We start from the raw sequence: 72,089 nt of genomic DNA, 5'->3' as shown, positions 1-72,089 counted from the left end.
CCCAGGCGCCCCCATGTAATTTATTTTATATCCTATTTTAATGTTTTTCATATTTTTAGAGGCAATCAATGTGCCTCTTGGAGTCTCTTGTTTTTCATAATAATTATAACCAGATACAGATTCATTATACTGGCTGAGAATTCTTCAGAGATGAACACATAAGGTCCTTGGGTTTTTATATACTGGTAAATTTAATTTTGACTATGATAAAATGCAATGAACATTTATTTAAGTGAACAAAAAGATTGACTGTTAACTTTGTGCAAATACTACCTTAAACATTAAAATCAAAGGAACAAATTAACGAGCAAACTTCTTTTAGTTTAAAATATGAGAAAGTTGGGGCACCTGGGTGGCTCAGTGGGTTAAAGCCTCTGCTTTCGGCTCAGGTCATGATCTCAGGGTCCTGGAATCGAGCCTCTCATCGGGCTCTCTGCTCAGCGGGCAGCCTGCTTCCCCCCTCTCTCTCTGCCTACCTCTGCCTCCTTGTGATCTCTGTCTGTCAAATAAATAAATAAATAATCTTTAAAAAAAATATGAGAAAGTTGATAGATGAAGGTACAATTTTATGTCCCTTTTACCAATTTTAGTTTGAATTGGCTAAAAACTAGTGATACGTAGTTTACTTCACAAAATCTTTCCTTTGAAGTGTTCATGAAAACAATATTAAAGATGCGAAAGTAATAAATTTTGTCCATCTGCCTGTCAATATGAGGAATTTTTAGAAGTAACCACAGAAATATTTGTAGGGTCATTGGAAAAAATCCATATCTACTATCTGTGCACTCATATACGTCTTCTTGTGATGACTACTTTATTTTTTTTTTAAGATTTTATTTATTTATTTGACAGACAGAGATCGCAAGTAGGTGGAGAGAGAGAGGAGGAAGCAGGCTCCCTGCTGAGCAGAGAGCCCGACGCAGGGCTCAATCCCAGGACCTGGGATCATGACCCGAGCCGAAGGCAGAGGATTTAACCCACTGAGCCACCCAGGCGCCCCGTGATGACTACTTTAGAAAAGGATAAAGCTCAAGAAAGAAAAACACTTCTGCCTTCCAAGTCACTTAGGACAATTTCATTCTCAAAATTGGACTATTAATATCTTTTTACTTAAACCAGTTCTTAAATCTATATTTTGGCCTACCCAATGAATATTATGGTAAAAAATGATTTAAGGAAAATATTTCATTTCTGAAGAAATAAAATCCTGGGAAGAAAATGTTGGACTTAAAAGAATTATGGTTAGGACTTGTTGGTTAAATATTTTTACTCAGAGTTCCTTGCAAAGTATTGCTTTACATGTTCTCAGAGTATCTTTATTTAAACTCTTACCCTCAAAAGTATGTTAATGGATAAAGTTAATATATTAAAGGGAGGGACAAGAATATTTCCTTTTTTGTTAATAAAGCACTTAAAACTTAGGACAATATAATAATATCATATAGATATAAGTGATAAATAGCAATGAGACTTCTGACTTAAATGAAAATCCCAACAGCAAAAAGGGCCTAGTTTAAAAAAAAAAGAAAAAAGAAAAAAAGAATAATTTAAATTACATGTGTTTCTCATTTCCATGGAATATGGATTATTTAATCATCTTAAAAATGAATAAGCAGGAGAAAAATTCCATCAAAGCACTGCAAAAAATTTCATAACACAAAAAATAATATAATACTTAAAAATGCAAAGAAAAGCTATATTCTAAACAGAAAATCTATAAGATACAGAATTAAGTTTTACTTTATGATCAGTAATATTTCAGAGTAACAAGGGTTGTTTTTAAAGATTTATTTATTTATTGACATAATCTCTATGCCCATTGTGGAGCTCAAACTCATGACTCTGAGACCAAGAGTTGCATGCTCTGCATACTGAGCCAACCAGATGTTCCAACAAGAATTTTTTTTTAAGACAAAAGGGTTTTTTTTTTTTAAAGAAATAAGAAGAGGAAAAAAGTCAACATATAAAAAGGACCCCACTATTATCAGGTAAAACACTGAGATATGTACCTCCATGTATATCAAGATGAAATTTTTGAATTTTAAATTTAAAGAATAAATTTTGTATTTCTTAGGGCAATATAAATGGTGTCAATCTATTTACAAAACAGAGACAGTTTTGATTACCACAGCTCTGTAATAAAAACTTGAAGTCTGGAGTTGTGGTACCCTCAGCTTTGTTTTTCTTTTTCAAGGTTGCTTCGGCTATTTGCAGACAATTGCTGTTCCATAAAGATTTTAGGATTGTTTTTTCCATTTCTGTGCAAAATGCTGTTGATATTTTGATAGTCATTGCTCTAAATGTGTAGATTGCTTTGGGTAATATAGACAGTTTAAAAACATTTATTTTTCTAATCCATGAGCATAGAATGTCTTTACATTTCTTTGTGTCATCATCAGTTTCTTCCATCAGTGTTATATACTTTTCAGAGTACAGATCTTTTGCTTCTTTGGATAGATTTATTCCTAGATACTTTATTACTTTGGGTGCAGTTGTAATTGGTATTGTTTTCTTAATTTCTCTTTCTGATGCTTCATTATTATTGTATAGAACAATTTATTTTGTATACTGTAACTTTACTGAATTAATCAGTTCTAATAGATTTTTGGTGGAATCTCTGGACACACAAATCAGTGGAATAGAATAGAAAGCCCAGAAATAAACCAACAATTATATGGTCAATTAATCTCTGAAAAAACAGGAAGAATATCCAATGGAAAAAAGACCGTGTCTTCAACAAATGTTGTTAGGAAAACTGGACAGTGACATGTAAAAGAATTTCTTTCACCATACATAGAAATAAATTCAAAATGGATTAAAGACCTAAATATGAGACCTGAAACTAAAAACATCCTAGAAGAGAACACAGGCTCTAATTTCTCTGGTATCAGCTATACCAACATTTTTTCCTAGATATGTCTCCTAAGGCAAGGGAAACAGAGCAAAAATAAACTATTGGGACTTCATCAAGATAAAAAGCTTCTGCATAGTAAAGGAAACAGTTGACAAAACTAAAAGGCAAGCTACTGAATGGGAGAAGATATTTGCAAGTGACCTATCTGATATAGGGTTAGTGTTCAAAATATATTAAGAACTTAAAAACTAAACACCCAAAAAACCCAATTAAAAAAATAGGCATAAAACATGAATGACATTTCTCCAAAGAAAACATTCAAATGGCCGACACATGAAAAGATGCTCAACATCACTGATCATCAGGGAAATGGAAATCAACACCAACTGAGCTATCACCTCACATCTGTCAGAATGGCAAAAATCAAAAACACAAGAAACAACAAGAGTTGGCAAGGATGTGGAGAAAAGGAACCCTCTTGCACTTTTGGTGGATTGGGAATTGGTGCAGACTCTGTGGAAAACAGTATGGAGGTTCCTCAAAAAGTTAAAAATATAACTACCTTATCATCCAGAGCTCACACTAGCTGGATATTTACACCCAAAATACAAATACCCAAAATACAAAAACACTAATTCAAAGGGATACATGTACCTCTATGTTTATTGCAGCATTACTTACAATAGGCCAATTATGGGTGCTACCCAAGTGTCCACCAATAGCTGAATGGATAAAGATATGTGATTTCATATAGATAGATATAGATATAAGTATATCTATATCTATCTATATCTATATCTATCTATCTATCTATCTATCTATATATCATAATGGAATATTATTCAGCCATAAAAAAGACTGAAATCTTGGCATTTGCAATGACATGGACAGGTCTGGAGGGTATAATGGTAATTGAAATAAATCAAAGAGAAATACATGTGGTTTCACTCATATGTGGAATTTAAGAAACAACAAAACAAAGGAGAAAAAGAGAGAAAGAGACAAACTAAGAAACAGACTCTTAGTTATACAGAGCAAACAGATGGTTACCAGAGGGAAGATGGATGGAGAGATGGATGAAATAGATGATGGGGATTAATAAGGGCACTTGCTATGGTGAGTACAGTGTGATGTATGAAATTGTTGCATCAGTATATGGTATTCCTGAAACTAGTATAGCACTGTATGTTAACTATACTGGAATTTAACATAAAACAAAACAAAGTGAAAAAACAGCCCATATTTCTCTATAATGGTGACTAATATAATTGAGAAGTATATAGTTTTGAGAAAAGATATTGTGACATTTATTCTATATTAAGCCAAGTTGTCAGTGTTTATTAGTGAAAGAAAGGTATTTTCAAAAATTCAAAGACTCAGGACATATACATCATAAAAAACCTATTCTTGTATTTTTTTTTCATTTTAAATTAGTAAACAAATATTTAACATACAAGTTTTTAAAAGGCCTCCACATAAACACTGTTTATTTAAAACAAATATTATACATTTGCCACGTATTTAAGCAAAAACTATAAAATCAAAGATCTGTTATCAACCCTACCTTTTCTAGCTCACCTCATAGACCAGAAATAGATGCCTTTCTATTTTGAGCTGTGTTATTCCTATGAACTTATTGGTAATAGATAAGATTGTTTTGTATCCTTTTAAATAATATGTAACTATTATCAACTTACATATCTTTTGCAATTTTTTCCCAATCGGTTTTATCAAGTATTTATGGGAAATTATGTCATTAATTTTAGTTCTGTATTGTATAAAGTTTATTAATTTTCCTATGAATGAAACATTAGGTTTTCAAATTTTTTTTCAAAATGCGGATAGTTGCTACAATTAGCAACCTTTTATATAAATTTTCTAATGGTCATATGCAAGAAGGTATCTCAGATACAAAGAGAGAAATTGGAGTGATACAGTATTAGCTTTCACCACACAATACGACTCATCGCTGCAAATTAGCTCTAGTTGTTCATATATAGCATATCATAATTTATTTTAAAAATACTCTTTAGTATTTTAAAATTTCTAAAAAATGTATATTAAATTAGTTCTTACTATTGATTTTAGTATAATTGCATGGCATCAGATAATGTAAATCCTATTTTATTTTACTTTCTTTTTTAAATATTTATTTATTTATGAGAGAGAGAAAGAAAAAGAGAGACCGTGGGGCAGACAGAATCCCAAGCAGACTCCACACTGAACATGTAGCCTGACTTGGGACTCAATCTCGTGACCTAAGTAGGACCTAAGCTGAAACTAAGATTCAGATGCTCAGCCAACTGAACCACCCAGGCACTCCTAAATCCTCTTTTAGATTACTATTGCACAGGGCACCTGGGTGGCTCAGTGGGTTAAAGCTCTGCCTTCAGCTCAGGTCCTGATCCCAGGGTCCTGGGATCAAGCCCCACGTTGGGCTTTCTGCTCAGCAGGGTGCCTGCTTCCCTTCCTCTCTGTCTGCTTGTGATCTCTGTCTGTCAAATAAATAAATAAAATCTTTAAAAAAAAATTACTAATGCACAGACATTGTGTCCAGCTTCCTAATGATAGCTCTATATTTGTATCTATTTTTCTATACCTATATTAATCTTTTATCTATATTATTTTTATTGCTTGATAGTGACTTACCACATCAATTTTTTTTAAATGAAAAGTCCTAAAATCTATCAGTATAATTGCCAGTTATTCTTGTAATATTGACAACTGTTATTCCATGTACTTTGGTCTATTTTGCTAAATGCATCCAGGTTCACAATTCTTTTTGTTTTTATAATGTTGTCTTTACCCTGATTAATGCCTTTTGGCCTTACAACCTTTTTAATGTTTACATAGCTATGTAATTTTATCTTCATTATTAATTTCCTGAAATTTATTTCCATCATTTTACATTCAAGTAGTCTCTTTCATATTTTACTATGAAAAGGTGTTTTCAAATAACTATTAAGCACTATTTAATTTCATTACAATGTTCTAATAAGCACTGGGAATAAGAATGGATGATGGGATTACACAGGAATGGAATTAAATCTATTAAAATATTTTAGTATTCCACTGATTCGGAAATGCAGTCAAGAATAAATTGGAACTTTTCCAAATTCCATTGTCATGGAGAACTTAACAAAAAGAGTTGAAGGCTGCTATAAAACAAAAAATTCACACCTTCAATTTTTATAACAATATATGTATTCTTTCACAGTTCTGGAGCTAAGAAGTTCAAAATCATTTTGTTTTTGATTGGTGAGAGAGGACCACTCTCTCACCAGAGACTTTGGAGGAGAGTCTATTTCATGTTTTTTCCTTGGCTTCTGGTAGCTGCTGACAATCATCCTTGGTGTTTGTTAGCTGGTAGTTGTCTGACTCCAAAACCACGTGCTTCAGATCACCTTCTTCTGGATGGATGCAACTTGTCCAATTGTCTAATTTCCTTCTGTTTCCATCTTATGGAAACACATATCATTGGACTCAGAGTCAACCCACACAGATAAATTGAGAGTAGCTCATGATCTCCAAAGGCTTAATTAATTATATGTATGGGCACTATTTTTTTCATTTAACATTCAGAGGCCACAGGTATTAGGATGTAAACATATTCTGGGGGATCACCATTCACATGAATCCATGGAAAACCCATGAAAACGTTAGTGGTTTGGTTTTTATTAAGGAATTTTATTTTGTCATTTTTTTATAGGAAATTTTAAAGTAATCTTTCAATACACAGAAATTTAAATATAATAAATCCTACTAGAAAATACTATGCAAAGATTTCATGGCAAAAATTAGCTAACAATTTCCCTATGGCATTCCCTTTCTAAAAATAGCCAATTTGTATTGGGATTGTTTATTTAAGTATTTTTTAAAATTATATTTTATCTCTTCATATTCCAAATATACATGAGAATTATTACTTTTAATTAACATATAATTTTATGGTATTTTGTATTTCACTATACTTCCCAACATAAATGTTAAGATTAACTGCATTTCCTTTGCTAAAAATCCAGGTCTATATCCTTTTATTAAACTTCTACAGATAAACTATCTCTGGAATTTAACTGATTTCCAGATGAAGTGAGCTCTACATCAGAATGGCCTTTTACTTTTATTTTTTTATTTATTTATTTTTAGTCTGCTGTTTCTATATATGGGGATATATATATATTTCTATATATAGAGATATAAATATAGATATAATTTCTATATATAGAATATATATATTCTATATAACATATATATATATGTTTCTATTTATGGGGATATATATATATATATCCCCATTAGTATTTATTTCTTCCACTCAGGTGTTACATTTGGTTTAAGTGTTGTAATTTATGTTCTGTACATTGTGGTACTGGCTTTGGGCAATGTGTGTACATTTTAAATAAACTAAATGAATAAATTAGTTTTGCTGTTCTAACTGCCTCTTACCTCCAGTATTTCTCTGGAAACACATTGATTGCCTAAAGTAATATCTGAAACACTATTTAGTTAGCAATTTTTAGTAAACAATGGGAGGCAATTGTAAAATATTTATGAAATATAAATATTTAGATTGAAAATATTTGTCATAATTTGTTTTACATTTACTGACATTTCAAATATATAAAGTTAAGGGACTATTTAAGGAGAAAACAAACAAACAAACAAAAGCCCACAACTCTGAAAGCCATTATACTTGGGGCACAAGTTAAGACAAAATGGAGTAATATTTGGATAAAAATGGATAAAAATCTCTTTTTACATTTCATGTCACTATAACTATTTGAAGTACAACTATGGAAAGACAAACAGTATGTTGAAATATTTGTCATGATTTCAACTAAATGTAATGATTGGAGCTAAACATCTTAGTGCATGATACTTTACTTGTTTTCAATTATAATGAAAAACTAATTATTTTTATAAAGGTTAATTAAGACATTAATACCATTTCAATAATATATCAGTCCCAAAACATTTTCTGATGTCATAGAGTTATTTTCCTTATCATTTGATTTTAGTTAAGAGCTTTTAAGATGTTTATCAATTGAACCAAATGTTTATTGAAGACCTCTAAAATGAAAGACACTGGATGCAAAGTTGGAAAAAATAGAGAGCTTGCTTTCTTTTTCAGTTTCATACTTTATATAAAAGGATACAGAAAAGTCTATAAAGCATTTTTCTGGGTGGTTGGGTATACTTTTTTTTTAAACACAGAGCTAAAATTAATTCTGAATTGAATATTATAGGAGTTTTCAAAGGGAAAGTATCCTCTGACCTGTGTCATTGAGAATTTGCTTTCCACGTCTGTTAGCAAAAACACTGTTCTTTGCAGTCATAATATAGCAAATGGACACAAATACAAAGGTAGTGGAGACAAACATTATCTTTACTTTAGCAGATATTATCCATTATCTATCAAATCATGCAAAGCAGTTAAAATGGATTTGACATTTAGATTCATCATAATTATGAAAAGTAGAAGATTGAATAAAATCAAGTGTTGCAGAAACATGAGAAACAAACTTTCATGAGATGCTGGTGGTGAAGGTACACACAGACACACATGTAGATTTTGAAACAATTTAAAAATGAACATTTTTAAAAAATTGAACATATTTAAATAAAAATATATTTTAGGAAATATTTCAAGATGTTCAGGATGTGACCACATAGCTGAATGATTTGAGAATGAGTGACTCCCCCTTGCCATATGTTATAAACTTCTGCAATGACAGTATTATATTGAAAACTTTCTTACAAAGTTGGTTATCAACGTAAAATGCTATTTTAAAGGCCCAGGTTGAAGATGTTAGGAATATATTAATTACAATAACAATATGCAAGAGAACATTTCCAGTAAAGGGCTGCGAGAATAGAGCCAACTTATTAATAAGAATGAGAGTCTTGCAGGGCACCTGGGTGTCTCAGTCAGTTAAGTGTCTGTCTTTGGCTCAGGTCATGATCTCTGGGTCCTGGGAGTAAGCCCCACATCTGGCTCCCTGTGAGCAGGGAGTCTGCTTCTCCCTATGCCTCTTCCCCTGACATTGCTCCTGCTCTCTCTCTCTCTCATGTAAGTAAATATTTTTTTTTTAAATAAGAGCTTTGTAAAGGTATACTGGATTATGCTGCTGTAACCCACAGCCTCAAATTATAAGTGGCTTTACAAAATATAAATTTATTTCATACAATGTTTGCTCTATTCTGTCTTCAAATTTTTCTCTGGAGCATCAGTGAACAATGCATTGCCACATTTCAGGCTAGTTTGATTTTATGACATTCCTATTAGCCTTCAGTTCCAATATTATAACAACAGGAACAGATAAGGAAAATCATAAAATAACACTTAAATGCTTCCACCCAGAAGTGACACCCTCCTCTTCATTTCACATTTTACTGACCTAAGTTTGTCACATATTCATATCTATTTTCAAAGGAGTAGGAAAGTGTAATCTTCCTATTTGCCTGAAAATTAGCACCCAATTTCAAATACCAGTTGGAAGCTTTACAGTCTACATCAAATTCCTTGTAAAGATCTTGAGATGTAGGGGAAAAAAAAAAAAGAAAGAAAGAATGAAACCTATAACAAATTATGACATAATATGCACCTTTAGGATTATTCAATATCTTGGATATTTTGTTTAGAAGGTATTTCAAAGATTAAAGTTCACTTGTAATGTTCATTTATCTGGATTTTGATAAATGCATACAACAATGTTTCCATCTGCACAACACTAGCCAGAATAGTTCCCTCACCCGAAAATATCCCCTGTGTATGCCCTTTATGGGATCTACTCTCGGTCCTCCAATCTTTGGAAACCACAGATATCTTTGTCTCTTTTGTTTTGTCTTTTCCAGATGGTCAAATATATGGAATCCTACAATATTCAGCCTTTGGGGATCTAGCTTCTTTCATTTAGCAAAATGCATTTACTTTCATCCATGTTGTTGCATGAATCATGAGCATGTTCCTTTTTTATAACAATAGCTTTCCATTTTATAGATATGCCATGGTTTTATGTGTCTATTCCCTTGTTGAAGTTTTTAATAGTTATGAATCAAGTTTCTATAATCATTCACCTATGGATTTTAGTGTGAACATTCAGTTTAAATTCTGAGGCATATATTCAGTCTTCCAAAGTGTTAGTACCATTTAGCAATCCCACCAGTAATAAATGAGAATTCTTGTGGCTTTCCATGCTCATTAACATTTGATGTTGTCAAGCTTTGCATTTTAGGCAGTCTAAAGAGTGTGTAGTGGTAGTATCTCACTGGGGGGAGGGGGTTAAATTACAATTCCTTAATGAGAAATGATGTTGTGCACATTTTCAAATGTTTATTTGCCATTTTTATGTCTTTTGTCTGTCCAGTTCTTTTGCCTTTTTTTTTTTTTACTGTTTTTTAAAAATACTATTGTTAAGAACTAAGTGTTCTCTCTTTATTCTGGATGTAATTTATTTGTTAGATACACGATTTTAAAATACTTTCTCCTAGTTCTTGATTTGTCTTTTCATTCTCTTAACAGTGCATTTTGCAAAGCACAAATGTTTGGTTTTGACAAAGTCTAACTTTTTTTTCTTATGGATAGTATTTTTGATATTGTATCTAAACCTCGTGGTCAAACTGCAGTCCTATACATATTTTCTCCAATCAATTTTATAGTTTACAGTTCACATTTAAATATACGGCACATTTTTAATTAGTTATAGCCTATTGCATAAGATATTATCTTTTATGTTGTTTTTGTATATGAACATTCAATTTTTCAGTATCATCTGTTGACAATAGAAATGACAAGATAAATTGCCTTTATTCTTTTGTTAAAAACCCAATGATTAAGTGAATCTATTTCTGATGTCACTATTCTTCTCTGTGGACTTCCCATCTAAACTTTATAATCAGCTTATCAATATTTATAAGAAAAGTTACCAATATGTTGATTAGAATTGCATTTACTGTGTAGATCATATATTTTTTAAAGATTTTATTTATTTATTTGACGTAGAGAGAGAGATAGATCACAAGTAGGCAGAGAGAGAGGGCGGGAATTAGTCTCCCCACTGAGCAGAGAGCCCGATGCAGGGCTCGATACCAGGACTGCAGGATCATGACCTGAGCTGAAGGCAGAGGCTTTAACCTGGTGCCCCTACTGTGTAGATCATATTGAATAGAGTTTAATCTATGTCTTCTTTGATATATTTTATTGGTGTTTTGTGGTTTTCTATGTACATATCCTGCATATATTTTGTTAAATTTTACCTAAGTATTTTTAATTTGGTGTTATTATAAATGATATTTTCCTCAAATTTATAGTTACAGTGGTTCATTGATGCATATAGGAATGTAATCAACCTTTGCATATTCTTCTTATACCCTGCAACCTTGGTAAACTAAGTTACTGCTTGAAGGAGTTTTGTGTAGGTTATTTAAAATTTTCTTAATTAGAGTTTCTCATCCTTGGCACATTGACATTTAGGGCTGGATTTTTGTTGGGGGGTGGTTGTTGCTGTGCTCTGTATTATAGGATGTTTACCATCCCTGGAATCTAACGTTGACATCTGATCACTAGACATCAGTGTAACAGTCCTACTTGCAATGGCCAAAATTGTTTCCAGACAATTCTGAATGTCACCTACAGGGCAAAATCACCTACAGCTGAGAATTTCTCTTCTACATAGGTGATCAAAGTGTCTTCAGATAGAGATATTTCCAACCCATATACCTTGTATTTGCTTTATTTCATTGCACTAGCTATGATTTCTAATACGATGCTCAATAGAAGTGTTAAAGAATATTCTTGTCTTATTTAAGATCTTAGTGGGAAATCATTCAATGTCTTACCATTAAGTACGATAATAATGGTAAGAATTTTTTAGATACCATCTTTTAGGTTAAGGGCATTTACTTCTATTTTGTTGACAGGCTTATTTATCACAAAATATTTTTTTCCTTACTTGGAATGCATTTTTGACATTTATTGATATGATTATGGCTTTTATTATTTTGTTTTTTAAAATAATTATTACACAAATTTACTTTCAAGTGTTGAACCTGCCTTGCATTCCTGGAGTGATACTCAATTGGTTCTGATTCATTATCCTTTTTATGTATTATTGAATTTGATGTTCTAATACTTTATTTGAAATTTTCTGATCTAATGTTTTATCTAATTTTTTGAATAATGGACTAAAGTTTATGTGTATATAAATGTGTAGTTTGTTTTAAATATTTTAAAATATATGTATATATATACATATATATATATATACATATATATATTTTTAAATATATATATATAGAGAGAGACACACACACACTTTTACCCTTGAAAAATGTGGGGATTAAGGGAACTAATCCTCTCTTGCAGTTGAAAATCTATGTCTAACTTCTGACTCCCCCAAAACCTAACTCCTCATAATCTGCTGTTGACCAGATGCTTTACTCACAAATGTCATTTGTAACATATTTTGTATGTTATATGTATTAAATGCCCATATTACAATAAAGTAAGCTAGAGAAAAGAAAATGTTAATAAAATCTTCAGGAGGCTGGCTCAGTTGGTTAAGTGCCTTCAGCTCAGGTCATGATTGTGGTTGTGGTCTTTGGATGATTTCCCATATCAGGCTCCCTGCTCAGGGCAATCTGTTTCTCCCTCTGCCCCTCTCTCACTCATGCTCAATATCTCTCTCTCTCTGGATCACGTTATCTCTCTCTCAAATAAATAAAAAAAAATCACTAAACATTTTTTTCAGGAGGAAATACATTTACAGTACTGTATTGTATTTACTGAAAAAAAAATAACATATAAGTGTACCCACACAGTTCAAACCCCTGTTATTCAAGGGCTATATATATATATATATATATATATATATATATATACATATATATATATCCTGGCTATACACACACACACACACACACACACACATACATATATATGTGTGTGTGTATATGTGTGACTAATGAACTATTCAAGAGTGTATTAATTCCTAAATATTTGTGGAGTTTTCTGATATCTTTCTATTTCTGAATGCTATATTACATTATATCCAAAAATATACCATGTATGATTTACATAAAAATCTCGATCATTTTTAGTTTAAAAAACTGCTGAGTGAAGTTATCATGTGTACTTAAGAAACATAGATATATACTGCTGGTGTTTGATGGTGTGTTATATAAATGTCATTTAGATCAAATTTAATTGTGCTGTTTAGGTCATGTATTTGCATACTGAGTTTCTGCCTTTTTTTTTTTTAATCAGTTACTGAGGAAGCAGTGTTTAAGTCTCTATAATTTGGAATTTGTCTGTTTACCCCCCCCAGTCAATTAGATTTTACCTCATATATTTTTGAAGCTCTATTGTTATATGCATGTTGTTTAGGCTTATTGTTTCTTTTTTTTTTAAGATTTTTTAAATTTATTTAACAGAGAGAGATCACAAGTAGGCAGAGAGGCAGGCAGAGAGAGAGGAAGGGAAGCAGGCCCCCTGCTGAGCAGAGAACCCGATGCGGGACTCGATCCCAGGACCCAGAGATCATGACCCGAGCCGAAGGCAGCGACCTAACCCACTGAGCCACCCAGGTGCCTGCTTATTATGTTTCTTGATGAATTGGCTCCTTTATCAGTTATGTATAGTTTCTTTTTATCCTTAATAATCTTTCTCGTATTGAGGTTACCACATTCTGAAATTTCAACCCTTAATTTTTTTCTTAGTTTTTTATGGTGTCTTGTTCTCTATCCCTTTTTTTGACCTATCTCATTCTTTAAATTTATGTGAGTTTACTATAGAAAGCATTTTTTTTTTGTCTTTTGTGTATGATCTGAAAATCTGACATTTAACTCATGTATTTAAGACAATTTACATTTAAGGTGATTGTTGATAAAGTGAAATGAAAATCATCCATCTTGTTAGCTCTTTACTTGTTGAATTTGTTGTTTCCTTGACTTCAATTTTGCCTCCTATGGTTTTGTTTGAGCATCTTTTATGATTCATTTTATTTCCTCTGTTTACTCTTATGTATGCATTTTTATCTGCTTTAAGTGGTTTCCTTAGGGTTTACAACATAAATCTTTAAATATGTTACTTCCACCTTCAAATGATATTTCATTGCTTCACAGGTAGTGAAACACATAATCCAATTCCTCTTCCTATTTCTTGCACTATTGTCAAGTAAAATTATGTATACTATAATCAACAAACACGTTGTTACTATTACTGCTTTAAAGGATCAGTATTGCTTTTATAGTCATTAAAATACAAAAAAAGTATATTTTGTATTAAGTTACCTTTTGGTTCTCTTCATTTCTTTGTGTAGATCAAATATTTTATTCCATAGCATACCCTCTGTCTAAAGAACTTCATTTAGCATTTCGTGTAGGACAGAACTAATATTCTTGAGAAATTTTCTTGAGAAAAGTCTTATTTCTCTGTCTTTTTGCATAATATTTTAGTAAATAAAGAATTATAAGCTGACAGTTATTTCTTTTTTTCCAGAATTTAAAAATGTCATTGTTTTGTTGTCTTACAAAGATTTCTGATGAGAAGTCTGTTCTAATTTCTATCTTTGTTCCTCTAAGGAAAAAATAAATAAGCAAATAAATAAATAAATAAATAGATAAAGATTTTCTGTCTCTGGTTTTAAGAAGTTTGGATACTAAATGTTACACTTAGGTGTGTGTGAGTGTGTGTGTTTGTGTTTTGATATTTAACATGCTTGCTGTTCATGATCTTCTTAGTCAGTGGTTTGGGATTCGTCACCATTTTGGAAAGTTCTAAGCATTCTTTATTCAAATATTTTTGTTTCTGCTTATTCTCTTTTTTCACTTTCTGTTACTCATATTTTTTAAGCTTTTGATATTGGCCCTTAGGGCTTGAATGAATTGTTCTACCTATATTATTATTATTATTTATTTGTTTATTTATTTATTTTTAGATTTTATTTATTTATTTGACAGAGAGAGATCACAAGTAGTCAGAGAGGCAGGCAGAAGAGAGAGGAGGAAGCAGGCTTCCCGCTGAGCAGAGAGCCTGATGCTGGGCTTGATCCCAGGACCCTGGGATCATGACCTGAGCCAAAGGCAGAGGCTTAACCCACTGAGCCACCCAGGCGCCCCCTACCTGTATTATTTTTGTTTGTCATGTCTTTTCTTCTCCTTCCTCTCCTTCTCCTCCTTCCACGCTTCAGCCTCCTCCTCCTCCAACTCTCCCCCCTTCTTTTCCCCTCCCTTCCGTCCTCTTCTTCCTTCCTCCTCCTCCTCCTCCTCTTTCTCCTCTTCTTCTTCTTCTCCTCTTTCCTCTTCTTTCTTTTTCTTCTTTACATTGCCCCTCTGTTGGTTTAATTTCAATTACTCTACCTTCAAGTTCAAGGACTATTTTCTTGGTTATGACAAGTCTACTTATAAGTGCATTCTTAATTTCTATTCCTGTGATCTTAATTTTTAGTGTCTGATCTTAATGAATTTAATTTAATAATTTAGAATCTGATCTTAATGATTGATACTTCTCTTCAGATAATGCCTATTCTTACATTTTTTGTATGCCTCAATTTTCTTGTTAAATCAGACATAAATATTTTATGGGATAGCAGATACTGAAGTAAATATTTATTATGAATGGAGAAGAATACTTGTTTTTGTTTCTGCTGGAGCTATAATGTAGGGATTTTTGTTCTTCTAAACAACAGTTGGATTCTGTTGGAGGTTCTTTGTTCCTGTTGTTAAAATTTACTGTTTCTGTAGGCATAAGTAACTTCAAATTCCTCTAAGAGTGTTTTTTTTTTTTTTTTCCCTTCCCTCCTTGTTTGACTTTGTATCTTCTCCTCCTTGGCTGCTCCTGAGAGAGACCCCTTTTCTGAAAGCTATTCCAGCTTTCCCAATGTCCTAGTTCACTTAAGGCTTATTTATATGGTGATGGGAATAGAGGCTTTCTTGATGTAATGATTAAGCTTGTATTTGGGAAAACAACGGATTTGTGTATCAGTTTTGGTGCTTTCAAGTTGTCCTGCCTCTCATCAAAGTATGGACCTTCCTTCCACCCAATTCCTTTCCCCCACATGCAGCTGGTAGACCTCAGGATCCTTACATTATGTAGTTGAGGCCCTTCCTTTTGAGGATTAATTATTTTGTTACTTAGGTGAGATAAGTTAAATGACTCAGTGGAGAACTTCCTTCCTCTCCTTCAACTGTGATGAAATTACAGAATTGCACTGATCCACAGGCTTTGGTATCCTTTATCTTACAAGTAACTTGTTCTGTGAGGGTGCTGGTGGAAAGCAATCTGGTTGGAGTTCACAAAGGCTGCCATTCCCACCTTTAGCCTGAATTAAGTGGGGGGTACTTATTCATACTGTTCCTAATCCTCCTTTCAAGAGCTTAGTGAGATTCCTGGCAGGAAAGGCTGTAAATGAGTGGGAATTCTATGACTCTTTTTTTCATTTTAACTTTTTATTTTTTATAAACATATATTTTTATCCCCAGGGGTACAGGTCTGTGAATCGCCAGGTTTACACACTTCACAGCACTCACCAAAGCACATACCCTCCCCAATGTCCATAAACTCACCCCTCTTCTCCCAACCCCCCTCCCCCCAGCAACCCTCAGTTTGTTTTGTGAGATTAAGAGTCACTTATGGTTTGTCTCCCTCCCAATCCCATCTTGTTTCATTGATTCTTCTCCTACCCACTTAAGCCCCCATGTTGCATCACCACTTCCTCATATCAGGGAGATCATATGATAGTTGTCTTTCTCTGCTTGACTTATTTCGCTAAGCATGATACGCTCTAGTTCCATCCATGTTGTCGCAAATGGCAAGATTTCATTTCTTTTGATGGCTGCATAGTATTCCATTGTGTATATATACCACATCTTCTTTATCCACTCATCTGTTGATGGACATCTAGGTTCTTTCCATAGTTTGACTATTGTGGACATTGCTGCTATAAACATTCGGGTGCACGTGCCCCTTCGGATCACTACGTTTGTATCTTTAGGGTAAATACCCAGTAGTGCAATTGCTGGGTCATAGGGCAGTTCTATTTTCAACACTTTGAGGAACCTCCATGCTGTTTTCCAGAGTGGTTGCACCAGCTTGCATTCCCACCAACAGTGTAGGAGGGTTCCCCTTTCTCCGCATCCTCGCCAGCTTCTGTCATTTCCTGACTTGTTGATTTTAGCCATTCTGACTGGTGTGAAGTGATATCTCATTGTGGTTTTGATTTGTATTTCCCTGATGCCGAGTGATATGGAGCACTTTTTCATGTGTCTGTTGGCCATCTGGATGTCTTCTTTGCAGATATGTCTGTTCATGTCCTCTGCCCATTTCTTGATTGGATTATTTGTTCTTTGGGTGTTGAGTTTGCTAAGTGCTTTATAGATTTTGGACAATAGTCCTTTATCTGATAAGTCGTTTGCAAATATCTTCTCCCATTCTGTCAGTTGTCTTTTGATTTTGTTAACTGTTTCCTTTCTATGACTCTTAAATCAGGAACTTCATACTTTCATGCTAGCCCAACAATTTGTCAGTGTTACTGGTTCAATAGTTGATCAGACTGTATTGTATTCACTCACATTTCCTTCATTTAAGTAAATGCTCAGGTTCTGTACCTCTAGATTTTATATATGACTCTGTCTTGGAACCTTAGTTTTCTGACAAGTTCATGAACAGTCATTAATTTGCACTTCCCTAGCCTTTTTTTTTTTTTTTTAATGTAGAGATGGGGAGACTACTAATTCCAGCTCTCTTCATCTTTGAGGGGTGTGTGTGTGTGTGTGTGTGTGTGTGTTAATTTTAATAATGCAGAGTCATTATTTTGTATATTTACCAATTTCTGGAACCTTGTAAAAAGAGTCATAAAATTGGCTACACACCATAACTGGTGATGGATATATAATTTGGGGGGGCAGAATAATATAATGCCTGACTGTAATGAATTTGCAAATTTTGTGTTTTGGTGTGTAGAAAGACAAAGGTGAATGGATTATGATTAGAGTGATAAGGAAGTATATATGTTAAAATAAATAATTTGCTACTGCATTCCAATGATGGAATTGTTTTTAGAGCATTGTGTGCTATGCAGGGTGGTGCAAGACAAGAGCTATGACATAAACATTTTTTCCAATTTCCTTTTATATAAATTCAGGGTAATTCATACCATTCTAATGATCTTCATTTTTTCTTGAGAGTTTGAGAATTATAAATAGCAAGAGAATACAGAACTCGTTCTTGGTTTTTACTTTTTACTTAATCTCTGACAACTACTTCTTGGAAGTTGTGAGTAGATTTTAGATACCAGGATAAGAAGGAGTAAAATTATTGGCAGAAATTGGATTAAAATCCAAATTGGAATTAAAATCCAAAGTTGGATTAAATTCAATGATTTTAAAAGCCCTTTTATCTTTTTTCTTAGTGATTTTCAATGTGTTACCTATTATTTTTCAAGTTTGAATGTCTTATTTTTTATTTAATTTTTCAAGGTTGTACATTTTAATATAATTAAAAATATAACTATTGGTTTGATTAATTTTTAACTAATTAAACACTTAAATCATTATATTAAGCAGCCATTTCCTACTATCTTAAAACAAAGTAGTTTTGAAAATTAGTAATCAATAAATTTGTCATTTTTAGAATGATCAATAAATTATGTCTTGAATGCTCTTGTTTATATAAATGTCTCCCAGTTTTTCTCATATGATCTACAATTGTAACAATCTTTTGAGCTAAAAAGAGTTGGAACTAGAACAATTCAGATAACTTGATGTTTCTACTCATTCATAAAAAATTTCCATATTGGTATTTTATTTCAATATTATCAGGGACACTAACCTATATGTATTTGTGTGTGTGTATCCATTTGTTAAAGTGGCAGCCATTAAATATCAGCAGGTTCTAACATTCATCAAAATCTTTTTTCTCCATATTGCTTATAATGCAAAACACATTTCAAGGATCTGTTCAAAAATAAAAGCCTACTGAAAGATCAAGAGAAAGTGTTGAATATTTGACTTAATTTATTTTTGCTGTTCTTAATACTAGATAATGTTTCAAACAAGACATCATGTTTGGTTTTGTATATTTTGTTAGGACTTTTTTGTGATTTCAAACAGAATTATTCTTTATTCCTTTAAACATTTTATTATGTTTATCTTTTGATTATAGAAACACAGTATGAAAAGGAAGAACTCCAAAATTCCAATCTCATAACACTAAAAAAAAAAAAAAACAAAAATCATCATCTTCAAAGCCAACATTTTGTGAAGCAGATTTGAAAACAAACTATCATCCCTATGGAGCCATTAAACATGCCTCCTTTTTTCATGCTTAAAGAGCAAAGAAAATATCTTCCTTGATAAGCACTATTGAGAGTCATGACCGTCTGGCAGCTTATTTCATTAAAAATATCTGTAATTTACTTTTCTTTATTTTTACAGACGTCCAAGCAGCTGCAATGAACTTACATGTGTCAATGTGAGAAAATAAAGCTTATTTTTATGTAAAAAATATAAAGAACTATTCTTATTTTAATTTTTTTTCTCTTTTTATACCATTTAATTTCATGGTTAAACTTTTGCTAAAGTTGTCATCCTTGTGAAATCTGTATGTACGCAGCTTAAGTTATTTTTTATATTCACTGGATTTTTTTTTTTTTGCTGCTTTTGCCTTATTTAGCAATCAGATATATCAAATAATTATTCTGTCATGTCACATTTCCATTATATAATTTTAAACCCTTTATATCAACTTTCTTCCAAATTTAAAAAGTGATCAGCTCTCATAATTGATTTTTTAAAGATTTTATTTATTTATTTATTTATTTGAGAGGGAGGAGAACATGTGAGAGAAAGGGAGGGAGAGCATGAGTGGGGAGAGAGGCAGAGGAAGAAACATTCTCCACTGAGCAGGGAACCCAGGGTGGGGCTTGATTCTAGGACTCTGAGACCCTACCTGAGCTGATGCAGATGCCTAACTGACTAAGCCACCCAAGCATCTCACTTCTCACATTTTACACACACACACACACACACACACACACAAATACATATTCAGTCAATGTATATGTGGATTCATATTAAAATAAATACATATATATGTATGAATACATATGGAATCTTACTGGAAACTGACTTTCATTGCCTCTGTTAAAGTATAAATAGTAATAAATAAGTCAAGCAGAGAGAGTCAATTACATTATCACAGTTACTTGTGGAGCATCAGGAATAACACAGAGGACATTGGGAGATGGAGAGAAGTGAGTTGGGGGAAACTGCGGGGGAGACAAACCATAAAAGACTGTTGACTCTGAGAAACAAACTGAAGGTTTTGAAGAGGAGGGGACAGGGATGGTGGGTTAGCCTAGTGGTGGATCTTATTGAGGGCACATATTGCATGGAACATTGGGTGTGGTGCATAAACAATGAATTCTGGAACACTGAAAAGAAATAAAATGAAATGAAAAAAAAATTATAGATAGTAATTAAAAATTTTTGCAAGGTCTTATGAACCTTCTAAGTAACTATGAAATTAAATACACTCTTTACTAGGTAATTAAAATATATTTTTTTAAGGAAATGTCATTATTTTCAATAGGCAATTGTGTGTTTTTGTTAGGACTGGGGGGAAAAAAAAGCCCAATTATCAAAAGAACTAAAACATTTATTTGTACTTCTTCCTTTAGAGATATTAAGAATTTTCAGGCTCCCTGGATGTCTCATTGGTTGTCTCCAACTCTAGATTTTGGTGCAGGTCATGATCTCAGGGTTTTGAGATTGAATCTTATATCCAGTTCTACTCTGGGTGTGGAGCCTGCTTAAGAGTCTCTCTCTTCCTCTCCCCCACTCCGTCCTCTTTCCTCCATTCTCTCTCCCTCTGGGAAAAAAAAAGAAAAAGAGTTTTCAAAGTCAGGGAATTGTTTCAATTCAATTTTATGAATACAAAAACATGAATATATGAGCAGAACACTGAAATCAATTTAAAATTCATTTTTACAATTAATTACTTTTATAAATTTTTTATAGTTCTCCTTATTTTTTGTAAAAACTGTTTAGAATATCCAAACTTCTATACCTTTTATACCTAAAAGTTATATTAAAACATTTAGCTAATTTAACTAGTAAATGTATTTTGGAAAACACAAGAAAGAAAAGAGGTATCTTAGATTATTCTTCATTTACTTAGCTTGTGATATTTGCTACTTTTTCTCTGTTCTGTGATCTTATCAAAAACCAGAACTTTGAACTGCTTTATTCTTCAAGCTTGACAAGTTCTCTTGAAATGTGGACCTCGCTGTTTCTCAAGATGCCTTTCTATTGTATCTGCATTGGAATTAGTTGCTTTCCCCGTGTCTGGCATTGGCTCTCATATAGCTCACAACTGGATTCAAGGAAATAAGCATCATTGCAGGTGTCCAGTACTTAAACTATATGACAAAATGAGGAAAGTTGTGTTTATTTCAAACTATTCAGGAAGATGAATGTATGTCTTGAAACATTTTGGAATGGAGTGTCAGAACAATGCCTACTCTCCCCTACGTTAAGACCTGGCTTTAGTAAAGACCGATGTCTCTAAATTGCCTTCCGAAGGGAAAGAATTTGAATCATGGTGATTATCTGAGTGTGAGAGGCAATTTGGGATCAGACCTGATACCAGTAATTTTCTTTTCTTTGGGCATTGCCCAGCAATAATTTCTTCTTCTAAAAATAAGCAAATATACAAATAATATATTTGTGAAGTAGAGAAAAATTACAAAAATATTTTGTGCACTAGCATGTTTTGGCCTGAAACACTCCCAAGATCCCCCAAAAGAAGAGCTTTGACACTCATAACCTCCTTGACACTCAGAATGTCTTCCAGGGAAGTATTTATTCTTACAATTTTCCTTCCTCATTATATCTACTGAAGAGAAAATTATTTCTAACTCATAAGTGAATATAGTACTATAGAACTCTACTATCTTCTATTGGCTGATGCTATGTACCATACATTGCCTGTACGTACCCAAATTTCTCCATGATTATACAAATGGAAGAAAGAACAGAGAAACATATGAAGTTTTTAGATCTATATGTTAAGTGCTTGTTTTCTGAAATAAGGAATGTATTATTACTTAGGTAGTAAAATTTTTATTTTATTTGGTTAAAATTTATGTTTCCCTTTTTGTTAATGCAACTGCTTCCTTAGTTCTGTTTTCCCCTTCATATTAAGAATTTTTTTGTTACATTTTTATTTCATTTTGTGCATAGTTTTTTTTTTTAAGATTTTTTATTTGTCTATTTGACAGACAGAGATCACAAGTAGGCAGAGAGGCAGGCAGAGAGAGAGAGGAGGAAGCAGGTCCCCTGCTGAGCAGAGACCCTGGTGTGGGGCTCAATCCCAGGACCCTCATGACCTGAGCAGAAGGCAGAGGCTCAACCCACTGAGCCACCCAGGTGCCCCTGGCCAATGGATTTTAAGCAGAAGAGTTACACGTTTCTTCCTGATACAGGTGTAACAATGCTAGAACACCACTTTCTACACTTTTCTTCCTCTGACACAGCAATCACAGAAGCATACGTTATACAAACTGGAGGTTGGTTTCTTTGAAGAGTTTCATCAACCAGCAGCTTAACTACACCTTTGGTGTTTTAAGTCACTCTAAATTGAAGGTTGAAGGTTGTCGGTTTCTACATTATAACCTAGAATACTCTAAGTAATATACTAACTGAACATAATGTGTCAGGCGAACATGATTACCATTGCACTATGGAAACAACTGAACATAATGTGAAGGATTGTATGTAGAAGAGATCAGGATAAGAGAAAACCTTGTGTTCAAATGTCAGGGATGAAAGAGGAAACATGGCATTTTGTTGGAAAAAGAGAAGTTCAATATATAACTTGATTTTATAGAAAGTATGAAGGTGGAGTTGAAAAATTAGGCTGAAGTGTCTTGTATACTACATTTAGAAATGATATGTTTAGATTTTGTCAGGACAAATGGCAGCTAGTAAAGCATTAGAAGCACGAATATTATATGAGTATATTTACATATTAGAAAGGATCTTGGCTATAATATGAAAAATGCATTGGATTAATCAATTAAGTATATGGGGGAATCAGTAATAAATTTCTTCCAGGGATGGAAGTATTTTATTTTGTTTTTCCTTTCCAGTATTTTTAAAATCTTGAACAATTATTTCTACCCTTATTGTCTCTGATGAATGATCAGCCACTCTTTATGTATTTGGTTTCTTCTCCATATTTTATCTTGTCACTGTGAAAACTTTTAATATTTTCCCTCTATCTTTGTTTTTTGAATTCGCCTATTATTTGACTAGGTATGGTTTTCTTTGTATTTATCTTGCTAAGAGACAGCTAAACTAAATCTGTATATTACTGATCCCCTGCCCAATTTTAGAAAAATTCAATTATTATATGTTTAAATCTCCCCCGCCCCCCCAAGCCCTAGGATTCTTTTCTCCCCTAGGATTCCTGTACAGGTATGTTTGACATTTGATATTCTATTACAAGATACTAGGACCTCTATTAATTTTCTTTAGTTTTTTCATCTCTGGGTCCTGGATTTAATCCTTCAAAGTGGTTACTTCTCAAGTTCACTATATTTGTATTACTCATTCAGTGCAATGTTCCTTTTAGTGACTATACTCTTTAATTATAGAATTTCTATAATACTTTATTTATAGCATCTATTTCTATATTGAGATTGTTAGGTAGATGCTAGACACAAGCAGTGGAAGGAATGCCCCAAGCAAAGTCCCAAGTCCTTGAAGGGGAATGATAGAGACATGAGCTGGAGTTAAGGCCAATAATAAATAAGCTATCCACTAAAAGCCCTTAGGGCCACAACATCCTGACCTTGTGACTTCAAGACCTCAGAGCTGACAGATCAAGAGCCACAGGTGAGGCACCTGCACTTTTTTTCCTACTACCTCTGCCTCAGGGTAACCCCTAGACTCATTATAATGCATTTGGATTGTGGGTACCATCCCTCCTTCTTCCGCCCTTGAAAAGCTGCCATGATGGCTCTTCTATAAACTTTGTAGGGTAAAAAACTTGTAAGAGGAGTTCCCCAAATGGCTGGAAGCAACCTCTTTTAGAGGCCACCTACTGTACATTATAGTTTCTTGTATCCCAGAGAAACACAGCAACTATCCAGTCCCCGAACAACCTGGAGCTGGTTCCACCTCCTGAAACCTGACTGCTCTTCCAAAATGAGAGTATCTTTTTGATTTAATAAAATGCTTTTGTATTTGCTACTTTCCTTCTGGCTGTCTGTATTCAGTTGTAGATCCCCATATAAATCTTCTCATGGGGAATCCAAAGACTGAGACCTACATTCACACAATGCAATGCAGACCCTTTCACAGGTGACAAGATCACTTATCTATTTATTCATTAAGATTATATTTTTTGCCGTAGAGTTGCTCATAGTATGTTCTTATAATAGTTTGTATTTCTTTGGTGTTAATAAATTTGACAATCTGGAAGAAATGGATGCATTCCTAGAAACATATAAACTACCACAACTGAACCAGGAAGAAATAGAAAGCCTGAACAGACCCATAACCAGTAAGGAGATTGAAACAGTCATTAAAAATCTCCAAACAAACAAAAGCCCAGGGCCAGATGGCTTCCCGGGGGAATTCTACCAAACATTTAAAGAAGAACTAATTCCTATTCTCCTGAAACTGTTCCAAAAAATAGAAATGGAAGGAAAACTTCCAAACTCATTTTATGAGGCCAGCATCACCTTGATCCCAAAACCAGACAAGGATCCCACCAAAAAAGAGAGCTATAGACCGATATCCTTGATGAACACAGATGCGAAAATACTCAACAAAATACTAGCCAATAGGATTCAACAGTACATTAAAAAGATTATTCACCACGACCAAGTGGGATTTATTCCAGGGCTGCAAGGTTGGTTCAACATCCGCAAATCAGTCAATGTGATACAACACATCAATAAAAGAAAGAACAAGAACCATATGATACTTTCAATAGATGCTGAAAAAGCATTTGACAAAGTACAGCATCCCTTCCTGATCAAAACTCTTCAAAGTGTAGGGATAGAGGGCACATACCTCAATATCATCAAAGCCATCTATGAAAAACCCACCGCAAATATCATTCTCAATGGAGAAAAACTGAAAGCTTTTCCACTAAGGTCAGGAACACGGCAGGGATGTCCATTATCACCACTGCTATTCAACATAGTACTAGAGGTCCTAGCCTCAGCAATCAGACAACAAAAGGAAATTAAAGGCATCCAAATCAGCAAAGAAGAAGTCAAATTATCACTCTTCGCAGATGATATGATACTATATGTGGAAAACCCAAAAGACTCCACTCCAAAACTGCTAGAACTTATACAGGAATTCAGTAAAGTGTCAGGATATAAAATCAATGCACAGAAATCAGTTGCATTTCTCTACACCAACAGCAAGACAGAAGAAAGAGATATTAAGGAGTCAATCCCATTTACAATTGCATCCAAAACCATAAGATACCTAGGAATAAACCTAACCAAAGAGACACAGAATCTATACTCAGAAAACTATAAAGTACTCATGAAAGAAATTGAGGAAGACACAAAGAAATGGAAAAATGTTCCATGCTCCTGGATTGGAAGAATAAATATTGTGAAAATGTCTATGCTACCTAAAGCAATCTACACATTTAATGCAATTCCTATCAAAGTACCATCCATCTTTTTCAAAGAAATGGAACAAATAATGCTAAAATTTATATGGAACCAGAAAAGACCTCGAATAGCCAAAGGGATATTGAAAAAGAAAGCCAACGTTGGTGGCATCACAATTCCGGACTTCAACCTCTATTACAAAGCTGTCATCATCAAGACAGCATGGTACTGGCACAAAAACAGACACATAGATCAATGGAACAGAATAGAGAGCCCAGAAATAGACCCTCAAATCTATGGTCAACTCATCTTCGACAAAGCAGGAAAGAATGTGCAATGGAAAAAAGACAGCCTCTTCAATAAATGGTGCTGGGAAAATGGGACAGCCACATGCAGAAAAATGAAATTGGACCATTTCCTTATACCACACACAAAAATAGACTCAAAATGGATGAAGGACCTCAATGTGCGAAAGGAATCCATCAAAATCCTTGAGGAGAACACAGGCAGCAACCTCTTCGACCTCTGCCGCAGCAACATCTTCCTAGGAACAACGCAAAAGGCAAGGGAAGCAAGGGAAAAAATGAACTATTGGGATTTCATCAAGATCAAAAGCTTTAGCACAGCAAAGGAAACAGTTAACAAAATCAAAAAACAACTGACAGAATTGGAGAAGATATTTGAAAACGACATATCAGATAAAGGACTAGTGTCCAGAATCTATAAAGAACTTAGCAAACTCAACACCCAAAGAACAAATAATCCAATCAAGAAATGGGCAGAGGACATGAACAGACATTTCTGCAAAGAAGACATCCAGATGGCCAACAGACACATGAAAAAGTGCTCCATATCACTCGGCATCAAGGAAATACAAATCAAAACCACAATGAGATATCACCTCACACCAGTCAGAATGGCTAAAATTAACAAGTCAGGAAATGACAGATGCTGGCGAGGATGCGGAGAAAGGGGAACCATCCTACACTGTTGGTGGGAATGCAAGCTGGTGCAGCCACTCTGGAAAACAGTATGGAGGTTCCTCAGAATGTTGAAAATAGAACTGCCCTATGACCCAGCAATTGCACTATTGGGTATTTACCCTAAAGATACAAATGTAGTGATCCAAAGGGGCACATGCACCCGAATGTTTATAGCAGCAATGTCCACAATAGCCAAACTATGGAAAGAACCTAGATGTCCATCCACAGATGAATGGATCAAGAAGATGTGGTATATATACACAATGGAATACTATGCAGCCATCAAAAGAAATGAAATCTTGCCATTTGCGACAACATGGATGGAACTAGAGCGTATCATGCTTAGCGAAATAAGTCAAGCAGAGAAAGACAACTATCATATGATCTCCCTGATATGAGGAAGTGGTGATGCAACATGGAGGCTTAAGTGGGTAGGAGAAGAATAAATGAAACAAGATGGGATTGGGAGGGAGACAAACCATAAGTGACTCTTAATCTCACAAAACAAACTGAGGGTTGCTGGGGGGAGGGGGTTTGGGAGAAGGGGGTGGGATTATGGACATTGGGGAGGGTATGTGCTTTGGTGAGTGCTGTGAAGTGTGTAAACCTGGTGATTCACAGACCTGTACCCCTGGGGATAAAAATATATGTTTATAAAAAATAAAAAGTTAAAATGAAAAAAAAAAAGATTATATTTTTTAAAGATCATGAACATATTTATAAATAACTGCTTTTAAATCATTGTCTGCTAGGTTCATTATTTTGTCTAAGACTTCTGTTGACAGGTTGAACCTTGGTGGATCACATTTTCTGGTTTCTGTGCATGTCTAATAATTTTTAACTGTGTGCTTTACATTACAGATTAACTACTGTAGAGACTCTACGTTGAACTGTTTTCCTGTGGCATGTGTTGTATTGATTTTGATTCTAGCAGATACTTGAATTACTGGCTAATCATTTTGATCTTTTATACTCTTTAAATTTAGGATTTGTGAATTATACAGATGTGTAATTAAAGATCTGAAGTGTTTTCAAAGCCCTTCTAACGTGGCTTGACTTAACAATCCAATCTCTGCATTCAGTGGAGATCTTGTCAAGCCTTGGGTTCAACTTTGTAAAAGGAGGTCAGGAAGATGAATTCTTCTTACATGGAGTAGTTTTTTTTTTTTTTTAAGATTTATTTATTTGACAGAGAGAGATGACAAGCAGGCAGAGAGAGAGGAGGAAGCAGGCTCCCTGCTGAGCAGACAGCCCGATGCGGGACTCAATCCCAGGACCCTGAGATCATGACCTGAGCCGAAGGCAGCGGCTCAACCCACTGAGCCACCCAGGCGCCCCTACATGGGGTAGTTTTGATTCTTACATGTAATCTTGGCATCTCAGCCAGATATATTTTGTGATACATATTGCTCTACTTTGGATGAATTAATATCTAAAATCTCTAAGCACTGTTGGCCTCTCCTGTACATACTTGTCTCTCAAACTGGTAGTAGATCTACCAAATGAATATCCTTTCTGATAAGCTTTGAATTTTACCTGTGCATACACAGCCTTGCTGTTATCTAAGGATTTATGGGGGAACTTTCACAATGATTTATAATGCTTCTCTTCCACCTACACATCTACTTTCTAAAGACTTATCCTGAAAATTCTAGACATTTCTTCTGATCTGATCATTTTGTGCAGAGAATAACCATGTATTTTTGGAATCTAGCTCAATGCAGTTTGAAGAAATGCTAATCATGTGGTTTACGTCATGATTTTTCCTTCTATCATGAATTATAACCTTGAACTTCCTGTTATTCAGTATCTGAGAAGAACTGCCTCTTATATTTTGCCTATTTTAAACATGATTTACAATGGTAGGGCTGATCAATTTAACACTTACTCTGTTATAAATAGAAGTAGAGTTCTACATAACTTATTTTTAAAAACAAATTGAGAGAACAATAGTCCAATAAAAGTAGCCTACTGATTTTTCCTCTAATTAACCCATCACTATAGTGTTTTTGGCAATGCCTCTCTGTATGTCCAGACAGTTCACAGATGGGATTGAAATAGCTAAAGTCCATTTATAGGTAGAGGAATTCATAATGAATTTTGTTAACTGCCTCAAAGCTTTCCCTAGAGTTCTTACTCTTCTTTTGAGCGCAGCGCTGTTCTCTGTTTGCTTAGCTGGGCTTCTAACCTAGCTGAGCTTTGTTCACTTTGTTTCAGCATCATTTTGTTCTGCTCCAGTGCTCACCCTGCTCAGTTTGTTTACTTTAGTGCTCTCCAAGCTTAGTTCTGCTCCCCAACGTTTCCACATTTGTGCATTTATACTGAAGACATGAGTGGATATTGCTTCTTCAGTAGATTTTATTTAAGGTACTTAAGCTGACCTGGAAAATGGTTTAGCCCACGAGATTTTAAAAAGACAAATGTATTCATTACGATACTGACTTGTGGCAAATGCACAAATTTAGTTTTTACAATTACCTTAGTCTATATGAGTGATAATTTAGATTTAGAATTATGCTGAGTGGGGAAGGAGACTAAGTGATTCTAATAGTATGGGGAATAATTATGATATAGGTGAACACTATGTGAATGTAAGTTTTAAAAAATTTCTGGAGCTACTTTGAATAAAAATGCACAAAATAAATTTGTACACAATTTACTTCTTAAAAACCACTGTGAAATAAGTTCATTTGGTCAGTTTTGCTAATGCAAAATGGGTTATAAATATGAAGTGTTTGGGGTTGGTTAGAATCATCTACTCATTCATGATATCCTGGCAACAGATGATAATCCTCACAACAGGAATTGTATCCTAGCAAAGAAGCATATGGAGAACAGCAGGACCAAAGAAAACATCTATGTAGGCTGCCTATTCACACTATTCAGGCTCAATAAAAGGCTCTCAGATGTGAATTCTCACTTGAGGTAAGATTCAAACTTGAAATTCTGATTCAAGCAAGAAATTAAGGAGCCTTGAGGAGCATCAAACTTCTATATGGTTTTGGTAACCTAGTTTGAAGACATTTTATTTATTTATTTATAAATTATTTAATGCACATAATGAAATTGAGTTTACCATATCACATTAACATTAACCTATATTTTTAAAAATAATTTTGAGTGAAAGGAAGAGATTCATAGGCTTTTTAAAACATGCTCTATACTGTACCAAACAATTCTTTCACTTCAAATAGTAAGTCTTACGCATTATGAATTTCTCAATTATACAATTACAAAAAGATGCTTTTCTACCCTGTCTATTACAGGTGATAATTTAACTTTAAGGTAGATAAAGCTCAGTTTATACCTCAGTTCACTTTAGAAATGTTTTCTTTATATTTTAAATCAACCTCTATCCTGGATTTTCAGTGTTAGCTAGGCCCGTATCAAAAGCCATAATCGGTATAAAAGGTAAAACTTCTCTTACCAGATAACACATTGAAGATGATGAACACTGGAGACAAACAAAAAATGAATTCTGGCCTTTGTCTGTCACTACATAATATTTGGTAATTTTGTTTATTTGCGAAAAAAAAAAGAGGAGTATATGAGTGTATATTAAAATTGTTTCTAGAAGTCATACAGTACCTACCACCAAAAACTGGTATTTTATGACATGAAAAATATATCTGTGATAATTATGCAGCAATTGAAGAATTTGAAATTTCAGATGAAAAGTGATAAATTCTCTACCACAGGAATCAATCAGGCAAATACATTGATATGTATTTTTCTGGAGTATATAAGGATTTTATTTTTTTTCTTTCAGAGAGAGAGCAAGCAGGGAGGGTCAGAGAGAGGAAGAATCTGAAGAATATTCTGCACTAAGTGTGAAACTCAATGCAGGGCTTGATCCCAGGTCCATTAGATCATGACCGGAGCTGAAACCAAGAGTCAGATGCTTAACTGATTGAGCCACCCCGATACCTCTGTCATGAATATTAAAAGGAGTTTCCTTTATAGTATGAAATCTCTGCTAGTCACAAACTCTAAAAACAAAACAAAACAAAACAAAACAAAACAAAAAACAGAATTGAACCACTGTCTTTATTCCTGTGAATAAATTCATTATGAACATTCTCTATTGTCAAAGAATAAATTCCTTTTAATTTATCTCTAAATATAATTACTGGTCTGCTTTCCAAAGTGCCACCATGGATCCACTATTAACATAATTTCTTGTTCCTAAAGCTAGTAGGATGAAAATTCTCAGGAGAAGTCAGGGTAACTAAAATTAAACTGCTTTCCATTCCAGACATAAATATTTTGAGTTTTAAGAAAAAAACAAAACAAAACAGCATTTTTGTATTCTCCAAAGTGGGCTGTTGATATGGACAACATATTTAGTTAGAAATAATTAGCACTAAAAATGTTGAATGTGAATTGAAATCACATCTAATATGGGGCATCTGCTTTTCTGTAAGGAAAAAAAAAATCAATGAGACAATAATTCTCAAAAAAAGAATTTCAAACCCCACATTCAAAGCAGTCGTTTTTATGTAAATGAAAGTTTATAATCTGAACATTTAACCCACAATCATTATAAATACTGATTTCCCACAACCAATTTTACTTAGTTTATTAGCCTTTTATCAGTAAAAATGCATAATTCAAGAAGCATATGTGTTTTTCTAAGAATTAGATAAATTATTCCGAATATTTTCTTAATACATTTTATATAGTTAACTAACAAAGCTACTATATGTATGTGCTTTATATCCAAGGCTATATGATATACTATAATCCAAGTTTACGGTATCTCCTTTAGCACAAGGAGAATTTATATTTACATTTATATACATATATTTACTTATATCTTTTCAATATTCACATCAACCATAAATGATAAATTTATTATTTTTATGTGTATGTATTGGAAGGAAACAATTGGCCATAGATCTTTCATATTCCTACATGATTAGGTATTAGCAACACATTCCATTAGACTACTTTTTCTTTTGTTTGTCTTTATATAATGCTTAGGCTGGGAAAAATACAGTGGCTCCCACTGAAGCAGATTTACTTAAATTTCCATATAGCAAAGATCGAGATTTCTCTCTCTTTTCCTGGAGAAGTTTCAACTGTGTTCAAAATATTAAGAAAATATCTCTTCTCTAGCATGGGAGAAATAGGCAAGTTTATGAACAGTCTCCATAATAAAATCAGGGATTCTTAATCTTAGGGTTTATCTCCTGTAATGCACCCCATTGTATGTATAGATGATTTAATCTTTAATATGTCACCATGGAAAAATTAGAGCTTGCAGAACAGATGTTAGATATTATTCATACCCATTGCTGTGATCAAGAGACTGTCTTTTGTCTCCGATCCAAAGGCCTTGTATTTGTCTGCCAGGGTCTATGAATCTGTGATGGACTAACTTTTGAGCTCATTATTAAGGTAAAATTTCAGACCTTTCAAATCTTTTGACTTAACATTTTAGCATGTGAAAATAATACATATTAAAATGACCTATTAAAAATAATGCTATTAATGGACATTATATCATAATTGTAACATATAATGTATATGGTATAGAATATATTACATGTAACATATAATACATGAATATAAATCCTGGTATACACACACACACACATACACACATATATAGTCTATAAATATTTATATAGACATTGTCCCTATATTATCTATATATAGCCTATATATACACCATATTCTTCCTAATTGAGGGATTCTTATACAGATAAATAGTAGTTTTAGTCTTAAAATAGTTATAAGAATTAACTGATTTATTGAAAGGATTTTTTAGATAAATTTCCCAGGATTTATATTTATTTATATATTATAACTATAAGCATGTCTTTATGTACATAAATATACACATTTAATATAATGATGGAGTGTAAAATGCAAATTATTCACAAAGATATAAGGCTTGAGTTCAAATGTAAAAGAAAAATGGGAAAATTTATCTATTATAATATTTTACACATATCTAACAAATATTGTAAATTTTTCTTTTCTTTTATTCTTTCACCTACTTTTATTAACCTTTATTGAAGTATAAATGGCAACAGATTCAGAATAACTGATACGGTACAGTTCATATAACAAATCTATCAACATTAGGCTAAAAAGTGAGGCTATGTAAAAATGAATATGATAACTCTAAATATCCATAATAAAATGTAAAAATAATTCCCTGTATAATATTTCTTAATAGACTAGTGAAATATTGATCAAAAATGCCTTGGAAGGATGACACCACTACTCTGGCCTGCTGGAAGGGACCTAAGAGGGAGACTTAGTTATTACTTACAAATGTATAGCTATGCATAGTAATCCACAGCAGTTGAATGAAGATGCAGACATGTTTTCTAAAGCTATGTGAGTAGAAGCACCTACTATTCTTGCCTTAGAGACACCTTTACCCGTTCACTGTTTAAACATAGGTTTTTTTCCAGGTACAAATATACAAATGTAGGATCCCATAAAATTCTTCCTTTAGCTTCATAAAGATTAATATCCTTCTCTAGAAAGTATTAATCTTAATTTCTGCTTCAGTGTGGCAAAAATAGAGTTTTTCAGGACTCTATACCTCACTTAAAATTTCATTTTGCATTGCCACCCCAAATGGGTGACTGAACTGGTGGAAAACCTTAACTTGAAACTTACTCATCATGTCACACTACCCTGGGGGTTCTGGTAAGGTTACAACCCATGTTGTATGAATGCTTTTGGGATGGAGTGTAGTTGTTCTGCTCCTTGAGTAATCTTAAACTTTAAAACATTTTAAGTTTTCATAAAACTTCAGGCTCAGTGACTTAGTGTTCATAGTCCCATCTACCTATGGGGATCATTAATACATCTCCAACTAGTTTCTCCTGATGTATTGCTGCCACCAGCTGTTCTGTCTGAAAAATAGGGTGGTTATTCTGTTTGTACAGGACACCACAAAACTATTTTCATCAGCTCTTACTAATTGAGGGACCCTTATATAAATAGTAATTTTAATCTTAAAATAGTGAATTTATAAGAATTAACTAATTTATTAAAAGGTTTTTGTTTGTTTGTTTTTAGATAAATGACTTCAAATAATTGACACATTTCTATATAAATATGCAGCCAACAGCTGGGTACAATTTAGAAAAACCTCTTAACCACCCTTCTCTCATATTGCACTCTTCATTTTCTTGCTGAAGTTGTAAGTTTAGGAACTACATTTCCCAGACTCCTGTGCTTACAGAGACTCCTTATTTGTGTCCCATCAATGAAATGGAATCATCTGGAAGTTAGAAGAAAAATTAAGGATTTACTATTCATTCCACATCATCAGACAGATAAACTTGGGGAAAAGAATTTCTGCAATGATTTTGAAATGTCCTTTTCTGAATCACCTGCTTGAATAAGCCAGGAAGATGTGCATATGAATAGTGAAATCCTGCAATTCCTTACCTTAATGAGAGGAACACCCTTCTAATTCTCTGAAAGCTGTAGGTAAAGCAAGAAGTTAGAGGAATTCATGTTTGTCTTTCTTTATTCTTCCAGCCTATTCAGTAATTTTGAAGCACCAAATTCTTGTGCTTAATCTCACATTAAGTAAACAGGAATTCTAAAAGGGTCTTTGTGTTTATCATGAAAGTCTAACTAAAATGAATTTGTGCCTGGTACTATGTTTCACCCCTTGCTCAAAAATCATTTATAATCCACTTGAAGAGACTAATTATTCATACACATAAATTGTAGGGAAAATATGAAATAACCCTGAAAAGTGATAGGGGTAAGTATGCTAAATTATGCGACTACCATTAGAGAACATGACAGTAAGCTATAGGTCACATCCAGAGCATCATTTAATAGATATACTCTTTATAGGCAGCCATCATTATGGAAACATTACTGAGGAAGCTACACTTGGAGAAATGCCAAGTTAGGCTAAGTCAGAGAAGAAGACACTGCAGACTGAAAGTAGTTTCTAGATGTGAACAACGAAATTTTGGTGTATATACTGCCAAAGCAAGTTCTATGTGTGAACCATGAAAAATAAAAATGAGCTTAGTTATAATAAAGGTTTCACTTTGGAGTTTAATGGGAGGCATAACCAGGCACATAAAATGGCATATCAGATTTTGGAAATTGATACAAACCTCAAATGTAATTTAGATTTAACATATCACTTTTAAGTTTCTGAAGTGTCATTTCCACATTGTGGAGTAAGAAGACCCTAATAATTACAATCGATCACTGAAATTTGGAAATCATATTTTATAAAGCTATATAGCTTATTGTTTTCCTCTGATAATTTAAATTGCCAAATGGTGGTTGACCCTCAGTACCCCTAGTCTTTCTCTGTCATGTTATTTATACTAAGGATAGTTACAGCACTTTTTTGAGAAGTATTTTTCAACTACCTAGAAATAATTATGGCAAAATAAGGCAGAATCATAAATTCTACCTTTACTAATATCTGCCATAATGAACTGCAATAAAAGTATTAAAACCAACCAACCAAATAGTCACACATGCAACAACAATATACATGAGACACAGCTCTGAGCAAACATTCCTCCTTTATAAACAGTATTGATTTGTGTGTTGGAAGCAGCTTGTTTTTCATCCAAGTGTTATTTTTACAGCGTTTATTTATTTCTCAAAGTACAGCAGACTAAAGGATGTAGCAGTGGGGCCTCCAACCTAGATTATCAACTCTAACTTCCCATTGACTCCAATTTCTCTCTTAGCTATCTGTACTTCATGGGGAATGACCACTCAGGTCCTTTCTTTATATCTCTTGCCACAGTTGGAAACCATTCTCTTTTTTAGTTGACTCTCCCCACTGATATCCCAACACTGTTTTTTCCACCAGTCATTCACTGCTCTAACACTTGTGTACCAGATGGTATAAAATGGCTAAGCATGTATTTGCTGAGTGAACATAAGGAAAGCTGTCACTTGGCTTACTTCTCTTTTATTACTAACATTTTGCCATTAATGATTAGACAAGGTGATACCTGATGGAAATTACAAGATCTGAAGTTTTTTGTGTTTTCAAATATAAAGTAATTAATTTTTTATTCCCATTGTTGTAGAAGATATTTTCATGAAATCAATATTTTGCTAAGAGTGACAATTTGCACTTGCTGCTTCTAAAATTTTTATTGGACTAATATTCAGTTTTCTTTTGTTCAGATTGTTCTCAAGATTCTGAATAGATTGTTCTCTTCTTTCTTTCCTTCCTTCCTTTTTCCTTTTGATTTTGTGCATAAGAGCCAAACTTTTTAATGATCATTATTTTAACAATATACGTTTATAATTTCCTAGTAGGTTGGGCATAATTGGGGAAAGGAAGTTTCTGTTTTGTCAATAAATAATATCCCAGGATGCTGTGTCAGAATTGAAAAGATGAGGAGCAAATACGATTTTCTTTTAAGATTTTATCTGAGAGAGAGAGAGCACAAGAGAGTATGAGAGAGAGAGCATGAGGTGGGTAGGGGCAGAGGGAGAGGGAGAAGCAGACTCCCCACTGAACAGGAAGCCCCACTTGGAGGCTGGCTTGATCCCAGGACCCAGAAATCATGATCCAAGCTGAAGACAAACACTTAACCACTTATTGGCCTGAAACACCCAGGCACCCTATAAATGTGATTTTTGAAAATCTTCTCTGGGTAAATAGATTATTGCTTCCTACAACAAAACCTCATATATTTAAGTATTAACCATAATGTCACAGAGGTTTTATTATACTTTCATTAGAACTCAGGGATAATATGCATTCTTCTTCACCAGAAAATTGTAAAGTCATATATTCTCTAATTGATTGATGCAAAACAAATATGCTTTTTTTATTTCATTTTTTTTTCTCAGAGCTGCTGTTATGGAGAAAGTTTATTTTTGATATGTGTTTTCCTATTTATCTTGTTCTTTTTTGAGATCATTTAGTACAAATGATTAATTTGGTGTTTTTTTTTTTTAAGTTTTAACTATTCTTATTGTGATCAACCAAAAAAAATTCTGTAAGAAAGTCAACAAAAAGAAACTAAATGTTATGCTATGGAAATGTATTGATAGTACACAGACAGCTGAAGTATATATAAAATTTTGTAATGGAAAAAGTGTTTAAATGAATTCTGAGTACAGTATGACCAAACAATTATTTTTTTCCTTTTAAAAACATTTTTTTGTGTGTGGTATATTATGTGCTGAATGAAAATAAGTAGTCATTTTCCGTGAACAGTTGGAGGAAAAAAGAAATACAGATTTATTGTTCCCTTAAAACTATGCTGAATTATTATATTAATATTTAGACAACAATATCTATTTAAATTACCTAAACTGAAAACATGTTTGATTTTTTTTCCCCCTTTGGGGCACTGACACTTAAGGAAGACTAGTGTTGAAAGATAGTAGTGTGTTTTTTCAGTGCTTTCTCCTTATTCTGACTTATAACACTGGAACTAATAAAATCTTCCTGAAGTTCTCTCGAAGCCTTTTAGTTTGTGAGCTACCTTCTGTTGGCTAGTTCAGCCTTCACCTTACTTTTCGCATGTCTATCTCTAAGGAAGATATTCTTTCCAATTTCTCTGTCCATTTTTTCCCCTGGGCAAGGCCTCCCCTCTACTTGTAGCACACCAAGCTGGTTCTCTTAGTCTTTTTGCCAAAACTCATTTTTGTCTGTTATGAATATCCTTGGCTAAATCTTTTCTGTTTTACATTTTTATTGTTGTTATATTTCATTGTTATTGAAGATGATATTTTAAACTTATTATAATCTTAAATATAAAGCAAATGTGTTTAACTCTGCTAAACTCTGTGAGTATAAATACCACTTTTTATTTCTTTGTCATCCCTCCTTATTTTATCAAATGTATATAAAAAATTTGATAAATATGACTTCGTTTCAATAGCTTTTTAATGATGGATATATTTAAGGTGTATGCTTTTGAAACTGTAAAGGAGAACATTAAAGAAAATACAATCTTTTTATGGCATAGTTTTCTAAACCAGGAAATAGGTCCAATACTAAGGAAGAAAAAGTTAATTTACTTCCAAGATAAATATACAATATGAAGAATGCTATACTGATATTTATTAAGCAATAAACATATATACCTTATATAAATTTAAGCTACTAAAGTGGAATTGACCATAATAGTAGTTGTTGAAAAATATTGAAGATCAATAATTTGATATCAAAGTTACTATCATCCTACATGTAAAAACTTTTAAATATTTTTATTATTCATTACTTTGGAGTAATTAGAGCTTGGTGTTATTTTAAGTGCTTTGCACATTCTATATTTCTCTTATAAAAAACTCATGAGACAAAAATTAGATGTTTATTTTACATATGAGTTAAACTGATGTTTACAAATTACACCTAGGAAGTGACCTGTACTCTTAACTACTAAAATACAGTAGCCTTTTAGTTTAATCAAATAGAAAATAATGCACACCAGAAACAGGTAAAGTTAAAAGCTAGACAAAATGCTATGAATATTGTTTGATAATTTAAGCCCGTATTTAACAGTCACTGTACTCATATTTACTAATTGTTGATAATGTTTGCACAGTTTTCTATAATGATTATTCTAATGAATAAATCATAAACATTTTAATAGTCAAAACAGGCATTTGTACAATAAAATATTGTCAGCAGTATAGTATTTCTAAGAGACAAAAATAATTTGGGCTTATATCTGATTTTCCAAAGTGACTCAGTGGGATTTATTCAATTAGTGTAAGAGTTTATCTTATTTCAAATGCCAAGACCTCATAAAGAAAGCAAACATGAAATCTTGTGAGCATAAACTTCTCTTTTGAAAGCTATAGATACTTCATGGAGGTTTGGTGATGCTGAATTCTTTTGGGAGCTTACAGCAAATGAGAACAACTATAGGAATGGCAGGACATTGGCAGAGAAGCTGTAGTCTCTGAAATTACTTTACCTAATATACTATTTGGGTTAAGTCTGGACCTGTTGAAGATTGCATGATAGAGGGTTGCCTGAGTGGCTCAGTGGCTAAAGCCTCTGCTTTCGGCTCAGGTAATGATCTTAGGGTCCTGGGATTGAGCCCTGCATCAGGCTCTCTGTTCTGCTCAAGAGACAAAAAAAAACTCATGAGACAAAAATTATATGTTTATTTTATAGATGAGTTAAACTGTTTATTTACAGATGAGTTAAAGGTTGAGTTAAAGGGTGCCAGCTTGCCCCTTTCTCTCTGCCTGCCTCTCTGCCTACTTGTAATCTCTTTGTTAAATAAATGAATAAAATTTTAAAAAATCACATAATGGAAATGAGATTAGTATTATACATTTATCTTATCTCCCTTTTTTAAAAATGTATAATCACCATATTAAAAAATTCCCAACTTCTGATTGTATGTTAGCAAAGATTTTTTTTTTAATTTTTCCTGAATATTGCCCTCGATATGGCAGAACAGACTGGTTCAAAACAACGTTTTGTTGAAATGTTTTCTCAGGAAAATCTGTTTCTGCTGCTAAGAGACTGCCACCTACAACCATCTGTGGTTTTGTGTTCCTTGCCAAACTTTTTTGTTGTCTTTATGTAGATACTGCCATTGTAGTTTTTGTGGTATCTGAATATGGCAAGCACTTCTATCAGTTGGATTGTTTTGTTAAAAGTGTTTTACTGCCCTACTAAATATTATAGTGTACATTCACATGCACACACATTGCCACATTGTATACTTAATATGTTGGGCACTGTATCACTCTAGTCAACTTATCCAAAAGAAACATAAAACTGTCTTAAAGATCCTTATTGCCAACATTGGCAACAGTGATTTATATGTGTTCTGAATCATAAAAGAAATTAAGAAGTATGAAGAAGAGATACTATATAATTGGTCCAAATGTGGTTCCAATGGAATAAAATACATAACACGGAAGATAAAGAATACTAGAAATGATAATTATTAAATTTCTAGAATTGAAGAAAGACCTGTTTTTTTCAAAAAAAAAAAAATTCATGCTGATTCCCAAACAAGGTAAATAAAAATAAATTCTCAGCTTGATACAAGTGTAGTGTAATCACAGTATATCTAGAAAAAGTGACAACAGCCCACTCGCCACAAGGAAGGAAATAAACATTATCTACAGAAGAAGACAGAATACTACTTTCAGCTTATATCAAACTAATCCATCCACTTAGAAAAGCTAAAATTCTAGGTGGTTGTTATCATCATTATCATTACCATCACGATCATCATCATCATCATTATGTACAACAAAAACAACACAACTCTCCTTAAGGTTTTGGAAGACATTCAAGTCAGAGAGAACTTCAGGGACCAGAATATAAGATAAACTAAATGAGATGAACCTTTTTTATTCTGTTTATTTTTTTTTATATTTTCTGGTTATTGGTATTAGTAGCTAAACAGAAAATAGCAATCTAGAATTTGGAGTGGTTATAATGGTCTGGGGAGACATACATTGAAATTTAGGACATAAATTGACAGTTAAGGCAGAGCCAGGGATCAGAGGACCAAATCCTAGAGGAAAGACAGCTGCAACAGTTCCATCATTCAGAGCACAATCTTCCTGAGGCATCTATCTTCTCCAAATCTCTGTGTTTGTGTGAGTGTCTGTGTGTGTGTGTGTGCGCACACACGCGCACGCACTTAAGGGGGTCAGTGCTAAAAGAAATCCAGCATAAAGAAGCTGCTGTATTTTTTTAAAAATCATAATTCTAATAGTTTTTTCTTGACAGGAAGACAACAATTAGCTAGGAATAATGAGCTCTAAGAAAAATGTCTAGTTTTCATGCAAGATTCTAAGGAACCATACCTAAGGAGTGTAAGCATTTCAGGCTAGATTGAGGTAATATTCTCTATCAACCTTTCACAAGAAACATAAATTCTCTTTACAGAAAGATAACAGTTCAGAATTACTATTTTTTTTAATATATGTTTCCTGGAACAGTCAGCTATTATTCCAATAATTTTCTGTAATAAAGCACACAAAGACTCATTGGCTTGAACAACAATCATTTGTTTTTTTATATTTACAGCTTCTAGTTTGGTCTTATCTAAGCTTTGTTCAGCTGAGCTTGACTCTTATTCTTGACCATTGGTGAGATTCAAGCCTTATCTATATTCTTTTGTGGCTAGTGGTCTTTCTAGAGTACACTCATGATGCTAGAAGCAAAAGACAGTAAATAACACACAAAATGACTTTGAAAACATTCATACCACATCCACTAATGTTTATTGGTCAAATCAGCAACATGATCAATTCCAATTTCAATATTGAAGAAAAATCCTTTACTTCTAGTAGGAGGAACTGAAAGCCAATTACATATGCTGAAAAGTAATGCAATTTACAAATGTTAATATTCATTTAATACTTTCAAAGCATGTAGGAGTACAACCATATGTTAGAAAACTAAAAAAAAAAAAAAGAAAGAAAGAAAAAAGGATATGGAAAATTATGTGTAAATGATCCAAAAAAATAGAATTAGCAGATATTGACAAAAAATATGATTGATATTTTGAGAAAATAAGGAAGGAAAAGATGAAAAATATCACATGAAAATTTTAGCATTAATTGAAAAAAAATAAAATTAATATTCATATAGTATTAACAGCATATTAAACAAAGCAAAAGAAAAGACATACCTATATTATATTCAAACAAATGAAGAGAATGAGCAATAGGTACAAAGAGTGGAAGGGATGTGGGACATAGTCTAACATATTTAATTATGTTAGGCAAAAAGTTAGGATGATAGAAGAATACTTTGAAGATACAATGACTGCAGATTTTGAAAAAAATGATGAACAATATGAAGGCACATACAGGAATATGGCCCATCTATAAGAATAATAAATACAAAATAAAATAATCATAGCCACATCACAGTAATATATTGCAATTTAAAAACAAAGAGAAACCTTATAGTCACAATTTATCCCACTTCTGGTTAAGATATATATAGCTTGAAAGGGTAATACTTTCAGCATAATAACAAGAAAAAATATGGATAAATCAATCATAAATTTTCTTGAACCCATATGAATTGCAGGTAATTAAAGTAGTCTGAAACATAAGAAATGATAGTCCCTCTAGAAGAGACAAGGCACAAGCAATTATTCATCTATGGAGAAGCATGGGGCAGGGGGAGAGTGGCTGGGTGCCATAAAAGTGGGTCAAAATAATCCAGATAAATTTTTTATAAATTGTTAAAGAGCAGGTATAGACTAGCATAAAAGCATAAAAATACCTGAAACCAGAGATATAGTCATCCATTCTCTCTGTGAATTTCCATGTGGTGCTCACAAAAAGAATTTCACTTTCACTTGTAAAAGGAGTTAATCAACTTTTACGACAGGAAATACACTCAAACCCACACAGACCCTGACTTACTATGATGAGTCAAGCCTTATACCATGAAAGAAGGGGTAGAAATCCTGTTGCTGTCTGGACCAGGGTGAAGACCAATTGTAGGAGGGAGAATGTGAGAGAAAAATAAGCATTTACTCATAGAGGTGAGATAGGAAAGAACACCAGAGATTCTATACTAATAAAGTTGAAAGTCTCTCACTGCTGGGGGTAAGGTAGAGGGAACTAGAAATACTTTCTTCTACAATGATTACTAAGATAAAAATTAGTTGTTGGCTGCCATTGGGAAAAATAGGCAAGGCTGAGGATTTCCCTTTTTTGAGATTTGAGCACAAGTTTTGATGCAGAATACAGAGACTCACCCTCAACCTTTGCTATCAGTGTCCAAAGTGTCAACTAACAACAAAACTGGTCCAATACTAGGGGAGAAAACAAAAGAGTGGAGAGGGACCACCCCCGTGCTGTGAGCCTGATAACCTAATATTAAGATTCAAAGCAATCAAAAGACTGACTTGGAACCAAATCTCACAAATATCTCTCATGTTGACATTACCATCAAGGAATTTTTTTCTGACTAGATTACTGCATTAAGTATTCTAGGTGAAAAGGTAAACACCATGCATTAACAGGTGGTGAATTTAAGCTATAAGAACTATAAAAACTATAAGACTATAAGACTAACTATAAGACTCAGAAATTCTAGAAAACAAACAACATAGGAATAAAATAAAGCATGCCTTAGTCAAGCTCAGCAGTAGACTTAATAGAAAACCCTACCTTACAGCAGAATGAAGATTCTTTTTAAATGTGCATGATTCACTCAGGTAGATCATATTCTATGTGAAAAACACAGCTCAATAAATTTAAAAGAATTTAAATTATACAAAGAATATTCTTTGGCTACATGGAATTAAGCAAGAAAATAATACTAAAATGGTAACCTTGATATTCATAAATATTTGGAAATTAGTCACACTTCTAAATAACTGATGGGTCCAACACAAAATCTGTATTACAAGTAAAATGCAAAAGTATTTATCATAAAATGGAAATTTTAAAAAATCCAAATTTGAGAGAAATATGTAAAGCACAAATAGATGCAGTAAAAGCTCTTGCATGATTGAATATTCACTAATCCTAAAAAGTCGCTCAGAAAATTCAGAATTAAATCAAATTTCTTTAACATAATTAAGAGACAATAATAATTTCTATGGATAACATCATATTCAATGACTAAACACTTATATTTTTTGCCTTTACAATTAGAACAAAACCAGTATGCTTATTGTCAGCCCTCTTAGTTAATAGCTTTAGATCATCATGGATCCAATAAGGTAAAAGGAAAAAAAAAAGACATAGAGATTGAAAGAGAACAAGAAAGCTGCAACAAAAGAAACAGCTATCTACTCAAATTTTCAAACAAATATACAAATATTTTTAATAAGTAAATTTAGCAAGGTCAAAGAATATAAGGTCAATATACAAAAAATAATTATATTCCTCAATACAGAAAACAAATGAACATTAAAATTGAAAGAAGTATCATTTACTAAAGCACATGAAATCATTTAAAAGTTATGTATAATTTTAACAAAGGAATGCAAGGTCTGTGTATTGAAAAGTGAGGAAATGATGACAGAAGTCATGGTGTAAATGGAATTTAGAATTTTTAGGTTGTTAGTTCTCCTCAAACAGATTTAAAATTCAATATAATCTTAAAACCCCAGCAAGATATTTTGTAGAAACCAAATATTATTTTTAAAATATGCATAAGAAGCAAATGTAATAGATTAGTCTAACAGAAATGAAAATATATGTTCATACTAAAGCCTATATGCAAATACTTAGAGGGGGCTGTTTCATAATTAACAGAATCTGAAAACAATAAAATGATCTTTTAACTGTTGAATGCATAAATATACCATAATACTTCCATACAGTGCAAAGCTACTTGACAGTAAAAAGAAACCAACCATACAAAATACCATCAATGATTCCTACATGCATTATAGTAGAGAAAATGAAGTCAAACTCAATTACATTTTGTATTCTTCCTTTTATTTGAATTACTGGAAAAAATGGGCTTTTGAGTAATGAGAAATTTCTATATCTGTGTTATGATGGTTATATAACTGTATCAGTTTATCAAAATTCATTTAATGGTAGACTAAAAAGGATGAGTATTACTCAGGGTAATTTACAACTCAATAAAACTAATAAAAAATCAGCTTATACAAAAGGACTATAATAAGGTGTCAGCCAAGTTATCATAAGAAGTGTTGGAGGCCTTCTGCAGTAACATGAAATGAATCAGGAAAAGAATACTTAACCCAGTTTATAGCCAATAAAAGATATAAAAGCAGAACAAATATATTTTTTACAAATGCAATTTTATGTATGAAATATATAAAAATGTATATATATGAATAATATATAAAATAGAAAATAAAATATGTAAAATATAAATATAAATAAAGTTCCTCAGCATTTAGTGGAACAAATACAAAGAAATACATTAATGTATTTCATGAATGTGTTTCTGAAATATTCTGAAATATTCTTCATTTTTTAATTAACATATAATTTATTAATGCCCAGGGGTACAGGACTGTGAATCATCAGACTTGCACATTTCACAGCACTCATCATAGCACATACTCTCCCCAATGTCTATAACCCAACCATCCTACCCCACCCCCAGCAACCCTCAGTTTGTCTCCTGAGATTATGAGTCTCTTATGGTTTGATTTGTCTCTCTACCAATCCCATCTTGTTTCATTTTTTTCCTTCCCTACACCCCACAACCCCCTGCCCTGCCTCTTAAATTCCTTAATTAGAGAGATCCATATGATAATTGTCTTTCTCTCATTGACTTATTTCTTTCAACATAATACCCTCTAGTTCCATCCATGTTGTCGTAAATGGCAAGATTTCATTTCTTTTGATGGCTGCATAGTATTCCACTGTGTATATATACACTACTTCTTCTTTATCCATTCATCTGTTGAAGGACATCTAGGTTCTTCCTATAGTTTGACTATTGTGGACATGACTACTATAAACATTCAGGTGCACGTGCTCCTTCAGATCACTACATTTGTATCCTTAAGGTAAATAGCCAGTAGTGCAATTGCTGGGTTGTAGGGTACCTCTATTTTCAAATTTTTGAGGAATCTCTACACTGTTTTCCAGAGTGGCTGCACCACCTTGCATTCCCACCAACAGTGTAGGAGAGGGTTCCCTTTTCTCTGCATCCTCGCCAACGTCTGCGTTTCCTGACTTGTTAATTTTAGCCATTTGGACTGGTGTGAGGTATCTTATTGTGGTTTTGATTTGTATTTCCCTGATACCGAGCGATATGGAGTCCTTTTTTCATGTATTTTTAGGCCATCTAGATGTCTTCTTTGCATAAATGTCTGTTCATGTCTTCTGCCCATTTCTTGATTGGATTATTTGTTCTTTGGGTGTTGAGTTTGATAAATTCTGTATAGATTTTGGATACTAGCCCTTTATCTTATACGTGATTTTACAAATATCTCTTTCATTCTGTCAGTTGTCTTTTGGTTTTTTTTGACTGTTTTCTTTGCTGTGCAAAAGCTTTGGATCTTGAAGAAATCCCAATAGTTCATTTTTGCCCTTGCTTCCCTTGACTTTGGCGATGTTTCTAGGAAGAAGTTGCTGTAGCTGAGGTCGAAGAGTATGCTGCTGGTGTTCTCTTCTAGGATCTTGATGGATTCCTGTTTTACATTGAAGTCTGTCATCCATTTTTTTAGTCTATTTTTGTGTATGGTGTAAGGAAATGGTCCAGTTTCATTCTTCTGCATGTTGCTGTCCAATTTTCCCAATACCATTTGTTGAAGACACTATCTTTGGATTTTCATTCCTTTTTTGTCAAAATTTAGTTGACCATAGATTTGAAGGTCTATTTCTGGGCTCTCTGTTCTGTTCCATTGATCTATGTGTCTGTTTCTGTGCCAGTACTATAGTATCTTCATGATTGCACCTTTGTAATAGAGTTTGAAGTCTGTAACTGTGATATAGCCAACTTTGGTTTTCTTTTTCAACATTCCTCTGGCTATTCAGTGTCTTTTCTGGTTTCATATAAATTTTAGGACTATTTCTTTCACTTCTTTGAAAAAAAAAAGGATGGTATTTTGATAGGGATTGCATTAAATGTGTAGATTGCTTCCAGTAGCATAGACGTTTTCACAGTATTTGTTCTTCCAATCCATGGGCATGGAACACTTTTCCATTTCTTTGTGTCTTCCTCCATGTTTTTCATGACTACTTTATAGTTTTCTGAGTACAAATTCTTTGCCTCTTTGGTTAGGTTTATTCCTAGGTGTCTTATGGTTTTGGGAGCAGTTGTAAATGGGATCAACTCTTTCATTTCTCTTTCCTCTGTCTTGTTGTTGGTATATAGAAATACAGTTGATTTCTGTGCATTGCTTTTATATCCTGACAATTTAAGGAATTCCTGTATGAGGTCTAGCAGTTTTGGAGTGAAGTCATTTGGGTTTTCCACGTAAAGTATCATATCATCTTCAAAGAGTGAGAGTTTGATTTCTTTGCCGATTTGAATGCCTTTAATTTCTTTTTGTTGTCTGATTGCTGAGGCTAGGACTTCTAGTACTATGTTGAATAGCAGTGGTAATAGTGGACATCCCTGCTCTGTTCCTGACCTAGGAGAAAACCTCTCAGGAGAGGAAAACCTCTCAGGATAGGAGAAAACCTATCATTGAGAATGATATTCATTGTGGGTTTTTCATAGATGGCTTTGATGATATTGAGGAATGTACCTTCTATCCCCACACTTTGAAGAGTTTTGATTGAGAAAGGATGCTGCAGTTTGTCAAATGCTTTTTCAACATCTATTGCAAGTGTCATATGGTTATTGTTCTTTCTTTTATTAATGTATTGTATCACATTGATTGATTTGCAGATGTTGAACCAAACTTGCAGCCCTGGAATAAATCCCACTTTGTCATAGTGAATAATGCTTTTAATGTACTGTTAGATCCTATTGGCTAGTATTTTAGTGGGAATTTTCACATCTGTGTTCATCAAGGATATTAGTCTGTAATTCTCTTTTTTGATGAAGTGTTTGTCTTATATTGGGATCAAGGTAATCCTGGCCTCATAAAATGAGTTTGAAAGTTTTCCTTCCATTTTTACTTTTTGGAACAGTTTCAAGAGAATAGGAATTAATTCTTCTTTAAATGTTTGGTAGAATTCCCCTGGGAAGTCATCTGGCCCTGGGCTCTTGTTTGTTGGGAGATTTTTGATGACTGCTTCAATCTCCTTACTGCTTATGGGTCTGCTCAGGTTTTCTATTTCTTCCTGGTTCAGTTTTGGTAGTTTATATGTCTCTAGGAATGCATCCTTTTCTTCCTGATTGTCAAATTTGCTGGCGTATAGTTGCATATACTATACTTTTGTAATTGTTTGTATTTCTTTAGTTTGGTTATAATCTCTCCTCTTTTATTTATGATTTTATTGATTTGAATCTTTTTTTCCTTTTGAAAAGTCTGACCAGTGGTTTATCAATCTTATTAATTCTCTCAAGTAACCAGCTCCTACCTTCATTGATTTGTTCTATTGTTCTTTTGGTGTCTATTTCATTGATTTCTGCTCTGATCTTTATTATTTCTCTTCTCTACTGGGTTTAGGCTTTCTTTGCCACTCTTTCTTCAGCTCCTTTAGTTGTAGTGTTAGGTTGTGTATTCATTTTCATTTGTTTCCATGATATATTTTTAGATTCTTCTTACATTTCCTGAATGGTTGACTCATCCATTCTATAGTGGGATGCTCTTGAGCCTCCATGTATTTGAGTTCTTTCCAACTTTCCCCTTGTGGTTGAGTTATAGTTTTAAATCATAGTAGTCTGAAAATATGCAGGGAAGGATCCCAATCTTTTGGTATTGACTGAGACCTGATTTGAGACCCAGGATGTCATCTATTCTGGAGAATGTTTCATCTGCACTATAATAAAAGAAGGTGTATTCTGTTGCTTTGGGATGGAAAGTTCTGAATATATCTGTGATGTCTATCTGGTCCAGTGTGTCATTTAAGACCTTTATTTCCTTGTCCATTTCAGTGAGGGGGTTGTTAAAGTCCCCTACTATTATTGTATTATTGTCAATGTGCTTCTTTAATTTCATTATTAATTGGTTTATATAATTGGCTGCTCTGATGTTAGGGTCATGGATACATAAAATTGTTAGATCTTCTTGTTGGACAGAACTTTAAGTATGATATGGTGTCTTTCCTCAGATCTTATTATAGTCTTTGGCTTAAAATCTAATTGATCTGATATAAGGATTGCCACCCCAGCTTTCTTTGATGTCCTTTAGCATGATAAATTATTTTGCACCTCCTTACTTTAAATCTGGAGGTGTCTTTGGATCTAAAATGAGTTTCTTGTTGGGTCTTCTTGGGTCCTGTTTTTGTTTTTATTTTTATTTTTTCCATTCTGATATGCTGTGTCTTTTTATTGGGACATTTAGACCATTTACATTCAGGATAATTATGGAAAAGTATGAATTTAGTGCCATTGTATTGCCTGTAGGATAACTGTTACTAATATAATGTCTCTGTTCCTTTCTGGCCTACTACTTTTAGACTCTCTCTTTGCTTAAAGGACCTATTTCAATATTTCCTATAGGTCTGGTTTGGTGTTTGCTGATTCTTTTAATTTTTATTTGTCCTAGAAGCTTTTTATCTCTCTTTCTGTTTTCAATGACTGCCTACCTGGATATAGTATTCTTGGCTGAATATTTTTCGCATTAAGTGCTCTGAATATATCATGCCAGTCCTTTCTGTCCTGCCAGGTCTCTGTGGATGAGTCTGCTGCCAATCTAATATTTCTATCATTGTATGTTACAGACCTCTTGCTCTGAGCTGCTTTCAGGATTTTCTCTTTGTCACTGAGACTTATAGTTTTACTATTAGATGATGGGGAATGGACCCATTTTTATTGATTTTGAGGGGAGTTCTCTATGCCTCCTGGATTTGATGCTTCTTCCCTTTGCCATATTAGGGATATTATCAACTATAATTTGCTCCACTATACCTTCTGCCCCTCTATCTTCTTCTGGGACCCCAATTATTCTTACACTGTTTTATCTTATGGTATCACTTATCTCTCGAATTCTCCCCTCATGGTCCAGTAGTTGTTTGTCTCTCTTTTGCTCTGCTTCTTTATTCTTCATTATTTGGTCTTCTATATCACTTACACTCTCTTCTACCTCATGTATCCTAGCAGTAAGAGCCTCTATTTTTTATTGCACCTCATTAATAACTTTTTTTAAAATTTCAACTTGGTTAGATTTTAATTCTTTTGTCTCTCCAGAAAAGGATTTTATTTCTCCAGAAAGATATTCTCTAATATCTTCCAGGTGTTTTTTTTTTTGAGCCCAGCTATCAACTTGATAATTGTTATTATGAATTCTAGTTCCAACATACTACTAATGTCCATATTGATTAGGTCCAGAGCCATCAGTACAGCCTCTTGTTCTTTTTTTTTTTTTTTTTTTTTTTTTTTGGTGTGTGTGTGTTGAGTTTTTCTACATTTTCATTTTATCCAGATAATAATAGATGAATGAGAAAAGAAAATATTAAAATGGATCAAAGACCCCAGAAAAATATATGCTAACCAAATCAGAAGAGATCCAAAACTAGAGGGAGAAGAAAGGGGGAAATATATATTCTATTCACCAGTCTGATAGATTTATCAGATATATCTGATAAATCTATCAGACTGGTGAATAGAACAGAGCCACCTAGTTGATTCTGGGTATATTCTAGTCTCTTAGAAGAAACTACCTCCCAAAATGTAAAAAAAGGAAAAAATTAAATATATGTATGGAAATAAGGGTAAACACGATGAAGGGATGGAATATGACTGTAAAGATGAAAACTAAAAAGGATTCTAAAAAGGAGTTGATAAGTTGGTTGGAAAAAGAAAAAAAAAAAAAAAGGAGAGAGAATGTGATCAGGCTGGAGACTAGAACAATTAGAAGAAATTGTAAAAAATAAGGATAAATACAAGGAAGGGATAAAATATAGCCATGAAAATTTAAAAAGATTTTTTAAGAAGGTATTGATAAGATAAAATGGTTTAAAACATTAAAATAGGAAAGAGAAAAAGCTTAAAAATATGTAAGGAAAAATAAAATTAATAGATAAAAAATAAAAATAAATAAATAAGAATTTAAAAAAATAAAATTTAAAAAATTTACTTTCCAAGACTAAAGAATCATGGAAAAAAAGCCATGAATTCCATGAAATCCATGAATTGCTTTGCCCTAGCTCTGGAGTTCTGCAGTTCTTGTTGATTGGTGAACTTGGTCTTGGCTAAATGTTCCTGCTGATCTTCTGGGATAGGGTCCTGTTGTAGTGAGTCTCAAGTGTCTTTGCCTGAGGCAGAATTGAACCACTCTTGCCAGGGGCCAGGCTAAGCAATCTGCTCAGGTTCACTCTTAGTAGCTTTTGTTCCCTGAATGTTTTCCTCTTTCTGTACAGCTTTGAAGCACAGGAATGAGGATGGCGACCTCCAAATCTCTGATCCATAGGACCTGATAGCTCAAGGCCACACTCCTCAAGTATTCCCTCAGAGAAAAGGAGTCAATCCCTCCCGTCTCCCTGATCTCCAGCCATTATTCTGTGCTCACCCAGCTTGTGACTGAGAGTTTCTATCTCTGGCACTTGGCCCCATTTGGAGTCTCCAGACCCAGCAAATTCCTGTACCATGCTCCCATGTCACTCCTCCCAGAGGAGGAAGGAGGGGATCTCTTAGATCTGCCACTTGTGGGGTCCCTGCTCCAAGTGCAGTGGTCAGACTGTGACTAACCATGTGACTCATGGTTTAAGGTAACCCTGCACTGAGAGTGCACTCCTCAGGTCCATCTCTGTATCCAGCTTCTCTGGTCTAATACCTGGGAGCTCTGCCACACTAAGGCCCTCCTGGTCTTTCTGTGACCTTGCAGGTCCTGAGATCACACTGTCCCCACCAGGGCTCCACCCCATGCTTAGCCTCTGGAGCAATGTCTCACAGTGGAACAGACTTCTAAAAGTTCCAATTTTGTACTCCACTGCTCTCTCATTTACAAGGGGCAGGCCTCTCCCTCCCTCAGTTTATCTTCCCATTGCTTTGGATCCACATCTCTGCCATGTCCTACCTTCGGGAAAGTGGTTGATTTTCTGTCTTTTCCGCATTTTTTGAGACCTATATATTTCACCATTTTTCAAATTTCCAATTAAGGTACTCAGTAGTAAATTAATTTATACAGATGAGCTTACAATATATTAGAAATGAACATTGCTAAGGCATTTATCTCTCAGTTTCTTATCCTGAAAATATCCACCTATTTTCATATAACTACACTATGAGAGTGGATTTTAATATTTTTGTATATTTTTGTAATTCATGTTTAAGAGAATGTTATATCATCATGCACTTCCAAAAATTTTTAAGATTCTAACACATGTTCTTTCTTGAATAGATGTTTTAGTTGTTTAGTTGTTCTCAGAACACCTGGTGGCTCAGTTGTTAAACAGATATCTTTGGCTCAGATCAGGATCTCAGGATCCTGGGATTGAGACCTGAATTGGGCTCCCTTCTCCATAGGAAGCCTGCTTCTCCCTCTCCCACTCCCCCTGCTTCCATTCCCTCTCTTGTTTTGTCTCCCTCTGTCAAATAAATAAATACAATCTTTAAAAAAAGTTTTAATTCTCAATAGGAATTGGTAATTAGATGATATCTTTGAAGCCTATGGTTTAGGATAACTCAGAAAGAAAATATGTTCAGTAAAGTTATGTGTAATATTGAAGTACAGTGATTGAAATATAGTACAATACACACATACTTATGTACATAATTGTAAGCTTGGGAAAACTTGACCAAAAGAGCTAGATAACGTTAGATAATTCTTCCTGCTTTTTAATACATATGAACTCTTTATTAAGTGTTTCATAAAGCCCAAAGATGAAACAGAAACATTTTATTTTCTCCATTGGGTTTATTGAAGATATGTATCTTCTTTACTTACAGAGAAGTTTATGAAGTAGAAGAGTAATGAATCAGTGGCCAATATGCTTTGGCTATATACAACAACACAGTACCATCTAACAGCCACAATTTAATAATATTGGTAATTCTGAAACAGAGATTAGGAAAAATCAATAAAACCAAACCCATTCCTGTTTATTATTTAACATGAAAACAGCATATCATCAATCTATGTCAACACTTAAGAAAAAGTATATTTTAAAGGCTGCAGTTGTAATTTGTGTATATGTATTAGTGAAAATAAATTGATTTGTTTAAGACTGTGTGTCTCAGTCTGAGTCCTTTGGGAAGCCTCTCTCTACACATCAGAATTCTTTGCATACATGAAGATATTGGGAGTTTAAAATGCTTGGGGATTTTAAAGATAGATATGAATGACATCTACAAAAGACACATAAAGTACAATGTTTGCAGTGGAAAGTATAAGGACTTTAAGATTAATAAATTCATTTAAAAATTTGTATTTGAGGTGTTCTTTTTTATTTTTTTATTTTTTAAATTCATTTACTTTAGAAGGGTAGAGAGAGAGAGAGGGTTCAAGAAGGGGGAAGGGCAGAGGGAGAGAGAGAGAGAAAAAGAGAAAGAGAGAATTCTCAAGGAGACTCCCTACTGTGTGGGAACTCAAGGCATGATCCCAGAACACTGAGATCATGACATGAGCCTGATGCACAACTAGCTGAGCCACCCAGGCACCCCAAGGAGTTATTGAAATATTACTTGCTTTGTATTTAAAAGAACATGATATTTGATGTCAGTATCCATGGGACAGAATTGTTTTATTGATAATTTACCGCTAATGATTAGATCTTGATATATAAACATGGTTTACTGATGTGTTTTTAATATGTTGACATAGATTTTTTTTTAAATAGCACACAACAAAGTGTGTGTGTGTGTAGTTGTGGTTGTTGTTCTCTCACAGAGTTTACATATTACATATTTGTTTAATGTCCTTTAAAAACTTTTTAAGCTTATTTATTTTAGTAATCTCTACACCTAACATGAGGCTCAAACTAATAACCCTAAGATCAAGAGTGGCTGTCTTCTGATGCCAGCCAGGTACCCCTTATTTGTTGAACATCCTAATTTGGCACCTTAGAGAGGATGTAGTCATCATCTGACTGAAAGTGAGAATCTAAGAATGGCCTGAAAGACCTTTCATAGAAAGTGGCATATCATAAAGATTCTGTTGCCACATTAGCTGCAAAATGAGCCACAATCAAAAAAGGCAGAATTTCTCTTTATAGAAAATACTTTTTCCCTTATTAGTTGGTTCTAAGTCTGGCAAAACAAAGCAATGTAGTCTTAGTGGTAGGAATGTTTTAAGCCATAATGATTATAAGATTGTGACAAGCAACCTAAGTGGCCCACCAGTTAGTATTGTGATTGTATATATATATATCAAGCTTTCTTAAAAGTATTTAATAGAAATAGTATATGTTTTAAAATATAAGGTGATAATAAAAATAGTACTAGATATAAATTTCCATATTAAAAATATACATATAAGTGAGTTTCTTTCTTTCTTTCTTTCTTTTCTTTCTTCTAGTGGAGGGGATGGGCAGAGGGAGAGAGAATCTTAAGCAGGTTTCATGCTGGGCATGGAGCTCAATGTGGGGCTTAATCTTACATCCCGAGATCATGACCTGAGCTGAAATCAAGATTTGATGCTTAACTTACTAAAATACCCAGGTGTACCCCAAATAAATATATTCTTTTAAAATAATTAATAACTGGAAAAATAAATATAGATGACACATATACAGCAAAAAATGTAACACTAACTTTTATGAAAGAAAAGTAAACTGAAAAACATTTCAAAGACTAAGAAATATTATTTTTAAGAACGTGAGGGTTTTTTGTTTGTTTGTTTTTAAAGATTTTATTTTATTTATTTGACAGACAGAGATCACAAGTAGGCAGAGAGGCAGGCAGAGACAGAGAGGAGGAAGCAGGCTCTCCACTGAGCGGAGAGTTGGATGCGGGGCTGGAGCCCAGGACCCTGCGATCACGACCTGAGCCAAAGGCAGAGGCTTTAACCCACTGAGCCACCCAGGCGCCCCTGTTTGTTTGTTTTTGATAGCAATCTAGTATATGGGAGTTATACATCCAGGCTCAGGCATGAACAGAATAATATATTATTTATATTTCTCTCACTACCAAGGAAAAGGCATTGATGTTTTACCAGAACTGAGTTGAGACAGGTTTAATTAGTAATGATTATATGAATTTAGCAATCAAACCGAACAGGATATATTCCTGATATCTTCAAACTTTGCGAGCAATTTGGTTTAATATATTATCTAATGTAACCTTAATTTCTTCATGTGTAAACTGAATATTTAAAATTTCCATCTTGTACATTATGAGGTTAAAATAACATAACCCATGTAAAGTATGATGTCTAACATAATCACTCATTAAGTACTATAAGTAGTTTCTAATGGTAAATTGTTTAAAAGTTAGACCAAACAAGATAAAAAATTGCTTACATTTGCTATAATTAGACTTCCTAACTCCTGAGAATTCCAGCTAATTGGTTAATTAGGGGAAAATTTAAAAAAAAAATTGAGTACCTAGGAGGTTGCTGATGTAACAAAATATATATTTTCTCTTTCTCAATTCCTCTGCAAAACAATATTTATCTAGGGCAATGTACTTACTATTATTTCCTGTAATATTTCATAAACAAGATAAGGAAGTATTCTAATTTATTACAGGTATACAAAATTCAGGTATACAAAATTCCATTAATTTTAACTATTAATTTATGTCTGACTCACTCATTTATTTTATATATTATTTTATTTTAGTCCATTAATCTTGTATTTTTATAATATAATTTATATTCATGATCCTATCCTCCACACAAAGAGAACTAGTACTAGTACAGTCTTACTGTGTTACTCCACAACTTATACTGCTTCCCTCCTAAAGGTTACCCCAACACTGGATTGGGTGTATTTTATTTCTATAATTTTTAAGGTTATGTTTCTTTTTGGGTTGTTTTTTTTATTGTTGTTTGGATATTTAACAACTCTGATGTGATTTTTTTCTTTAATTCAAGGACATTTGAAGAAAGTTAACCCCTAGTCAAATTTTTTTATGGAATCATTGACAACTTATAAATATCATATAATAATGTTTTTGGTGACATATCTAAGAAAACTTTGCCTAGCAAAAATTACAAAAATAATTTTATAAAAAATACAAATGTATCTTTTTATGTTGTAGACATTTTATAGTTTAAGTTTTACATTTAGATTGATGGTCAAATTTGAGTTAATATCTGTACATGATGTAACATATGGATTAAGCTTCTCTTATTTTGCATATGGATACCCAATTGTCCCAAACCCATTTATTTAAAATGTTAATTCCCATCTCCATGGAATTGCATTTGCGCCTTGTTAAAATCAGTTTTCCATTATGAGTTTTTTAATTAAACATAATAGAATTGGTTATTTATCTAATGAGAAATTGATACTACAGTATTTTGATTATTTCAGTTTCATAATAAGCCTTAAAGTCAAGAAGTGTTGGTCCTACAACTTTGTTAATCAGTGTGTAATAGAAAATATGCACCTAGAGTAGTCAAAACAGTTTTTCTGTTGCTGATTTCAAAACTTGTGCTTTGCCTTTGGCTTTTAAGAGCTTGAATCTAATTTTGAGTTGGCACAGTCTGTTTTTAAAAAAGGGGAGCTTATTGTTTATTTTTTTTATTTATTCTTGGTGGGTTTTTTTAATTTTTTTTTTAAGTTGCACAGCCATGACCAAAATCCAGTTTTATTTCTATTTTTTTAAATAAACATATAATATATTTTTATCCCCAGGGGTACAAGTCTGTGAATCGCCAGGTTTACACACTTCACAGCACTCACCTTAGCACATACTCTCCCCAATGTCTATAACCCCACCGCCCTCTCCAACCCTCCTCCCCCCAGGAACCCTCAGTTTGTTTTATGAGATTAAGAGTCACTTATGTTTTGTCTCCCTCCCAATCCCATCTTGTTTCATTTCTTCTTCTTCTTCTACCCCCTTAACACCTCATGTTGCATCTCCACTTCCACATATCAGGGAGATCATATGATAGTTGTCTTTCTCCGATTGACTTACTTCGCTAAGCATGATACCCTCTAGTTCCATCCACGTCATCACAAATGGCAAGATTTCATTTTTTTTGATGGCTGCATAGTATTCCATTGTATATATATACCACTTCTTCTTTATCCATTCATCTGTTGATGGACATCTAGGTTCTTTCCATAGTTTGGCTATGGTAGACATTGCTGCTATAAACATTCGAGTGCACGTGACCCTTCAGATCACTATGTTTGTATCTTTAGGGTAAATACCCAGTAGTGCAATTGCTGGGTCATAGGGTAGCTCTATTTTCAACATTTTGAGGAACCTCCATGCTATTTTCCAGAGTGGTTGCACCAGCTTGCATTCCCACCAACAGTGTAGGAGAGTTCCCCTTTCTCTGCATCCTCGCCAGTATCTGTCATTTCCTGACTTGTTAATTTTAGCCATTCTGACTGGTGTGAGGTGGTATCTCATTGTGGTTTTGATTTGTATTTCCCTGATGCCGAGTGATACTGAGCACTTTTTCATGTGTCTCTTGGCCATCTGGATGTCTTCCTTGCAGAAATGTCTATTCATGTCCTCTGCCCATTTCTTGATTGGATTATTTGTTCTTTGGGTGTTGAGTTTGATAAGTTCTGTATAGATTTTGGAACTTTCTTGGTGTTTATTAAACATGTAAATATATAAGTAAATATATAAGTTTATATATTAGTTTAAATATATAAGTTTATATATAAGTTTAAATATATAAGTAAATATATAAGTTTATATTTTAGATCAAATGTGTTCATTTTCCAAGATTTAGTAAATGATTATCACTTCTATTCTTTTTCTTCTTCTAAATGTCTAATAATCCTTTTTAGACTCTTTCAAAATACTTAATACTTCTGTGATTCTGTTTATATTTTTCAAATTTTTTTTCTCCATTTCTCAGATTGGATAGTATTTATTGCATTATCTTTAAGTTCATTAGCTGTCCTTCAATATTACAATTCTATTATTAAGGACATGAAATAATATTTCTCCTATTTTTTTTATTTCAAAAATTTCCATTTGGTTCTTTTTATAGTTTTGCTTCCTTTTTTTATTATGTTTTATTAGACACCATACAATACATCATTAGTTTTTGATATAGTTTTTTTATGATTCATCGTTTGCATATAATACTCAGTACTCCTTGCCATCCATGTTATAGTTTTATATCTTTATTGAGATATCCTATCTCATCATTCCTTGAGAAAATGTTTTTAAAATGTTTTTATTTTTACATTATACTTCCTATTTGGATCATCATAGGGTGGCTCATATTAACTGTCTTTTTTCCCTTTAGAAAGCACTCCATTTACCTTGTTCCTCAAATGTCAAATTATTTTGACTGTATTTTTGAATATTTAAAATTTTATGTTGTGAAGACTCTGATTTTTTATTTTCTTATGATTAATGATTTTGTTTTTTTAAAAAGATTTTATTTATTTTATTTGACAGATAGAGATCACAAGTAGGCAGAGAGGCAGGTAGAGAGAGAGGGAGGAGGAAGCAGGCTCCCTGCTGAGCAGAGAGGCTGATGCAGGGCTCAATCCCAGGACCCTGAGATCATGACCTGAGCTGAAGGCAGAGGCTTTAACCCACTGAGCCACCCAGGTGCCCCTGTTATTTTATTAAGCAATTAACTTTGTTGGACATGAACTATGAAGTCTTATTCTTGCAAAGCAGCACCAAGTTTCAGAATTTTTTAATCTTTAGTTGAGTTTTTTTGAGTCTTTTCTGCATGTTATGTTTCAGAGATCAGTCCAGTGTTGTCAGACAGAATTTGAGATCCTCTCTCTGACTCCATTTTGTATGTTTCTGTATCTCCAGTGGCCACTTGCTACAAATCAGTTGTCTGATTTACATGGACAGAATGCTTGCAGTCCTTCTACCCCATCACTCTGCAATGACTACAACTTCACCCACTTCAGAAACAATAAAAAGAGGCATACATTTTGTTTTGAGAGAGCACAAATAGGAGCAAAAAGGGAGAAGCAAACAGAGAAGGAAGGAGAAAATCTTAAGCAAGTCCTATGCCCAGCCCAGGGCCTGACATGGAGCTTGATCCCAGGACCCTCAGATAGTGACCTGAGCCAAACCTGAGCCAAAATCAAGAGTGGGATGATAACCAACTGAGCCACCCAAACACCCCAAGACACTTATGTTTTTTATATATCCCCCATTCTGAAAATGAAATCTCAAACAGAATGACCACTCTTCTTCAGGCTTTGTTGCCTCCAGATACTTGTTTGTTTGTTTTTCCTATTACATCCAGAAGATATAGATGATATTTGTGAGGAGTCAGTTCAGGAGGACATTATTCAACTATTATTGGATAAAGAGGTGGTAATATTCTACTATAGATATTTAACTTAAAAAGGACTCAGCTCCACTTTTTCCTACATACATGCACACAGACACTAGTTGAAGCTTTAGAATCTCATCTTTTTAAAGATTTATTTATTTATTTTAAAGAGTGTATCTGTGAGTGGGAGAAGGAGCAGAGGGAGAGAATCTTCAAGCAGACTCCCTGCTCAACACAATCTCACAACCCATGAGCTCATGACCTGAACTGAAACCCAAGAGTTGGTTGCTTAACTGCCTGAGCCACCCATATGCCCCTGATCTTTTCTTTATCCTCTACAATTAAATATCTCTAATATTTTTGATGTGATGAATGTGCCTCATATGAAATACAGATTGTATATCCCTATTCCTCGATATAAGAGACCATTTCTCTTATTTTGTCTAGTTTTTGTGGGTGAAAGAACAGAATATCAGTTCTGAGCCTAATCCTCTCAAAAACCTGTATTTATATTTGTCTCTTATATTCTGAAACTGCTATGATAAAAACAGTATTCATATTTCTTATTCCAGAAAGCAAGAGTCACATGGAACAACACCCCAGTTATCTCAGAGCTATTGCTCAACGCAAAGTTGATCAACATGTAGACATAGAATCTAAACCAGAGATTTCCCAGGTGATTTACTTTCAAGTAAAAACAATAGTAAAAATCTGTTGCTATGCTAAGTTTTAGATTGTTTTTGTCTAAATCATTAATAACTGATACCTAAAATAGTACCTTCTCTATGGTAACCTCTATCTTCTTTTTCCAAAAAAGTGGCTACCAAACCTATAGTAAGGCCTACCATGTGTACTTAGGTGGTCTCTACTATCTGATATACTTCTTGTAGGCACTGGTGGAATCAAAATATTCTTCCCAAGTCTATTTTAATTCAAAACTTAACCTCATCTAACCTCACAGTTATTTGAAATTAAATAAATTCTACCTTTTTCCTAAAATTCTTTAAAGAAATTCAATTTTATACTTTTTGAAAATTTTATTTATTTTTTACAAAAGTGATTTCAAGAATCATTTGTGTTTCTAGCATGCAATTTCCATTCTTTCCAAGTGTCCTGGAGGAATTGAGTTCTATTAGTCATCCCTCATCATTTTTAATGCTCCTTACTGCATGTTACGTGGAAATGAGGGAGCTGGGAAAAATGAAGATAAATATCTCAACTAAAATTGTCTTCTTACCTGAATATTTCTCAGTAATACTGTTTTATAAGAACTTCAGAATGACTTGAATAAAAATAGAATACAATTCAAAAATATATGAGAAAACTAATCTTTAAAAATGAAAATTACACATAAAAATACATAATTTTATTTTTATTTACATTTACTTTTATAATTATTTACTTAGACTTTATAAGAATGGAAATGATTTACCCTATATGAACATAAATGGCAGTGTAAAGTCTCTGTAGTCTTTCAGGATCCTCAGAATTTTATGTTTGATAACATCTATTTACATGTATAAATTTTAGTTCCAAGATATTATCTGATATGAGTATTTTAATTTCATCATTTACAAGTTTGGAGAGGTTTCTAATAGCAGGAATTATTAAATAATTGTTACATACAATATAATGTATAATATATGATAATAGAAATTAAATTTAATTTCATGAGATTTTATCAGGAATCAATTTTATTTTCATTTTCATCTTTTTCAAATGCAACAACATTAAGTAAGTACTACAGCTAATCATTTGAAATGTATGGGAATCTATCTTTCTTATATGTGATTAAGGCAACTCAGTGATCTAAGAGAGAATTTTTTTTTTAAGAAAATGCTAAAATAGAAAGTTTGTAGAAAGTGGTTTGGTTCTCTTCACCAAATAATTTTATATTTAATTTAATATGCCTTGACAGTTAATAGAATGTTAATCAATGAAAAGAAATAGTAAAGAGAAAGCTACATTGTGTTTTCCTTAACTGTAACAAAGGGACAATCAAATCATAAAGATTTCTTTATGGTAAATGATAAAACTCTAAATGCCCAATTTAAAAATTGGGCATGTATAATATTCTAATGAGCTTAGGATAATGCTAAACATAACTAGTTGTATGTAGATCTTCCTAATTACCTAGGAGGAGATTGTCTCCATCAAGAACATAAACATCCAGAATTCACAAATTATAATACTGATGCCATTTAAATATACGTGTCTCTGTAACATGCCTATGGGTTAATTTTTGCTGATGAGTTTATTACTCTGATTTCATTGCATTGCAATGAATTCCTATAGGCAAGCACCTGGAAGTAATTACCTGCAAAACTTAACTATATGCACAGGTATGGCTTAGGAGAGCAAAAATATGCTTTAGCTCATGCAAAATTTAACAGTTTGCCCAATGTATTACTTTCCTGAGTTAGGAAAATCATCACACATCTAAGGTCTAACTAAAGCAAATCTATATAATTCAAGATGGTTTCCTTGCATACACACACACACACATACACACATAAATATATATATATATATATATATATATATATATATATATATATATATATTATTTTCTTCCTGGTTAGTCTTTGTTTCTTTCCTCCTTTCTCTCTTTCTCACTTTATTCTATTTCTTTCTTTCAATTTTAATTAGTTACCATACAGTGCAATATTGGTTTCAGGAGTAGAATTTAGTCATTCATCACTCATGTACAACACCCAGTGCTCATCCCAACAAGGGACCTTTTTCATATCTATCACCCATCTATCCCAGTCTTACCCACCTCTCTCCATCAACTCTCAGTTTGTTCTCTATCCTTAAGAGTCTCATAGATTGTTTCTCTCTCTCTCCTTTTTTTATCCCCCTTTCAATATGTTCATGTATTTGTTTCTTCAGTTCCACATATGAATGAGGCGATATGGTATTTGTCTTTCTCTGATATATTTTACTTACTATAATACACTCTAGCTCTACATCCATATCATTGCAAATATCAAGCTTTCATTCTTTTTGAGGGCTGAATAATATTACCATGTATACATATACCAGCTTTTCTTTATCCATCTATCAGTCAATGAACTTTTGGGCTCTTTCCATAGTGTGCCTATTGTTGATAATGCTGCTGTAACATCAGAGGGCATGTACCCCTTCAAATTTTTATATCCTTTGGGTAAATACCTAGTAGTGCAATTGCTGGATTGCAGGGAAATTCTATTTTTAACTTTCTGAGGACCCTCCATACTGTTCTCTAGAGTGCCTGTATCAGTTTGCATTCCCACTGACAGAGCAAGAGGGTTCCACTTTGTCCACACCTTTGCCAACACCTGTTGTTTCCTGTGTTGTTAGTTTTAGCCATTTGACATGTGTGAGGTGGAATCTCATTGTGGTTTTGATTTGTTTTTTCCCTGATGAAAAGTAATGTTGAGCATCTTTTCACAAGTCTTTTCCCCACAGAAAGAATCTCACTTTAAATTCCTTGCAGGGCTAAATATCTTTAGTTTTTGTTTGTTCTGGAAATCTTTATCTCCCTTATTCTGAATGACAACCTTGTTAGAAATAGTATTCTTGGCTGCATATTTTTCCCATTCAACACATTGAATATATCTTCCTATTCTCTTCTGGCATGACATGTTTCTGTGGACAACTCTGTTGTGAAGCTGATCTGTCTTTCTTTGTAGGTTAGGGATTTTTTTTTTTTTTTTACTTGCTGCTTTCAGAATTCTTTCTTTGTCTATGTATTTCGTGAATTTGACTATAATATGTCTTGGCAATGTTTAGCTTTTGTTGCATTTAATGGGGGGGTGCTCTGTTATTCTTGGTTTTTTGATATCTGTATTCCTCCTCAGATTAGGGAAGGTTTCAAGTATAATTTTCTTGAATAAATCTTCTGCCCCTTTTTCTCTCTCTTCATTTTCTGGGACTCCTGTGATATGAATTTTATTCTGTTTTAATAAGTCTCTGGGTTCCCTAAGTTTACCATTGTTAGATTCATTATTTTTCATAATTTATTGTCTATATCACTGATTCATTCTTCTGCTTAATCCATTATCATTTTTATGGCATCCATTCAGGTTTGCTTTTTGGTTATAGCATTTTTTTAAAGATTTTATTTATTTATTTGACCAAGATCACAAGTAGGCAGAGAGGCAGGCAGAGAGAGAGAGAGAGGAGGAAGCATGCTCCCTGTTGAGCAGAGAGCCTGATGTGGGGCTCAATCCCAGGATCCTGGGATCATGACCCAGCTGAAGGCAGTGGCTTTAACCCACTGAGCCATCCAGGTACCCTGGTTATAGCATTTTTAATTTTGGCTTGACTAAATTTTAGTTTTATCTCTGCAGTAAGGGATTCTCCAGTATTTTCTATACTTTTTTTCAAGTCCAGCTAATATCTCCATTAACTGTTGTTTAAATTCTAGCTCAAATATCTTACTTATATCTATATTGATTAAATATCTAGCCCTGTTCTCTTCCTTTCTTTTTATTGATGTGAATTCATCCATCTTGTCATTTTGGAGGGGAAAAAAAAGAGCCAAATAGAATTAAATTAAAATTTTAAACAATTAATTAAAAAATAAATAAAAGAAGTTAGGTCCTATGTCTGTTTTGGTCTCCTTGTTACAGAAACTTGATAGATAGCAACAAGTTAGAAAGAAAGAAACGAAAAAAGAAAAAAATACAAATTAAGAAACTATTAAATTAATAAAAAATAAATAAATAATTGCTCTTTCTATATCCAAAAAAAAGCCCCCAAACAAACAAACAAACAAAATAAACAAAGGAAGTTAGATCCTGTTTCTCCTAGAGGGGAAACTTTGTAGCACTCTGGGATCAATAGACTTGGTGTGGGTGATGGGTTTGTGCAAGTATTTTCTTCAGAGGAGGGGTCTGCTGTTATGATTCTCAGTGGAGATATACGTGCAGAATTCAGTGGTGTGGGGCTTGATGTAGCAGCTTTCTTCTCTGCTTGGTGGAACTGTTTAGCTCACTGAGGTGAATCAGGATGATGGGCATGGAGGGAAAAAAAAAAAAAAAAAGGCTTTGCACCATTCTCTCTTCTCTGTGAATAAGGAATGTGTACCACCCCTCTTCAAGAAGCCCTCATGGATGAACAAGCAATGACCCACCTTGTCAGAGGGTACAGCTCTCCTGTGTTTTATCTCAAGTGTGGCTGTGTTTCAAAACCCCATGTTTTGGAGACCCCCATGGTGCAGACCCATGCTGATCCTCTGGGAGAGGGTTTCACTGTACTGTACCCAGTGCTGGCTTGTCCCAGAAGACAGCTGTGCAGTTGTGCAGTGATTCAGAGTTTGTGGTAAATCACAACACACAGCTGGCCCCAGGTTTTGCTGCCCTCAGCAGGCTTTTTTATTCCTAAACTGATGAACAGGAAAGCTTAATTGCACCCACACAATCCTTTGCCTATCTTGAGATGGTATCACCTCTCCCAAATGCACTCAAAGTTGTGGTCACTGTCAGCTTGTCCCAAGAAACAACTGCAAAGTGGTTCAGAGTTTTGGTAAATCGTAACATACAGCCAGTGCCAGGGATTGCTGCCTTCAACTGGTGTTTTTGTTCCTATCCTGGTGAGCAGGAAAGCTGAATGATGCCCACAGGGTCCTTTGCCCATGGAGAGGCACTATCACCTCTACCTCAGTGAAACTGCTTCTCCCTGTGTGACTCTGGGGATCTTCAGACTGCCCACAGCTAGGGCTCTGTCCTGCTCCTGCAGAGCACCATTCAGCCCTCAGATGCTACCCTGGCAATGTCACAGACTTCTGAAACTTCAGACTCTGTGCTCACCTGCTTATTAAAAAAAAAAAAAAAAAAAAAAAAAAAAAAAAAAAAAAAAAAGATGATGTTTTTCCCTGTCAGTAGTTTTGGAAAATAGTTTTCTTGTGCAGTCCCCCGCTCATAGTTTCACTTGTATGTGTGTGTGTGTGTGTGTGTGTGTGTGTGTGTGTGCGCGCGCGCGCGCGCTTTCTCTTTCTCTCCCTCTCCTCCTTTTCTCTTGATCAGGGCTCCCTTCCTGGGGCAGTACCCACAATTCTTTTTTTCCATGAATCAAGTTTCTGCAATTCCTATCTTCAATGAGTCATTTTTCTGGTTTGTAGACTGTGTCTCTTTGTTCTCAAAGACTTCCAAATGATTTCTTGGGGTGGCCAGCAGGAGTTGATATTTATCCAGCTGTGTTGGAGAGGGGAGGCAACCTTAAGATCACCTACTTCTCCACCATCTTACCTGCTATCCGCCTATGGATATTTTTAAACTTCATGACTCTGCCTACCTAAGACCATTTTATAAGATGAAGCATTATTTTAGAAAGAGGAAATAAGAACCTCTAACCTCTACCATATGTTGTGGAATTAATGCCAAAAGAAAGAAAAGAAAAGGAAAAAAAAATCCAAACTTTTAACATATCATTATAATTAAATTATAATTAAATAAGTTTAAACATATAAATGACTGAATAGGTCCAGGTGCATTATAAAAACAGTCAATAACTTCAACAAGGATCATCACTGCCATCATTCTCATTATTATAATCACTGTAAGCTTTATCTCCAAATTGCTTTTTACTTCAGGATAGGTTTCTCTCCATGGAACATATTCTCTTTAATTAAACTTAAATATATATTCTACTTTCCATATTTGCTAAGAAATTCAAGAACCTTAATTCTTAAAAAAATGGTATTGAAGTAATTCAAATTATAAATCACCTTGCAGTTCTAATTAAGCATTGTGTATCAATTCTATGTTTATTTGAGGAAAAAATAATTTCATAAGATAATCTTCATTTCATGAAGCCAATACCAATATTCCAAAATAGTTATGGTATACTGATAAACACATGCTAATACATGGTTTAGGGAAACCTGCATGGCTCAGTTGTTAAGTATCTGCCTTTGGTTCAAGTCATGATCCCAGCATCCTGGGATGGAGCCTTGCATCTCCCTCTTCAGCTCCTCCTGCTTTGTTCCCTCTCTTGCTGTCTCTCTGTCAAATAAATAAATAAAATTTTTAAAAACAAATAGAGAAACACATGCTTTATTCATCATTAACTGCTTTTTTTGGAGCTCTGATTTAGTTTACTTTGAAATCAAGTATAAAAATGATACATACAAGTATCAACAATTTAATGGAAACTATAATACAAAAGATGCCTGGAATCTCAGTTAATATGTTAACTATAGAAATTTCTTACTATTCCAGAGTTTTTATTGTGATTGTATTTTATTTATCCTTATTTATTGATCAATAAATTATAATTTAAGTCTGATTTTTACTTTTCTGAAAGTCTATTTTACTTTTCCTTGTTTTCTCTTAGGTTTATGTTCTCAGGATTTTTTAATGATAAACAACAAATATGTCTGCTTCTACATTAAACAAGTATTAATAGGTGGTTAGCAAAAGAACATTGAGTTCTTTGAACTCAAAGAGAATTGAATGAAAATCTGGTATAGTTGATTTCAGGAAGAACAGGAACTAACATATATCCATTGATTTCAGCAAAAGCAATGTGTGAAAAATCTCTATAGTGTTGCGAAATCAGACAACCCAGCATTAGCTGACATCTGTCTTTGAGTCTCAACTTGGTTAAAGCTTTAAAAATAGAGAATGTGACTGTACTATCATGAATTGCATGCTACTTTTGTATGGTCAGTGAATTGATATTTACATGAGATTTTGGACTTAGAGTTGATGCTGGAATGCTTAAGTCTTTTGGTGATGTTGGGACAGGGAAAATGTATTTTGAACATGGGAAAGACATAGATTTGGAAGAGCAGAGGGCAGATGTTTATGGGTTGAACTGTATCCCCCCCAATTGAAATTATATGTTGAAGTTTTCATTCCCATTACCTAAGGCTGTTCTTTAGAAATAGGATCATTGCACATATCATTAGATAAAATGGGGTCATACTGGAGTAGGATTAATCCCTAATCCAATACAACTAGTGTCCTTATAAAACAAAACAAAAAAGAAATTTGGACACCGAATTTTTCACAGAATGAACATCTTGTGAAGACAAAATAACCAAACATGCCAATCAATACTTTGATGTTGGACCTCTAGCCTCCACAACTGAGAGACCATAGATTTTGTTGTATAAGTCCCCCGTCTGTGGTACTTTTCTTTTGGCAGTAACATCATCTAATACAATTATAATGGCTTTTCCTATTAGTAGGTCCAGTAACAATTTAGAAGTCTCACTTTTGAATATGATTTTAGCTGTGGGTTTCTCATGAGATCCTTTAGTATGTTAAGTTTCCTTCCATTCCTATTTTTCTGAGCATTTTTATCATGAAAATGGATTTTGTCAAATGTTCTTTTTGTTTTAACTAGGATGATGATGTGGGTTTTGTTCTATTACTGTGGTGTATTATATTGATCATTTTTCTTGTGTTAAACATCTATTGCATTTCTGTAATAAATTTCACCGGATAATAGTAAAAATCCTTTTAATATAGTGTTAGACTCAGTTTGCTGAATTTTGTAGAGCACTTTGCATTAATATTCATGAGGGATATTAGTCTTTAATTTTCTTTTTTATTTCCTTCTTCTTCTTTTTTTTTCTTCCTTGCCATCTTTCCTCACAGAATGAGTAAGGATGTTCTCTTCCTCTTCATTTTCTTTTGGAAAAGTTTCAAAGAAGACCCAGTCTTTAATGTTTGAAAGAATTAATCAGTGAAGTCATCCAGTACTGGAATTTTACTTTTGGGGAGGTTTTTGTTTACTAATTCAATCCAGTTATTGATTCTGTTATGTTATATGAATATCTATCTATCTATCTATATCTATATCAATCTAAATCTATATGTATACAGATATAGATAGATGATAGATTAATAGATAGATATAGATAGATATTTCTTCTTGAATCAGTTTAGGTATCTTCAAGAAATTTTACCTTTTTTCTAATTTATCTCATTCATTGTAGAATTTTCCATAGTGTTCTGTATAAACCTTTTCCGTTTGTAAGATCAATAGTAATGTCCTCCATTTTATTCCTGATTCTAATTATTTATTTATTTTTGTCAATCTGGCTAAATATATATTAATTTTCTTTATCTTTTCAGATAACCTTTTGTTTAATTTTAGTTCTCCATTGTTTCTCCCTTCTTTATTTCATTTATCTCCACTATCTTTATTATTTTCCTTCCTTCTACTAGCTTTGGTCTAGTTCTTTTCTACTTTCTTAAAGTATAAAGTTAGGTAGTTGATTTGAGATCTTTCTTCTTTTTTTAAGGTAGGTGTTTTCCATTGTAAGTATTCTTTTGAGTATCAATCCCACTCAACCCTGTAAGTTTTGGTGTATTGTGTTTTGCTTCCAATTGTCTCTAAATATTGTCTAATTTCCCTTGTAGTTCTTCTTTGACTTACTGATTTTAAGAGTTTGTGATTTAAGAGCACCTGGTTGGCTCAGATGGTTAAGGATATGCCTTCAGCTCAGGTCATAATCCCAGGATCCTGGGATCAAGTCCTGCATCAGGCACCTGCTCAGCCAGGAGCCTGCTTCTCCCTCCCTTCTGATGTTCCCCCTGCTTGTGCCTTTTCATGTTCTCTCTCAAATAAATAAAATATTTTTAAAAGGTTTGTGATTTAATATCCACATATTCGTGAAGTTTCCAGGTTTTCTTTCATTATTTTAGCTTTATTCCATTGTTGTAGGAAAAGATTTTTTTTATGATTTCAATCTATTAAAAATTAGGGAAACTTGTTCTTTGGCCTAACATATGTTTTGTCTTGGTCTGTCAATGTGCCCTTGAGAAGAATGGGTGGATTGTTCAGGATATATTTATTAGTTCTATCCATTATTGTTCTATCTATCATTGAAAGTGATGTATTGAAATTTCTAATTATTATTGTAGAACTTTTATTTTCCTTCATTTTATCTTTCTGTAAATGTTTGCTTCATGTATTTGGGGATTCCTGTTGGTTGCACATATGTTTATAATTGTTCTATCTTCTTGATGAATCATCTTTTTAAAAATCAGATTTTTGAAGATATTTAAAATCTTTTTTCAGATTTTTAAAAGATATTTAAAAATATATTTCTTTCTTTCATTTTTTTTAATAAATTTTGACTTAAAGTTTATTTTGTCTGACATTATAGCTACCCAGCTCTCTTTTGGTTACAGTATGCATGGAATATTTTTTCCATTTTTCACTTTTATAATATTTATGTCTTTAAATCTAAAGTGAGTCATTTGTAGATAGCATATAATTGGATCATGTTTTTATACTTTCTTCTAATTGCAGCCATTTGTTTGGAGATTTTAACCCTATATTAAAAGTAATAACTTAAGAGACTTTCTTGTGCCATTTTGCTGTATTTCACCTGTATTTATCATGCCTCTTCTGTCACTCATTTCCTCCATGACTACCTTATTTTGTTTTTAGTGGGTTTTTTTTAAAGTCAAACTTTCTGTTTCTCTTCTCATTTTCTTTTGTGTGTGTATGTGTGCATACATTTTTTCTTCACCTAGATCATATTTTTTTTCCAATTCCAAGTCCATATGTATATATCTTATGTTTTTAGAGAAGTTTTAGGTTGACAGCAAAATGAGTAGAATGTATAGAGATTTTCCATATACTCCTTGTTCCCACAGCCTTCTCCATTGTTAATATCATCACCAGAGTGGTACATTTGTTACAACTGATGGACCTCCATTGACACATCATAATCATCCAAAGTCTATAGATTACTTTATGATTCACTCTTCATGCATATTCTAGGGTTTGAATAAGATATATAATAACATGTATTCATCATTATGATATAATACAATCTTTCTTCTCAAAAAAAAAAAGTGTCCAGTGTTCAACTTTTATGCATGTATTTATTTTCTTTTTGGCTACTATGGAGATTTAAGACTTAACATACGAAATTTAACACCCAAATTTATAATGATCTAGTTTGATTTGATTTGACTTGAACTTACTTTCAAGAAAATGCTCCTATATAAATTTCCCCCCATTTATGGTATTATTGTCATAAATTACATCATTTACTTTGTGTTCCACAAAACAGATACATGAAAGTTATTTATCCCTGTTTTTTTCACAATGTAGGAAAAAAAAAATCAGAGTTACAAACCAAAAATTAGTTTTACTGGATTGTATATTTTCTCCTTTACCAAGGATTTTTATTCTTTTAGGTCATGTGTAGTGGTCACAGACTGCTTCAGCTTTCTTTCTTTCTTTCTTTCTTTCGTTTTTGTTTTTGTTTTGTTTTGTTTAATGTACAAGAGTTTTAATAGTTCCCACATTGGTAAAGGGCATTTTTGCCAGATATAGAATTCTTGGTTGACTTTTTTTTTTCTTTCAGCACTTTAACAATGTCATCCCACTGCCTTCTGGTTACTATGGTTTCTGATAAGGAATTAGATGTCAATATTATTGAGGATTTTTTGTGTATGAGACACTTTCTTCTTGCTGCTTTTAACATTCTCTCTTTGTAACATATTTGAGTATTGATCCCTCTGCTTATCTTATTTTCAATTTATTGAGTTTCTTAAAGTATAGATTCTTATTTTTTTCAGAAAATTTTCTTCCTTTTATTATTCAAATGTTCATTTTGAACATTTTTTTTTTTTTCTCTCTCTCTTACTTATTTCTGGGCCTTCCATGATCTATGCATTGGTCTATTGCATGGTGCCTTATAGGTCCTTTAGGCTCTATTCACTTTTCTTCATTGTTTTTTCTCTACACAATGATTAATTTCAAGGGTCTTATTTTCAAGTTTTCTGCTTGATCAAATCCGATGTATCCCTCTAGTAAATTCTTTAGTTATTGTACTCTTCAACTCTCAAATTTGTTTGTTCCCTTTTTTATAATCCCATTCTTATTACTGATATTCTCTATTGTTTATACATTTTTATCTTGATTTTCTTTAGCTCTTTTTCTAAGTTTTATGTTTGTATTTTGGAGATATAGATAAGAAAGCTGATTTAAAAATCTTTTCTAGAAAGTGCATTTCCTGTGCTTCCTCAGAATAATTTCTATTTTGTTCCTGTGAATGGACCATATTTTCTTGTTTCTTAGTATACTTTGTGATATTTTCTTGACAAATATGTATTTGATTATTAAGTGGGCAACTCTGGAGGTCAAATTTTCCTCTTCCCAGACATAACCTTTTCTTTAAAAAAAACAAAAAAAACAAAACTGATTGTTGACAACTATAATCATCCATTTATTTAGTGATTTTTCTAAGCTTTTTCAGTAGAAATTATATTGCTTATTAAATGTAGTCACTGAAGTCTCTGTTCTTTAGCTGTGTATAGCTAGTGTTTTAATAGATATTTCCTTAGAGCTAAAAAAAACAAGCAAACTCCGTCTTTGCAAATTCACTCTCTGCCGGGGATCTCTTTCCACACTTAGCCAGGCTTGCACTGAAGCCAGAGATCAACCTGAGGTAAAAACTTAGGGTTTTCTCAAGTCCACAGACCATGTTATCTTGCCCTGAAAATGTGTGGGTATTCCTACAGTCTCCCATATACATGGATTCTTTTTAATGCTCTAATTTTCCAAATAAATTCTCTCCAGCTTTTCTTTCCTGATCTTAGTCTATCAATTGTATGTTCAACTGTGATCCTTGACCCCAAATTTATGCAGGTTGTTCATCTGTCTTACAATTTGTCTGAGTAATGCTCATAGCTTCTCTGGACTGAGTGAATGATGTTTTAAGCAAAGCAGAGGTGAGCTTTTGTATCAGTCCTTTAGGTAACTCCTAGACATGTTAGAACAGACAGACAAAATAATTAGTGAATAGATCTACTGTCTTCAGAAGCAGGGACAAGGATCCCATTCTTGAAATGTGGATTGCCATCTTCAAGACTGACAGCAAGCCAGGGAAGAGTGTGCCAAAGGCATCTAAATATACCATAAAGCTTTCTTATCATATTTAAGATCATTTTTCTTGGTTCTGTAGTCCTTTGGTGGCTATAAGCCTCTGATTAATTTTTACAGAGATCTAATGAAGCTGTTTCAAACATTTATGCTAGTTTTTTAACATTTCTTTTGAGGAACATAAACTATTGCTTCTTACTTTGTTACCTTGCTCTTGTCACTTCTAGAGATAGTCATATTTTGAGGTCTTTTTTTTTTTAAATTTTTTATTTTTTATAAACATATATTTTTAGCCCCAGGGGTACAGGTCTGTGAATCACCAGGTTTACACACTTCACAGCACTCACCAAAGCACATACCCTCCCCAATGTCCATAATCCCACCCCCTTCTCCCAAACCCCCTCCCCCCAGCAACCCTCAGTTTGTTTTGTGAGATTAAGAGTCACTTATGGTTTGTCTCCCTCCCAATCCCATCTTGTTTCATTTATTCTTCTCCTACCCACTTAAGCCTCCATGTTGCATCAGCACTTCCTCATATCAGGGAGATCATATGATAGTTGTCATTCTCGGCTTGACTTATTTCGCTAAGTTCCATCCATGTTGTCGCAAATGGGAAGATTTCATTTCTTTTGATGGCTGCATAGTATTCCGTTGTGTATATATACCACATCTTCTTGATCCATTCATCTGTTGATGGACATCTAGGTTCTTTCCATAGTTTGGCTATTGTAGACAATGCTGCTATAAACATTCGGGTGCATGTGCCCCTTTGGATCACTACATTTGTATCTTTAGGGTAAATACCCAATAGTGCAATTGCTGGGTCATAGGGAAGTTCTATTTTCAACATTTTGAGGAACATCCATGCTGTTTTCCAGAGTGGTTGCACCAGCTTGCATTCCCACCAACAGTGTAGGAGGGTTCCCCTTTCTCCGCATCCTCGCCAGCATCTGTG

At 33.4% G+C, this 72,089-nt stretch overlaps 1 long non-coding RNA gene across 1 annotated transcript; it reads right to left on the bottom strand.

The window, feature by feature from the left end:
• Positions 1–20,486: 20,486 nt before the first annotated feature.
• LOC309846280 lies at positions 20,487–41,761 on the bottom strand. The gene is made up of 2 exons (XR_014301844.1): positions 41,686–41,761; positions 20,487–20,720 (listed from the first exon to the last, which is right to left on the bottom strand). It is a non-coding gene; the product is annotated as an uncharacterized lncRNA (long non-coding RNA).
• Between the last annotated feature and the right edge of the window lie 30,328 nt (positions 41,762–72,089).

Source organism: Mustela nivalis (genome assembly GCF_964662115.1).
Source record: "Mustela nivalis genome assembly, chromosome: 1".
In the NCBI taxonomy this organism is placed as follows: Eukaryota; Metazoa; Chordata; class Mammalia; order Carnivora; family Mustelidae; genus Mustela; species Mustela nivalis.
Note: the sequence above shows the minus strand (reverse complement) of the source record. Positions and strands in the feature narration are given on the sequence as shown.